This window comes from Miscanthus floridulus, chromosome 8 (genome assembly GCF_019320115.1).
Source record: "Miscanthus floridulus cultivar M001 chromosome 8, ASM1932011v1, whole genome shotgun sequence".
Classification (NCBI taxonomy): Eukaryota; Viridiplantae; Streptophyta; class Magnoliopsida; order Poales; family Poaceae; genus Miscanthus; species Miscanthus floridulus.
In genome coordinates this window covers 45299110-45371147 of record NC_089587.1, presented here as the reverse complement: position 1 = coordinate 45371147, position 72038 = coordinate 45299110, and the positions used below count along the sequence as shown (strand labels likewise).

Below are 72038 nucleotides of genomic sequence, written 5' to 3'. Positions count from 1 at the left end.
CCAACCTTAATTTCCCAAGGCAACACTGCATCGTGTCCATATACTAACTGATAAGGCGTTACTTTGGTTGCACCATGGCATGACATCCGATATGACCACAAGGCTTCATTTAATACTGTATGCCACCTCCTAGGATTTTCTTCAATTTTGCGCTTAATGAGTTTGATGATCCCTTTGTTAGAAGCCTCAGCTTGACCATTAGCTTGAGCATAATATGGAGAAGAATTTAAAATTTTAATTCCTATACCCACAGCAAACTCATCAAATTCTCCTGATGTAAACATAGTGCCCTGATCGGTAGTGATAGTCTGAGGAATACCAAATCGGTAAACAATATGCTCTTTCACAAAATCAATCATATTGACCGATGTCACCTTTTTTAAAGGAATTGCCTCAACCCACTTTGTAAAATAATCGGTAGCAACCAGGATAAATTTATGTCCCTTACTCGATGGCGGATAAATCTGACCAATGAGATCAATAGCCCATCCCCGGAACGGCCATGGTTTGATTATAGGATTCATAGCCGATGCAGGCGCTCTTTGAATATTACCAAACTTTTGACACCCCTGGCATCCTTTAAAATACTTAAAACAATCTTCAAGAATAGTCGGCCAATAGTACCCATTCCTTCTGATCATCCATTTCATCTTGAAAGCCGATTGATGTGCCCCACATACTCCTTCATGAATTTCGCCCATCAAGCTTTTCGATTCATCATTGTTAACACATCTGAGTAAAACTCCATCTATAGTTCGATAATATAATTCATCATCGAGGAGCACATATTTGGTAGCTTGGAACCTTATACGTCTCTCAACTTTTCTACCTGGATCCTTTAAATAATCGACAATCTCTTTCCTCCAGTCATCGGTATCAAACTGCCGATGTTAGCACTTCCTGAATAGGCTGATACCCTGAAGCATGCTGAGCTAGTCGATTAGCTTCCTCATTATGCAATCGAGAGATATGTTCCAGACGAAAATCTCTAAATCCTTTCAATAATTGCAAACACCTTTCATAATACGAAATCAAAGCTTCACTTCGGCATTCATAACTTCCAGCCAATTGATTTATAACTAGCATAGAATCACCAAAGATTTCAATAACATCGGCACGTATCTCCTTCAGCAATTCTAACCCTTTTATCAAGGCTTGATATTCAGCTTGATTGTTTGTTGCTGTAGCAACAATCGGCAATGAAAACTCATACTTCTTCCCTTGAGGTGAAATTAACACAATGCCGATACCTGCTCCTTCACCACATGTGGACCCATCGAAGAAAAGTGTCCAGGGAGCAATCCCCAGAGAATCCACCGTGTTACAATGCTGAGTGACAAAATCAGCCATCACTTGCCCTTTAACTGCCTTAGTTGATTTGTAGCGTAGTTCAAATTCCGATAATGCTAAAATCCACTTGCCGATTCTACCACTTAATATCGGCATCGACAACATATACTTGACCACATCGTCTTTGCATATGACCGTACATTCGGCAGATAACAAATAATGCCTTAATTTGATACAAGAAAAGTATAGGCACAGACACAATTTCTCGATAGCCGAATACCTTGTCTCAGCATCCACTAATCTTCTGCTCAAATAATAAATAACACGTTCTTTCCCTTCAAATTCTTGAATAAGAGCTGAACCGATAACTGCATCATCAGCTGACAAATATAACCTGAAAGGCTTCCCATGTTGAGGTGGAACTAGCACTGGAGGATTTGATAAATATTTCTTAATTTCATCAAGGGCTAATTGCTGTTCAACTCCCCATACAAATTCCTGATCAGCTTTCAATCTAAGTAATGGGCTGAAAGCTTTGATCTTACCCGACAGATTAGATATGAATCTTCTAATGAAATTAATCTTACCGATCAAAGATTGTAATTCAGTCTTATTGGCAGGAGCAATCACCTTGTTAATTGCATCAATAGACTTCCTACTGATTTCAATGCCCCGCTGATGCACCATAAAACCCAAGAATTGTCCTGCCGATACACCGAATGCACATTTATTAGGATTCATCTTCAATCCATGCTTCCTTGTGCACTCTAGTATCTTTCGCAGATCGGCTAAATGCGCTGTGATATCTCCAGACTTAATCACTACATCATCAATGTAGATCTCCACTAATGTGCCGATGTATTCATGAAAAATAAAGTTCATAGCTCTTTGATAAGTAGCACCGGCATTTTTCAAACCAAACGTCATGACTATCCACTCAAACAACCCCACATGACCTGGACATCTGAAAGCAGTCTTGGGAATATCTTCCTCAGCCATGAATATTTGATTGTAACCTGCATTACCATCCATGAAGCTAATAATTTGATGTCCAGCCGCAGCATCAATCAATAAATCAGCAATCGGCATTGGATAACCATCCATTGGTGTGGCTTTGTTGAGATTCCTGAAATCAATACAAACACGAAGTTTTCCATTTTTCTTATAAACAGGAACCACATTAGAGATCCACTCTGCGTATCGACATTGCCGAATAAACTTTGCTTCAATTAATTTAGTTATTTCGGCCTTAATGTCAGGAAGTACATTAGGGTTGCATCGGCGCGCTGGCTGCTGATGTGGCCGAAATCCAGATTTGATAGGTAACCGATGTTCAACTATCGACCGGTCTAATCCAGGCATCTCAGTATAATCCCAAGCAAAACAATCTTTATATTCTTTTAATAAATCTGTTACTCGCTGCTTACACTTGGAATCTAACTTAGCACTAATAAAAGTAGGTCTTGACCTATTACCATCACCAATATCTACTTCTACTAAATCATCTGCCGATGTGAACCCTTGACCTAATTTCCCATCATCGGCAAACCTATCCATTAAAACTCCTCTTCAGAACCGACTGCTTGGATCGGTGGAATTTCATAATCAGCAACTCTAAGGAACTCTTTTTCCCAAGCTTCTCCTGATATGCATTTAGTTCGCTCATAAGTATCTGATTCTGCCGATGCGATGATATAAGAAGAATCACCAGGGACGATCTCAATCTTATCCCCAATCCACTGTACGAGGCATTGATGCATTGTAGAAGGAACACAGCAATTAGCATGAATCCAATCCCTCCCTAGAAGCAGATTATATGCACCCTTGCCGTTGATAACAAAGAACGTCGTTGGCAAGGTTTTGCTGCCGATGGTCAATTCCACGCACACTGCTCCTTTAGCCGGTGACACATTGCCTTCAAAATCTTTCAACATCATATCGGTTTTGGTCAAGTCTTGATCCCCCTTACCAAGTTTCCGATACATCACATAAGGCATAATATTAATCGCAGCCCCTCCATCAATAAGTACCTTAGACACAGGCTGCCCATCAACTCTGCCCTTCACAAATAAAGCCTTAAGATGCTGTCTCTCGTCATCGGTAGGTTTCTCAAAAACGGCCATCATTGGATCTAGTGTTAACTGAGCTACTTGATCAGAGAGAACAACTTCTTCCTCATTATCAGATAGTGCCAAAAACTCCATCGGCAACATGAATACCATATTAACATCTGCCGATGGACCCTTATTTTTGTGTTTTACCTGCCACTGCTGATGACCAGGCTTTTCATTGGAGGAATTTTCCTCCTGGTATAAATCCTCCTGACGCTCACGTTGCATCCTCCTCCTCTGCGTCTTTGTCAGACCCTCTGGGCACCATCGAGGAAACTTGGTTTTCCAAACCGGCTGATAACAAGTCCTAGTTAGTTCTACGCGACGTATATTAGGGTCCCTGTAGAATATCTCCTCATCAGGAACTCTTGCGTTTGCCATCTCCTCAAGCTCCTCTTGATTCCTTGGAAAATATCCAGCGCGTTTACCAAGCCTCTCATGTACACTAAGTTTGCCCCCCAGCCGATCATGCACTGATGCTCTGCCTCTGATCGGTTCGTTGATAGACAAACCCTGATTACCACGTTGAAACATCCTTTCTGAACGATTGACTCCGTAATAACCATTACACTCAGGGCAATTTTCAACAGTTGGCAATTTAATACCTTCTTCCCAGCAATGGATGAAGAACGGACATCTCCAATGATCTTTATGTCGATTCCACTCTTCCTGACGTCTCATTTCTTGCTGTTGCCGATATCGGTCATTACGTTGACGCCAACCCTCCTGCTGCCTTCGATGAGTAATCACAATGCCAGGTCGAGGAGGTTTTTTGGAACTACTGCTTTCCCCTAGCAAACCCTTACTCTTTGCATCATCGGTAGTTATCCGATGTTGGGGGTCTACTGACGCGTTTTTCTCAGCAGCTTCTGATGTCAATACCTTGGTCTTTCCTTTGGCATCCAACATATTTGCTGGAAAAGGGTGTTGATCAATTTTCATCGGCTTCTGGGTCTTGGAAGTACCAAACTTAATTCTCCCAGATTCAATAGCCGATTGTAACTGTTGCCTGAATACCTTGCACTCATTTGTACTGTGTGAAGTTGCATTGTGCCATTTGCAGTACAAAATCTTCTTCAACTCTTCTGCCGATGGAATCACGTGATTAGGTGACAGCTTAATTTGGCCCTCTTGAAGCAGAAGATCAAATATTTTATCGGCCTTGGTGATATCAAAGGTAAACTTTTCTGGCTCTTTTTGACCAAAGGGACATGATATCGGCTTTTTATTCTTAACCCACTCAGCTAAGCCGATAACTGGTTCTTCATCAGAGTCAGAATCTCCTACCTCTTCAACAAATGATACCTTTTTACTCCAGTTCTTTTTAGGTTCAAAAACCCTAGTGTCCTGATCAGAGATCCTTTGCACAAGATGACTGAGACTTTCAAACTCCTGAGAAGCATATCTGTCCTTAATATGTGGCAATAACCCCTGGAAAGCCAAATCGGCAAGCTGCCGATCATCCAGCACCAGGCTGTAGCACTTATTTTTTACATCTCGTAGCCTTTGTACAAAGCTTTCTACCGATTCATCATTACGCTGTCTCAATTTTACTAAATCGGTAAGCTTCTTTTCATGGATTCCAGCAAAGAAGTACTTATGGAATTGTTTTTCTAGATCAACCCAAGTAATAATAGAATTTGGTGGTAATGAAATGAACCATGTAAATGCTGATCCAGACAAAGATGATGAAAATAATCGAACTCTTAATTCATCTCTGTTAGCTGCCTCTCCACATTGAATAATGAAGCGATTGACATGTTCCATTGTTGATGTATCATCTTGCCCAGAGAATTTAGTGAAATCCGGTACCTTGTACCGATTTGGGAGAGGAATTAAATCGTATGCAGGAGGATACGGAGTCCGATAAGAATACGTATTGACCTTGGGCTTTATCCCAAACTGATCCTTCATAATTTCTGCTATCTTATCGGCCCAAAAAGCATCAGCTTCCTGCTGACGAACTGGTTGAACTTCTACCGGAGGTACCTGCTGACATCCCTCCACATATCTTTGTGGCCCACGATCTCCAGCAATCGGCATATTTGCCGTTACTTGTGGTCTATTAGCCTGTTGGAAAGGATTCATCGGCTGAGCTGCCGATGCTTGATTCTGGAAACCAGCTTGCATATGACCTTGTTGAATCCCTGCCACCTGCTGATTTCGCTGAACTGTATGTTGAACAGGTAACTGTCCTGACCAATCATTATTAGAACTCATCGGTACAAAACTTACCGATGGCTGGTAATTTGCCGATATCGTTGGATAATTATAACTGGTTTGAGGCATGAACTGAACCCCAGTTTGACTCATAGCAGGGGCTTTCTGCTGCATCGGCAGTAAGCTCGCCGATGGACTTGAATTGAATGTTTGAACCATAGGCATCTGGAAACCTCCTGGAGTTGGTTGCACAGAAGTAGTTGCGGCATATTGAGGCACTTGAGCCATCGGCGAAACGGCCGATGATAAAGGCGCTCTTCCTGCTGCATCAAATACTTGAGGTAATCTAGGATTGAAAGCAGATGACTCTGGAGGCATGCCATATCCCCACCAATTAGTAGGAATCTGGTTATTCTGAGACACAGGGCCTGACATAGCTGATGCCGATAGATCTGTATTAAGCTGAACTCGCCCTCCTGGTAACACCTGATCTGATTGTATCGGTGTAGATTGTATATTAGGTGAGCCTGCCAATACTGGAGGGGAAGTAACTTCTGTACCCGCAACGGCCGAAGGAACCGATGGAGTTTTTACAGATGCTGGCTCTGGTTGATGATAGGCAGGCCCAACGTAATGTGGTGCCGCTTGTCCTTCTTTGAGAGTTCGAACCACAGCATTATGAACAGTATTGGACAACACACTGGAATGATTAATCAAAGCATGATTTACTGCAGAATTAACCATCTCTTGAAGTTTACCAGGATTGGAATCAAAGGTAACCTGCCGAGGTAACGGCAAATCTTGCTTCTGGATGACTTGTCCACTCTTGTTCAAGCTAAACGATCTCAGACAAAGCTGCTTGTATTCTTCTACAGCCTTTTCCATAGCTTGCCTCTGTTCTTCCTTGAGATCTTCTTCTGATACTGCGATGATGTTCCCTGGATCGATCTCGGAATTGAACATATTGATTGATTGGTCCCACCGAGCGTGCCAAAAGATGTGTTGATGCAAAAGTGGATCTGCAAACACAAAGGGCTAATACCCGAATCGATATCCAAAGCGTGCCAGTCGATTTGACCTGCTAATCGACAAGGATGAAGAAACGAACACTTTGGTCCTGACAACAGCGATACGCCCGGAAGTCACGGCCAAGAGGTGCTCACGCGGAACTCGAGAATCGCCGAAGATCGCACTGAAGCGATGCAGCTCGCCGAATCAATGAGAACTCGTAAAAAGAAAAAGTATGCAAATTGACGAAGTCGCCGAAAAGTAGATGCAAATAGGAGTAAAAGTTGGTTTTGATATTGATTGATATATCTTTTTACATTGCTCCTCACTCCATATTTATACCCTGATCTAAAGAGACACAACCGAACACAACTAGGACACCAATCCCATATCTAAGGAAACACGTGACTCTTACACGAATCATACTCTAACTAATATAGAAAAGGAAATCAACTCCTATCTATTTCCCTGTCCGCCTTAATTACGATGGAAAACTCACCGTCCTCCTTCCCATCGGCATACTCCTTGTTTCATCGGCAGTAGTCTTCAAGCCTCCCTTCATCGGCATATTCCATGTTCCATCGGCAGTAGTCTTCAAGCCTCCCTTTATCGGCATCGACAAAAACACCTCCAACCTCATCGGCAACGCCCGAGTCCAAGTCAACCTTTCCATCGACCACCACCAGCCATCGGCAACCATCTATACAAGCTAGCTTTCATCGGCTATCAAAGTATTCAATAACTTTCCCCTTACCGATTAGTCCACTCCGATTATTTTGACATGTGCAAAAAACGGTGTCAACAAGGGTTGGGGATGGGGTTAGAATCAAGATTAGGGTTAGGGTTTTCTTACTGTTCATCTTCCTCGAGCGGTTTGTGTGGGTTAGGGTTAGGGTTTGAGTTGCTTTTCAAAACCGAGACCCTTCTCTTACTTCTTTTCTTCACCCGAATTGGGTTCTAAACGAATTTATCACCTCTTTCTAAATGCTGCTACTCGGTTTTCTTTTCCGATTGGCTAGATCTACACCTAGTTAGGCGTCTGATACCATTGATAGACATAAAACAGGATCACTAGCCATAGATCTAGCGTGTCTACTTACTTTTGAAATAAACAGTGAGTCCTAAAACATCTACTAGTACAGGATTAATAGATAGAGTGAGAGAGAGAGAGGGGTGAAGGGGTGCAAACCATCGGCCGCCTTGGAGGAAGACGGGCTCACTATCGCGGTGCTTGGTGAAGACCCGGTGGCGGTGTTGTGTCGAACGGCGGCGGTGCAGTGGTGGCGTTGGCCGGTGGCGGTGCTTCCCGTCACTAGGTGCACACCCTTTCTTAGATCGAATTAGGGTTGTGTCGGTGGGACGACTGTAGCTCATGTGAATGTCGTGATTTGAGCCGCCGCCCCCACCTTTCTTTTATAGTGCAGTGTGATGGGGGCCACCAACCATGTAGAATTGACGCGCCCCCGATCAGGACGCGGATCCAAGGGCCCAATCGATAGAGATCAACTCACACGTCTTTCATCTTGCAATCTTTTTCTTCTGAGCTTTTCACGGTGTTTCTCTATCTAGTCGGCTGTACTTTTCCTTGGCTAGAAAGGTTTTTAATCAATGAGGCAGCCAAAACATTAATAAAGCTTATTTAGTCAAACACTACTCTGTGCCATTGTCTCTCCTCTTTATCTTAGGCTAGCTGTACTTAGGTCCTGTTTAGTAGAGCTTATCACTGACTACCGGAGTTGTTTGAAGTCGTTTTGTGTGAAACGAGATAAAAACAAATAGCTCCATCTAAGTGACTAAGTGGCCGCTTAAAACCTACGGAGATAAAGAATTGGTGGAGGATGGAGTTGGAAATAGTAGTTCCACTCAGCTCCACCTCGCTCTGGTAGACCCCAACGAAGGTAGAGGCTCGATTTGCCCCCAACCCACTGTTGTTGGGAGTTGCCGGGGAGGGCGGGCTTAGCCGCCACCAGGTTGTAGGCATGGCAGCCGAAGAAAGCAAGGTCAGGTGCGAGGGTGTTGGAACTCAGAAGCAAGAGAGAAGAAAAAAAGAGAAGTGAGCGGAACAAAGATATTATAAAGTTTTGACATTTCTATTTATGATGAGGAGGGGTTGTTTCTGCCAAACAAATTATGAAAACAACTCTAGTTCCTGAAGAAAAAAAAAGACTTCCGAAGAAAAAAAAGAAGACTTTAGTGATGAAGTGGAGTCATGCTGAAGAGATCCTTAATTAAATTTAGAAACATGATTTGATGACTTATGCTACAGTAAATATGGGTTAATGATAGATTAATTACACTCTATATCCGTATATAATTAGACCACGTCCAGTCAATCCGAACGATCTGACACAGGACTTCGGCAGTGGCAGTAGCATACGAGTACTGCTAGCTTTTGACCTGCTGTGAACTGTGCAGTGGCAGTAGACGAGACTCTCAATTACTGTTGACTAGATAGCGCTGCGGATTTGTAGAGATTTGCAGCATGCAGTGCAGGGACTCGACAGACTGACGGACGGTGGCAGCAAGCGGACAATCGCTCAGCAGTCAGCACGTCAACCTGCTTCGCGTGCCGTGCGCCGGAGTGGGCGTCGTCTCGTCACCCAAGCAGCAGCGGGAGAAGAAATCGTCAGCTCATATGATGTGCCACTGCCAACCTATGCGAGCCTACGGTGCTGTTCGAATCCGATGAGATTATTAAAATCTGGTTTGAAATGAAGTACTTGCAAAACATTATTCGTGTGTTTTTTCCAATTCTCTGATTTACTATATATTTACATCCTATTTCTATGCTTCTTTATTCATCTGTTTTCTATTCCTTTGTTCTAAACCGACCCTTAAGATATACTTTCATCCTATTTCTATGAATTTTTTCATTCCTCTTATATTCCTTTATTCCAAACTGGCTCTTAAGATTTTAAGAATCAACTGTATGAGTTAAAATTCTTTTAGGACCTCTTTGGAACCCAAGATTTTAGAAATACAGGACCAGGAAAAACGTAGTAGGAATAAAATACCTTAGACATCTTGAACGCTATGGATTGAGACAACATAGGAAACTGCAGATTGAGAATGCTCCGATGGAGCGCAGGAAAAACACATGAATTCGATGAGAGTAACACAAAGGACATTTTTGATGAGGTTCAACCTCTTTTGTAAAATTCCTATGAAACAAGGCATTCCATAAGAATTTTATATGATTTGTAGGAACTAAATCCTTTATTCCAAAGAGGTTTATATGAAATTTTCCTATAAGATTCTAATCCTCTAGAATTCCTCCACTTTTCCTTTGTTCCGACTTCCGAAGGAGACCTTTAGAATCTAGACCGTTTAGATGACATATTAGAATTCTAAAATACTTTTTATCCAAATTCTCATAATCTCATGGCATTCAAACGGGGCCTACATACTAGAAGCCGCGACTCGCGAGTTCATCATCCTTCACGTAGGTTCATGTCCTACATCAATCACGCGAACAGCTTCTCAAAAAAAAGAAAAAAAAAAGCGAACACTTCAAATTCGGCACAAAGTTGATTTCTTATTTTGGGAACTTTTTTCCAGACAAAACAAAAAGATGTTCAAATCCACATGCGATTCCAATTGAACGGATAACCAAAATCCAATAATAAAACTCATAAAGCCCAAAAAGCAATATGGACCCCTTGTTGCAAGCTTTCAAAATTTTAGATATTTGAATTTTGTATAAGTTTGGATTACTTTGCGCATATTATTTGCATATTCTTATCTCAAATCAAGCTGATTATGAACTTTTCAACGTTCAACTTTTCGTTGAATATGTTTATATTCTCCAGACACAGGTGTTAGGCTTACGCCATTCATATGACACTTTGGTTTGGTCTTTCTCACATGAAAAAGAATTTTTTTCAAAGAAAATACACTCAAACAATGGGTCTCTGGCTGGACACAAAGCCATTGTGGGCCATCCGCTGCATGGTTATTCTCAGCAGCCCGATGACCACTCGATGAAACTTTCAGCCCCTCTATGGCTCTACCATTCAGTATTCCTCGCTCCCAGTATATAAATTGCACCCCACTGAAAAAGGTGTTTCACCTTGTGAAGGCCTTGCCAGAACTGCGAGGAACTCCATGATACTTTGCTTATTTCCATGTATAGCTGCTGCATAAATGAAATATTACCGTTACATAGATGGATAGTCTGACAGATCCTCCTTTGCCAAATTGTCCAGCCAGTTTTTGGCCCTGCCTTTGCAATTTGGCACTGGCACCCTTTGTTTGAGCCCAGATTTAGCCGTGCCAAATGCATTGGGTCTCCCCTAGTTGTCCAGCAACCCAAATCCTCAGCCGACCACTGATATTTTGACTGACACTGAATAAATTTAACAACATGTGAGCCCTCTATGTCATGCTCACTGTTTTCAGAATCAATATGCCATAGATGCAGTCCAAAGACCATCTTTTAGCTCTAGTTTGGGCGTTTGGCTAGTAACACAACAACTTTGACTTGGTCACAAACCAAACACTAGTTTGTAGCCCCCCAATTTGGCCATGGCCAATATCAGGCACGTTGACCTCTGAAACCTAATAAGACCTTTTTTTTTAAGAAGACCCTTTGAGCAGAGCACTATTGTGATGTGTATTGTATGCAAGAATATGTAGCAATTTCTAGATCAAATTTGGACTGATCACACGGAGAGAACCACTAGATATGCTATGAGAAGTACTTCCAGTACGTTCCTTTCAAATTCGTGGTCAAAACTAAAACTTTTGCTGAGTCAAATTTTATTTGTAGAGGGTATTTTTATTTAGAGTGAGGTCTACAAGAAAAAAAATCACCTCAATTATGTCTTCTACAAAAGATTTCTACCGTTTCACCTCAAATTTTTCATTGAGATTCCTAACTCTATAAATCTATGTCAAAAGCAGTAGTACAAAAGTTGCATCGCTAGCTCTGTCACAAAAAAAAAAACAGTTATTCTGCTCTAAGTTAAGTCTACACAAACTAAAATGGAATATTCGATCTCAATAAGAGACGATAACAATTAAAATTATTTGATTGGACACAACCACAAATATGCTTTTGTGGCTAGGACTTCGGAAAATAATTTGGTGCCATGGTATTTTGTGTTTTCTCTTCTCCCCTTTTGACAAATGATATGAGATTGCTTATTCATAGACATGGATGGCATATATATTGTATGTAAAATATTTGCTAAGCTCACTCAAGGAAATCACACTAGCTGTAAAAGAAAACTCCACATACCAAGATCAAAGTGGTCTATTAACATTAAGGTGGAGAAAGGGCAAGCACTTCTGAACAGGTCAGAGCCATTCCCTTGGATTTATGCACGTGTCAAGAAGTTTCCACTCTTCACTCCCTACTTCTGGTTTCTGTAAACAAATAGTATATTAGAAACTTGCCCAAATTTAAGGCACCAGAATGCAAATGGTAAAAAAATATAACAACTTCCTCCATTCAAATGATTCGCCATAACACAGTACAATTAAATACTAAATTGCAAATGTGTATTTCAAAAATATCCATTCTTTCATCAATATTCTAGAGCCTTAGAACAGCAAGAACCAAATTCAAACAATTCACCATAACACAGTACAACCAAATACTAAATTGCAAACATGTGTTTCAGAACGATAAAAAAATTACTTTGTTTCATTGTTCTAGTGCCTTAGAACAGCAAGAACCAGACATCTTAGCAATTGTGGGTGAGTAAGATAGCTTCTCAGCTTACATGATCATACTCCCACCGTGCTGTAAGAGGAAGAGAAACAAGGATACTCTCAATCCGCCCCCCAGTCTTGAGCCCAAATGTGGTTCCTCGATCATAAACCTTCATGAAAAGCAAGTGTAAGAGCCCCAGAAGAATTGAAAACACCAAGAATAAAATCCTCCGAATGTAAAGGCACTCACAAGGTTAAATTCCACATAGCGACCTCTACGTAGCTGTTGCCATGCTTTGTGCTCCTCAGTAAACAGAGTGTCTTTGCGACGTTCTACGATGGGTATATATGCAGGAAGAACTGAGTCTGCGCAATCTGCGGAGATGAAAGAAAGGCAACTCAACAGGCGCAACTTCAATCAGCAGTTAGAAGTGATGATTGCCATGCACTCAAGTGATGAATTTATATCAAGATCCCCTTTAATCAACAATACTACAAGAGATGGTATGAGTTATGACACCTGTGGCAAAGTGAAGAAGTGTTTCTTGATCATAGTCATTAAGATCGTCAAAAAATATTCCTCCCACCCCACGTCGTTCACCACGATGCTGCAATCAAAGACAAATAATCATCTCCATGACTTGTTCTGGCGAACATACATGATAACTATTGGCCAATATTCAATAAGAAGACCAAGCATAATTGCATTTGTTTTCAGATGACTGAATTAAGTCAACCATGAGGTCTGCCATGTGTTAGAGAGAACTACAAAAAAAAAATGAAAAAAAAATCACAAGAATCAGTAGCATCAAACAAACAGCTGGACAAACTAACCTTGATGTAAAAATAGTCATCACACCACTTTTTGAATCTAGGGTAAAAGCTAGGGTCATAGTTATCACACACTTGTTTCTGAACCTGAAAGGGTCCAATAAAGCACAAATGAGTTATGCACCAAACATACAGCAACTGAACAAACATTAACACAACAGCCTTGCACAAGCAGATTTTGGCCAGATTAAAGCATAAACATAACTGGATCGATATTTATGTTCTGAACAAGTGGAGAAGAAGGTATTGACATACAGAATGGAAGTGCTTGACATCCTCTTCAATGATATACGAAGGCGTCAGGTCAGTACCACCTCCAAACCACCACTGCCTAGGTGCACCAGGAGCATCTGCAAAGAATGGTGCATCATCCAGAATGGAATTGTAGCAGTTTAATTCATTTCAATTGTCATCACATGTAGTACCTTTAGGTGCCTCTGTTTCGAAATACCGGTAGTTGAAATGCACTGTTGGAGCAAATGGGTTTACTGGATGGATGACCTGACAAGCAAAACAAGAACCAGTACTGAATTTGAGAATTTTAAAAGAGAAATCACACATTTGTTTTCTCCAAATTTTTCCAAAGCAAGAAATTTTCTTAACTTGGATGGTGCTTGTACTGAATTTCTGAACATTTTAAAGATAACATGGGTGAACACAGCAAATTGCTGGAAAATGCAAGCTTTGAGCAGGCTATCCATTTGAAATAATGCTGCGAGGAGGAATCTTACTTACCGAGCTGATACCAGCCGCAAAGAAGGGCACTGGCCCGGCCTTCTCCCCTCCAGCCGCCGCGACTTCGGGTCTCGCCGCGCGGTATGCCTCTGGAGGCATCACTCCATAGACCACAGAGACGTTCACCGCGGCTTTCTCGAACACACGGCCGCCCTGGAGGACACGGCTAATACCACCGCCGCCGCCAGGACGTGTCCAAGCGTCCTCCCGAAACAGCGCGCCGCCTCCGCCGCCGTTGTTGCTTGTGCCGCCCTCGACCGCCTCGAGCTCCGCGCAGACATTCGCCTGCACGCGCCGGATCATGCGCTCGAAACTAGCGCGCGCCGACTCAGGTGACGCCCCCTCCTCACCCCGGAGGAAGGTTGCCGGCGCCGCAGGCTCCGGCGTTTCCCCCTCCATGAAAGCGGCACCGAGGAGAGTTATCTATCTATTCCAGGATTTATTCTTATCCATTAAAACAGGGCTTTAAATACCAGAACGAATAATTTAACTGATCTGAATTTTTATTTTATTTTAGAAACAAATGAACTTGCCGTTTAGTTCTATTGGAAGGCCGTGGCAGTCCCAACCAGGAACAAAGGACACTTTATGATTCTGATGAAGCAGCTGCAATGCTGCATGCAGAAGAAAGCATAAGCAAAGCTATGATTCTGAAACACTAACCTACAGAAACAGTCATATACTCATATGAACAGCAGTTAATACCTTGTGATTTACAAAATCTTTGAGGATTTTATTGAGCGCATGGCTCATGTGAAGATCACCATTAGCATACGGAGGGCCATCGTGGAGAACAAATGCAGTCTAATCAATCATCCAAACAGAACAAGCAATAAATCAGATTAACAGATCTATTAAATATTTCAGGTATATATATACTTGATGAAGATATCGACTCATCCCAGTGTTCCTTTCAGATACCCTTTTCAGAACCTGATTCTCATCCCATAATTTTTTGGAGCTCGGGCTCCCGTTGTACGAAATTGGCTCTCAACCCAAATGTTGTTTTCGGGAGATCCACAGTGTGCTTGCTTTGCACCTAGCAAGAGCAAACAAGCCTAACTCAGTTCTACTACTTCGTTTCTATTGTGAAGTTTCAGTTGATTTCAAAGATGCTCTGTGTAAGCTTATATGCTTGTGACTGTTCACATAAGCCATATGCCCATATTTAGCCCTGTGATATGTATGTAGCATAAACCTTGAAGTACAAGGAAACTGGAGGCGAAGTGCTTATGGCTTGGGATCTTCTTCTAGGCAGATAAAGGGTCCCATTTTGCTTGTCTCCTATAATTTTTCCCTGCTCTACTTTTAAGTCATTAGGTTGGATTGTTGCATAAGCTCGACAACAACAAAACCCTCTAATGATAGTATGCTTAAATTAGCATGCGCGCGTCACATGAGATTCTGTGTATTCTCCAGAACATTGCAGTTAAATAGCATGTTCGTTTCGTCTGAAACGATCGTGGATTATAAGCCAGAAGTATTGCTGGCTGGTTTGGTGTGAGAGAAAAATACTGTTGCAGCTTATAATCCACGATCGTATAAGCCGAAACGAACAGGCTGAAAATCTCCTTTTGCCATAATCCAGGATTGTCATTGTAGTTGAAGTCACGTGTGCTGGATGTTTTATGGGCTTGAGTATTTATCTTTATATTCAAGAATACATGGGCGCTTAATTTTTTCTGTTGTTCGCACTGTTATACATCGGAATCCCAGAAAATTTTGTAAGATCTGTGGCATGTGTCTGCTTTGTTCCCTTTTGCAGAGCACACACCCACGAATACAACTCTTTGGATGGGCAGCCTGATATTTTGCGGTCATTATATTCTGCACTCCAGCCATCTAGTACTACTTTGGAAGATCGAAGGTATAATTGCACTAGGCACAGCAAATATACTCACGGGCTGTTTGGATCATTTTATTTGGAGGAATTGAAATCTACTTAATAAATTAAGCTATTTAACTTGGAATTTGATATTCCACCACTTTTCAAAGTTCACATTTATAGCCTATCTCAAAATCATAGGGTAGGAGATGAAAATTGATTTTATAGATCGTCATTCTATCAGCCTGTTCGGCTGGCTGGTTCGTATCGTTACTGGTTCGTTTATGTGAGAGAGAAGTACTGCTGGCTGGTTCATGTTAATAGTATCCATGTGAGGGGGCTGGCCAGCCAGCCCCAGCCGATCGGGTTGTATGTTTCTACTTTGCAACTTATAAGACACTCTCTTCAACTCACTCCCCTACGTTAGAAATGCAACACATAAGTATTTCTCTCGTATAGCCAACAAATATAATCTATGTACAACCATATTGGCTTAATTAATATGTGTCTAAATTATGATTATTAAAGTGAATTCAATTTCAAGGATCTAAACGAGGCCTAAGTATTTTTCACGTTATCCGACAAGTTTCTAAGTATATTTGAACATTTGATAAATGCCAAACGTACTCTTGCCTCTGCACACCCAAGGAATGCTTTATTTGTGCACTTTGCGGCTTATTTTCTGACAGTGGAAAAATGCTAGTATTGAACCAGCATAGCCATATCTCCATTAGAATTATTTGAAAATGGTCTTCAACTCATGTCTAACAGACATGGCTCCAAAGTATCAGTCATAAGCATGTATTGTTGAACAGTTCTCTTAACATACTGCCACAGAGATCGGCCAGCTGATGTATTTTTTTCTCTCCAGATATCATGATGCCCGTCTTTCTGATCAGCAGATGGCGTTACTTCAGTACCAAAGGGAGAATACCCATTATCTGAGTGATGAGGTACATGGAAAAGCATGATGATATCTGGATTTCTGTTTGACGAAGATGATACATGGAAAAGCATGATGATAAAGGGAGAATATTCATTATCTGAATCTTCAGAGGTTGATGAGAGAGCTAGTCACATCTAGGAAGATAACTACCAAGTATGAAAACCTAATAAGAGTCCATCCTTTTTAGGGAGTTTGTTGAAGATGAAGGCAAACTGAAACTTGCTGTTGTTGTCACTAAGAATAGCAAAACTATGCATTGCTCCTAAATATTAGGTATACATTTCTTTATGAGCATTATTTCCCACAAAGTGAAGCACAAACATTTGAAAACCTTTTTTTTAGGAAGGGTGGCAAAACCTCTTAACAACAAATACATGTCTGTGCGAAAGTACATCTCTAATTGTCCTTTTCACACTACTAGTGTTGCTTGTACAACTACAACTGCAAAGAAAGGCTACTCCAAACCACATGACACTTTATCTAGAGCACCCAACTCTAGTGCACAAACAAGAAAAACACAATAGTATGAATGTCAAGTCAAGGACTCGAGCTAAGGGACTGACGGACTGTGGCCCAAGTCGGCTTACCCGATCTGGGGACAACCGATAGAAGCCAAGTTTGCTTGACTGATAAGTCATGGCTGAAAATACTGTTGGCTGATTTGTTGTGAGAGAAAAATATTGTTCGTTGGCTGAAAAAATACGACTTATAAGCTAAACGAACAGGATAAGAAGGGCCAAGACGACCGCCGCCCTAGCCAAGTACAACAAGTGGGGCGCCCCAAGGGGCGACCGCTTTCCTTTTCCAACGGTCCTTCCAAACCGGTCAGTATCTATCTTAAAGGATTCCTAGAGTTATAAGAGGTCAGTTTAGATATGACAAACTTCCACTAGTTAATGAATATATATTAGTTTGGGTTATAAAGGAAAGAGTTCAAATCCTATAACGACTCTATTCCTAATTGCCTTAGGAGTCAAGAAATTAGGACTATATATGGAAATTATTTTCTACTTCCAGGGAGTAGTTACTCCCATGTGTATATCTTTAGATTTAGGGCGTATATGGTCCGACGAAGTGTATGTAGATGGAGTATATCATCATACTAGGCCATCTAGGGTACTATGTATGATAAATATGTATGTATACTTAGAGTATATGGTTATACTTATTTTATATGCGACTATCATAGTATTATATAATATATTAAAAAATATGTGCTTTTTTGAATTTTTTTACATAGTAAAGATCTGGAGTATCTTAATATTAGTATGTCAACATACTCAAACTGATAAATGAGTATGCACACATACGCAACGTGATTTATTGATTATGGAAGTAACTACTCCCAGGAGTATATTATATATAAAGAGAGAGTAATGTAATCAGGTTTAATCAAGAAAGAACCAAAGGAATTTCCTGTCTTTTGCCTCCTAGCCTCCCAGCACCTACCCTCCGTCTCCCTATAAATGTCCATGTAGCCCGAGGCACAACGGCACGGCACAAAGCCCACTTTTTTAGCCCGACACGAGCATGGCCAGGCCCGATGACGTGCGGGCCCAGGCTGGCCCGGCCCGAGGGAGCAGGTCGTGCCTGGGCCGCTGCTTAGGCCCGTGGGCTGGCACGGCATGGCCCGGCCTGAGTCGGTCGGCCCGGGCTCCCCCCTCCCCTTCCTCACTCATCCTCCCTCCCCCCCCCCACCGAGGCCCAGCGCGGCCGGCCCACCGTCCCCCCTCCCCTCTCCTCATATATAAGCGGACGCCGCGGACGCGGCGGCTCTCACACCCTAAACCCTAGCTCATTTCATCGCCTCGCTGACTCGCTCTCGTCTCGCCTTGCCCCGCTCTCGCTCTCGGCTCTCGCCCTCGCCGTCTCGGCTCCGTCCTCCCCGACTCCGGTGAGGTGACCTCGACGATTCGCCTGCCACCGGCGAGCAGCTCCCTACTCCTCCCCTCCCTGCTCCCTCTCCGCCTCTCCCTTCTCCCTATCCTTATCTCCCCTCTAGATCTAGGTGAATATGTGAGTTCGTGTCCCCGTCTGTCCCTCCTCCGCCGCTCGCTGTCCTTCTAACCGGTGTGTCGTCTTCTCTGGGTGGCCCTCGTCTTCTCCGACACCGGGCTCCGGTTGCGTAGGTACATCCCTAACCCTAACCCTAACTGGCTAACCCTAACCGGCTAACCCTAACCCTAACCCTCCTCTTCTTCCATTGATCCATTCTGATATATTGTTTTCCTCCTCCTCCATGTCTTTACGCAGGTTGGTAGCCGATGCGTCATCCTCTAGCTGTGGCATAGAGCGACCAAGACGGCCACGCGCACCGTTGAGGAACGATGCTGGAGAGCCCTCCACGATCGAGGGCGCCATGGCTAGTGCTGATGATGAGATCGTCTGGCCGCTCATCGGCAACGACGATCTCATCACGACAGGCCTGGCACCTAAGGATGACGACGACACCCAAGAGGACGTTGCTGCCTTGTTCGGTCCGGATGGCGGTGGTGGTGAAGGGGCGATGGCGACTGGGACCCCGGTCTGCTCCGACGGCTCAAATCCATCTGTTATTGGTATTGGTACCTCTTCTAGACCTAGTGTTGGTAAGCGTAAATCTGCTGTGTGGGCTGATTTTGATAAGATCTATGGGACTGTGAATGGTAGGAAAATCTGCACTAATGAAGGGTCGAGATGGCGGACTAGAGGGGGGTGAATAGTCTTTTCTAAAACTTAATCGCGTCGGCTAACCGATACAAATGCGGAATTAAAACTATCGGTCTAGCCAAGACTATACCCCACTATATATGTTCACTAGCACCTTGCAAAGATAACAATTATGCAACAAAGGTGCCGGGCTAGCTAGAGCTCTCCTAAACAATTCTAGGAGCAAGGTTACACAAACCTATGCCACTAGTACTTTAAGCGACAAGGGAGCTCCTACACATGCTAGTAAGCAAAAGCACAAAGCTAACTAAGCTCACTAGCAATGCTCAATAACAAGGCAACCAATGCCTAATTAGAGAGCGCAAATACTTAGTTACACAAACTAAGCAATGTGACTAACAAGGTTACTAAAACCAAATTAGCCACGCAAGGGAGCTACTTCTATGCTACACAAGCAAGAAGGTAATTAGCAAGCTACACAAGCTATCTAATTACTAGAGCAACTACACAAGCTTAATATGTATAAAAGTAATTGCAAGCTCGTGTAATGGGGATGCAAACCAACGGGAAGAATAAGGTTGACACGATGAATTTTCTCCCGAGGTTCACGTGTTTGCCAACACGCTAGTCCCCGTTGTGTCGACCGCTCACTTGGTGGTTCGGCGGCTAATTAGCATCACCCGCTAAGCCCGCACGTCGGGCGCCGCAAGAACCTACCCCTTGAGTGAGGGTAGCTCAATGACACGCTTTACTAGAGTTGCTCTTCGCGGCTCCCGCGGGGCGAGCACAATGCCCCTCACAAGCACTTCTCCGGAGCGCCGTACAAGCTTCTTGCGCGCTTCAACGGAGACCACCACCAAGCCGTCTAGGAGGTGGCAACCTCCAAGAGTAACAAGCACCACCGGCTTGCAACTCGATCACCTAGTGCCACTCGATGCAACCTCACGATGCAATCGCACTAGAATCGCTCACTCACACAATCGAATGATCACTATCAAGTATATGTGTGATGAAGGGCTCCCAAGCACTCTCAAGCATGGACACAAAGTCCCCCAAGGTGCTCACTACTAGCCATGGCTGAGGGCCACTTCTATTTATAGCCCCAAGGGCTAAACTAGCCGTTACCCCTTCACTGGGCAACGGTCGGGCCGACCGGACGCTCCGGTCGTGTTGACCGGACGCTGGACCTCAGCGTCCGGTCGCCCACAGACGACCACGTGTCCCGATTCCAACGGTCACTTGACCTGACCGGACGCAGCAGCTTCAACTGACCGGACGCTGGACCCTCAGCGTCCGGTCGTTTCCAGTAAGCTCCCGAGCATGACCGGACACGTCCGGTCGAACGCGATCGGACGCAGCACCAGCGTCCGGTCACTCTCCAGCTTCTACATCACCGTACGTCAGCCTGACCGGACGTAGCCTGCCAACGTTCGGTGCATTCAGATCCAGCGTCCGGTCAGTTGACCGATGCCAGCATTTTTGCAACCAACTCGTTCTCAGTTCAAACTTCTTCACCCTTGCTCCAATGAGCTAACCACCAAGAATTTGCATCCGGCACAATAGAAAATAGGCATTCCATTTTCCCGAAAGCGCTGAATCCCGCCTCGCAAGCTCGGCGAGAGGGAGAGAGGGACCCAAACCCATCTCAACCCTGCAAACACCACCTCCTTTATAAATGTGCCAACACCACCAAGTGTACATCACCATGTGTATGTGTGTTAGCATTTTCACAATCATTTCCCAAAGGATGTTAGCCACTCAACTTGCCACGCCACTCGATCCTAGCGACAATGCAAAGTTAGATCACTCGAGTGGCACTAGATGACCGATATGCAAACAAGTTTGCCCCTCTTGATAGTATGGCCATCTATCCTAAACCCGGTCATAAACTTCTCTACACACCTATGACCGGTGAAATGAAATGCCCTAGGTTATACCTTTGCCTTGCGCATTCCATTCCATCTCCTTCAATGTTGATGCAACACATGCACCAACACGATCAACAATGATATGATCCACTTCATATCATCACATGATCATATTGGTTCATCGATCTTGACTCTACTTGCTCTTCACCGTTGCCATCGTCCATCGGCGCCAAGTCTTGCTCAAGCTTCACCGCCACGCGGTCCATCACTCCAAAGCCTTCGACTTGCCCTTCACGCTTGCAACCGGTCCATCAAGCCAAGTCATGTCTTGATCTTCTCCACCTTGATCACATGACTCAATGTCATGTCACATATGCAATAAGCTCCTTCATCATCACATGTGTGAGCTTTGCAACATCTCCAAGCCATTTTCACCTTCATGGCATATGTTGCTCACACACATGTACCTGTGGACTAATCACCTGTGTATCTCACATAAACACAATTAGTCCACCTAGGTTGTCACTCAATTACCAAAACCAACAAGGACCTTTCAACTAAAGCTACCTGTAAAATGTGTAAGCATACTTTGTCAGTTAGATCTAATGCTAGTACCGAGCACTTGAAGAGGCGCCAGAAATCTTATAGGTAGAAAACTGATCATGCTGCTAGGGTTCAGTCTAGGCTTGCTTACAATACTGATGGTTCTATGCATAACTAGGACTATAACCCTAATGTTGCTAGATCTAAATTGTGTTGCTTGATTGCTAAGCTTGATTTGCCGTTAGGTATTGGTGAGATAGAGGCCTGAGAGGATTATGTTGTTCGTGCTCATAACCCTAGGTTTGTTAAAGTATCTAGACAGACCACCACTAGAGATATGAGTAAACTGTTTACTGAACGTCGTAATATGCTTAGGAATTCTCTGTTGTCTGCTGCTTCCTCTGTTGCTCTGACATCAGACATTTGGTCTGGTAATGCTAAGGAGGATTACATTAGTGTTGTTGCTCATTTTGTTAGTGCTGATTGGGAGTTACAGAAAAAGGTTATTAGGCTTAGGTTGATTGAGGTGAAACATATTGGTGAAGATATTGCTGAAAGAGTTGCTTGTGTGGTTGAGGAGTTTGGTCTTATTGATAAGGTTTTCTCTGTAACTCTAGACAATGCTTCTTCTAATGCTAAGGCTATGGAAACTTTGACACCTATGTTTGCTAGTTATTTGGGTCCTAATCCTACACCTGAGCCTGTTGATCCTTCTAAGCGTAAGTATAGTCTTGTGCATTAATGTTGTGCTTGTCATATCATTAATCTGAGCATGTTTAAAGAGGTTCAAACCTTACACAGAAGATTTTAGAACTGCTATTAACTTTTTAAATTCCTCTAATCAAAGAATTGCTATGTTTAAGAACTACTGTACTGCTCAGGGTGTTAGACCTAGAAAGTTTGGCTTAGATATGGATATTAGATGGAATGCTACATATCTTATGCTTAAACACTTGGTTCCATATAAGCATGTTTTTTCTGTGTTCATTAATTCCAATTATGGATCTGAATTGTTGTCTGCAAGGCATTGGTATATAGCTGAAAAGATATTAGAGTTTCTAAAACTATTTTATGACTCCACTGTTGTTCTTTCTGGTGTTTACTATCCAACTGGTCCACTTATCCTGCACCATCTGCTAGAAATTGCTTCTCATTTACATGCAAGTGAAAAAGATCAAAATCTAATTGTTGTTGTATATCCTATGAAGATTAAATTTCTTAAATACGGGCAGCATATACATCTGTTATATTCATTTGTATTCATTCTTGGTCCTAGAGCTAAGATGAGAGGTTTATTTAGAGTCCTGGAATTACTTAAAGAGAGCACTGGTTGTGATTATACTTCATATTATGCTGATGTGAAAACTGAAATTTACAAGTTATTTAACAAATATGAGAGAAAGTTTGGTGCAGCTAAGTGTCAAAGGGTTGCACAGCCTGCAAGCCATACATATAAGAGAAAACAGGCACGGGGAAGAATCTTTGGAGGCCTTGGATTTGTTGTTGGTCCTTCCCCTGCTTGTGCCCCCACTTTATCTTCATCTGCTTCTACTGCTAATGAGCTCTCAGTTTATCTGGACAGTGACAATGTCACTGCATATGATGATGATTTTGATTTACTTCTCTGGTGGCGTGACCACAAACTAACATATCCAATCCTATCTATAATGGCTAGAGATATTATGTCTGTTTCTGTTTCTACTATCTCTTCGGAATCATGTTTTAGCTTGACAGGAAGGATAATCGAAGAGCGGCGACGCCGCCTGTTGCCTGAAACTGTGGAGATGCTGGCCTGCATAAAGGATTGGGAGTTGAGAGAAAGCAGATTACAACATACTGTTGACAACCAAGAGCTGGAGGACTCCTTCAAGAATCTGTACCTCGATGATGATGCAGATGGGGCTGCTGGTACTGTTGGTTCATCTGGGGCTAGGGCTGGTTCATCTGGGGCTGATACATCTAAGACTAGGGCTGCTGGTAGTTAATCTGTTATCTCCATTTTGTATCTGTCATCTGTGACTTGGGACCTTTGAACAATGATGGAAGAGTTATTAAGAGCTGTGCTGCACTCTTTTTCTCTTTCTAGGGTTTCTCACAAGGGTGAGTTTTACCTAGAAAGGTTTTTAATGAGGCAGTATTGCACAAACAACTCATTTATCTTATCTCCTTTGGTGCCTTTTGTTTTGTTGGATTTGGTCATTTAGAGTTTGCTAAGTTCTTGACTTAGAAGTTAGAATGGTAGAATCTGTGTGTGTGATCAGTTTGTGGCTGAGTGTTGGATGAGAATGAGAAGAATTTTGGAGTTTGCTTAGTTCTTGACTAGAAGTTAGAATCTAAGAAGAATTTGGTCATTTGGAGTTTGCTGAGTATTGGATTAGAATCTGTGAATCTGTGACCAGTTTATGACTTAGAAGTTCTTGACTTGTGAATTGAGATTTTGAAATTTAAATGAATGATGAAAAGAATTTGAGGTGACTTAAGATCACCGGGCTTTGGGCCGGCCCGGTCCACAGTTCTAGCCGTGCTTCGCGGGCCAACACGGCACGAATTACGGCCCATAAGGCCATGCTTGGGCCGAAGGCCAGACACAACGCCCGGAGGGGCACGGCACGAGAGGCACGGCGTGCCGTGCCGGCACGACCACCTGCGGGCCGTGCTTGGCCCGGGCCCGGGCCGGGCCAGGCTGGCCCGTTGGCCAACTATACGTCTCCCTGTGCCACCGTCGCCTCCTATGCCTACAACACCACCAACCTGTGCCTCTCCAGCGACGATTATGGGTCAGCGGTGGCAGCAAGTCCCTTGCCCTCTCACCTCTTCCCCCTATGACCTCCACAATTCTCTGCCCACCAACCAATTTCCTAACAATGACAAATAGCTAGCCTGGTCCAATTGACAAGATCATATGTCTGTACATTAGCACCGCAAAGCCAATAATGGTGGTCACTTGCCAGATTGAACACTGAAATGGATCCAAGAGAAACAAGGACGAGCATCGATCATTTACAATATGAGGCCAATTGCCATCAACATCCTCTTACATAGTGCAGGTTTCTGAACCGTGCAAGTGGTAAGCACAAGAAGTGCACAAATTAGCAATTGGTAGACACTGGGTTATGTGAACATTTTATACATCAGCTAACTTTCTGCCACCCAAAAGGTTCAAGGCACCCAGCAATTTCCAGATGCGAGCTTGTCCAACACATCCACCTCCATAACTGAGTAAAGGAGAAAGGAAACCTATTAACACCTCCACCCAAAAGCAGTCATAAGTCAAACAAGGAGACTCACTTACAATGGAAGTACAGTTAGTTTTTTTTAAGCATCTCTTTTGGTTCAACTGTGGGCTTCTCAAATTATGAATAGGCAGACATCGTGCCAAGTTATTAGTGTTTCCAACAACAGCTAAGACAACAATATGTCTTCCGACAAAAAATAAACAAACCAGCTATCTTGCTAAAATCACAGAAAAAAGTAATGTTTTGCAAAAAAAAAGGGGGGGGGGGTGCAGAAATGAAATTGTAAAAGGTGGAGCAGAGTTCAGAAATGAAATTGTGTAAAAGGTGAAATTGTGTAAAAGGTGGAGCAGAGTTCAGAAATGAAAGTGTGTAAAAGGTGGATCACAGAGTTCAAATACCAATGAAATGTATCTGGAAAGGAAAGGGGCAAAGGGTACGAAGAATCTGATTATACAATAAAATAAATCTACAAGTTCAAACAATGAAGGTTAAATTTTACCTATGCTCCAATCAGCACATTACAAGCTACTAGTTTCATCAGTCCTCACTTTCATAGTAAGAACTTGCTCTAATTATGTAGACCTGCACCATTCCCACAACAGATATTGCTTGGTCAGCATTACAATACTATAGAATTAGACCTTATGCAAAATAGATTTCACTCACCTTGAACTTTGTCCTCTCAATCAGCTGGAAGACCAAGCAATCTCCATCAACCAGCTTGTGCTGGATGGCGAACCCTCTCCATCCAGCGCTGAGGCCCTTCTTCATCGCGAGGTAGAGCGTGTCGGACTCGTTGTCATCTTCATCCACCAGGGTGATAGTCTCGTCACGCTTGGGCAGGTGCTTCCGGCAGAAATCATTCGGGAGGCCCTGCAATTTCGCAAACCCACCAAACAAGAATTTACCTCGTAGGGGATGAAAAATAATAGAAAACAGCAGGACATGCCGAATTGAAGCTTCCGCTACTTTACCAGCCAGAAGCCCCCGGTGACATGGGACTGGGTCATGGGCTTGATGAAGATGGGGAACCTGGAGTCCAGCTCCTGCAACAGATCCTCCGCCTTAGAGATGGTGTAGCTCCTCGCCTCGTCGGTCGCGTACACTCGGTTGGCCAGATCCTTTCTCGCCGATCCGTACGTCCTGCCACTCAAGAATGAAGACAAACCAAACCAAAATTAATGATCTACATACAACTCCTGAGTCCTGACTGATTGGCGAGAAGGAATCCAAGCGCGTACCTCCTAATCTTCCTCGCGAAAGCTGGAACCTCCTGCACAGACACACATCAAAGACGAAATCCTGGATCAGTTCGTTTTCAAAGCCGCGATTTGTTCTAGGAAGTAAGGGGAAAAGATGAAATCTTTCGTGATTTCGATGACACTATGACCCTTTCACACCAACCTCGCGGTACACGGGCTTATCGGGGAGGTTGGCAACTCGGCCGGACCGCCGTAGTGGCTCCATCACGGCGTCGGCGGCGTCAAGCGGCACCCGCGCCTTCCGCTTCTTGACCTGTACAAAATCCGATTGGGATAAAGTACACCCACAGAAAAGAAGACATCTAGCGGCCATCATGGGAACCGGGACACACCGGCGAGGGCTTGGCGGCGGCGGCGGCCTCTCTGACGGCGGCGGAGAGGTGGTGGAGCTGCAGCTCCTACAGCTTCCGCTTGTTCGCCTCCACCTGCCTCCGCCGCTGCTCCTCGTACGCCGTCGCCTCGGCCATCTCCCTTCTCTCTCTCTCTCTCTCTCCTCTGTTCCCCACTTCGATTTCTTTGTGGTGTGGGTAGTTTTCGAAGGCGAACGGAATGGAGGAGCAGAGCAGACGAGGCGGCGGTGCAGAGAAAAAGGTGAGACGGGGGCTTGGAGAGAGAGTTCGTTCTTCTGTTTGCGGAGACCCGGTCCATGAACTGGTTGCGTTCCAGCCCACTAGTAGATGCGGTTGATGGGTACGGACGCCAGGGTCACTTGGTGTATGCACCAGGTGCACGCAGGAGGTAGAAGAAGAAGGGCTCCGAGATTCAAATTTTGAGCACTGTGGACGTTTTGGAAGAAGTGCCCAAGCCCAAGTGGGGAGCACGGTCTTTATCAAAAAAAAAAAAAAAGTGGGGAGCACGGGCGGAGTAGATCCGGAGGGGCCCACCTGTCAATTTCACATTATGATGAGAGCACGTGTTTGTTTGTTGATGGCCAAACATAACACAATTTATTTTAGATGGTTCTTTAATTCTCTCTACTATCACAATTGTAGCTTTCAGCTTGTGTCACAAATACTTCCATATCTTTAACTTTAATGAACCAAGTGAATGAGTTGTTATACTTTAATGATAAGTTTATCAACAAGTTATGGTAAATGCTAATATTTGGCCATAGACTAAACGCGATTATGTGTTGTCCTCTCGAATGAAAATAGTTGCTTAGTTGGCAAAATAAACGCTCTCCGTATATTGAGTGATAGCATATTTGAAGAAGCGATTTGAAGATTTTATTTATTTATTTACTCCTTGTATATAATAAAGTTCATTAGTCATAATTTACAAGAGGAAGCAATGGCCCAGATCCGAACATAAGGGAAAATTATTCTAAAAGTATATTAGAACTTGTTCGATAGTACTTTCTCTATTCTAAATTATACTTTAAGTCGTTTGGAATTTTTTACTCTAGACATAATATAGACGTGTCACAAAAATTATACAGGAAAGTCACAATGACTCATTTAGCCTGTTCGTTTGTTGGTTTCAGCCAGGATTTATCAGTCAGCCAACAGTGTTTTTCTCTCACAACAAATCAGCACCAGCCGGGCTTATCAGCCCAGAAACCATCCAGCGAACAGGCCGACTATTTGAAAAATCACACCTCTTTTTTGCAAGCGCTGTGCAACAATCATAGCCAGCACAACCTTGATTAGGTGAAGCCTAAAAAACCTGATTTAGATCAAAAGATCATTGCTATCATTAACGTAGAAAAAAGAGAGTAAAGTTTGAATATTACTTTCACACACTAGAAGAGATGTGAAAGTACATTAACACGGGGTATCTAGTTTTCAAATTATTGTAACTCTAAATATTATCTTAGCAACCTTCGTGAGGCGTTGTTTCTGTGCTATGCATATGCATACCCCCTTCATACAAAAAGAGTATGATGTACGCCCAATCAGCCAACTCATTTTCCACCAAGCAGGCCAGCAAAACACAAAGTTCATATGCGCGGGTATAGCCACGTATAAGGCTGTGTTTAGTTCGCGAAATGAAAATTTTTGGATGTCGCATCGGATGTTTTGGAAATGTCGGAAGGGGTTTTCGGATACTAATAAAAAAAACTAATTACATAGCTCGTCTGGAAACTACGAGACGAATTTATTAAGCCTAATTAATCCATCATTAACACATGTTAGTTACTGTAGCACTTATGGCTAATCATGGACTAATTAGTCTTAAAACATTCGTCTCGCGGATTTCCAACCAAACTGTGCAATTAGTTTTTTTTCGTCTATATTTAATACTCTATGCATGTGCCGAAAGATTCGATGTGATAGTTTAGGATGAAAATTTTTGGGAACTAAACCAAGCCTAAGACAACATGGTGAATAAAACAGTCTAGGTTTTAAACCAACTTATATTCAATCTGTTCGGCAGCCTGTATTCGGCTTATAAGCCTTGGCTTATCAGCCAACGAACAGTATCTTTCTCTCACACCAAACCAGCCAGCAGTACTTTCAGCCATGGCTTATAAGCCAATCCAGCCGAAACGAACAGGCTGAATGTTTAGTCTCCAGCTTGTTATGATAATTATATAAGCTTATTTTAACTTTTCCCTTTATCCTTACAATAATGGATATGATCGATAAACATTTATAATCCATCTTATAGGCATGAAAATGTGAAATTAATCATAAGGCAACTCATATAATCTAGCACTTATAAACTGGATCTATACAAAGTTTCTTTTTTAATTAAAAAATATACGGTATGTGACGCACAATTAGACGGGACTCACTGCTTCTCTTTCTTCAATTTTTGGGTCTATTTCTCTTCTCTTTTTGGGTCTATTTCTCTTCTCTTTTTGGTCTCTTTTTCAATTGTCTTCCTTTTCTTCAACCACATATATATAAATTGTTGGAGGTGCTTTGGGGGTGAGGTACCCCTGCCCCGCGCTGGATCTGCCCCTTTGTATGTGATTCACTGGTACACATTGCCACTCATGATTACGAGGCCATTCCTAAGGTGTTGACGACAATTTGTTCACCATCATATCTTTAGTAGAAATTCACATGCTAGGTAGGACAAGATGCGGTAGGCTCCACTACCGGATTCAGGTTCTTTGCCGAGTACTTGCACTCGGCAAATGCCAAATTGCACTCGACAAAGCCTTTGCCGAGTGCGGCACTCGACAAAGAACACATGTCAAAAAATTGATCGGCAAAGCCCTCTTTGCCGAGTGTCTTTTATCGGGCACTTGGCAAAGGCTTTGCCGAGAGCCCCGGGGGCACTCGGCAAAGAAAAACGACCGTCACGGCGCTGACCCCGTTGACGGTCTCTTTGCCGAGTGCCAACCTTGCAGACACTCGGCAAAGATTTTTTATTTTTTTAAAAAAAAATTCTTTGCCGAGTGCCCCTAGCCGGCGCTCAGCAAAGTTTGAATTTTTTTTTAAAAAAAATTCTTTGCCGAGTGCCCTCTGGCAGGCACTCGGCAAAGTTTGATTTTTTTAAAAAAAAAAATTCTTTGCCGAGTGCCCTCTGTCTAGCACTCGGCAAAGTTTGAATTTTTTTTTTAATCTGGAAAAACGGTTTTCTGAGCGCCCATTTTTCCAGCTTTACCGAGTGCTGTGATCATGGCACTCGGCAACGGGGTCCTTTGCCAAGTGCAACACTCGGCAAAGTGACTCAAAACAGCAATTTTTTTTTTTTTTTACATTCCATCATGACAAAAAAAATTCATACAAACATATATCACATATATATATCTCATCCATCACATATATATCTCATCCATCCACACATCCATCCGCACATATCACATCCATCACAATATATATCACATATATAATAATAAGTGCTCAAGTCCATCCAAATAAATCCACAAGTCCATCACAAGTCCATCAAAGTCCACAAGTACATCACAAGTATATCACAAGTCCATCACCAAGTGAACAACAAATGAAAAAAATACAGCGTGCACTCATCTCGGCCACTGCGACTGTGGTGAAGACCCAGCTCCATTATTCGGAGGTGCATGAGGTGGATTATTCGAACCTCTGCAATAAGCAGTCAGGCAGAACTAAAAAGCACGCCTGACTTAACCTCTGCAATAAGCAGTCAAGCAGAACTAAAAAGAAAAGTGCCCAGTAAACTAATATAATGCCAAGCTATAGTTACCTTTCAGTAGGACAGAACTCGATGGAGGTGACTGAGGAACCAAGATGAACTTTCTTGCTCCAGTGAGAAACTTCCATTTTCTTTACATCAACAGCACAGAAGTCACCATCATTGATTCCTCTGAAAGAAATACAGATCCATGTGAGCATGCTAAAAGGTTATACAGCGCATAGTTAGAGTGATAATCATAACTAGTACGACTTCCTCTCCATTGTTAATTGATGCCCTTACCAACAAGATTAAGGCCTGGTTTAGTTCCCAAAAATTTTCACCCCAAACTATCACATCGAATCTTGCGGCACATGTTTGGAGTATTAAATATAGATGAAAAAAAAACTAATTGCACAGTTTAGTTGGAAATCGCGAGACGAATGTTTTAAGACTAATTAGTCCATGATTAGCCATAAGTGCTACAGTAACTAACCTGCGCTAGTGATGGATTAATTCGGCTTAATAAATTCGTCTCGCAGTTTCCAGGCGAGCTATGTAATTAGTTTTTTTTATTAGTATCCGAAAACCCCTTCCGACATCTCCGAAACATCCGACGTGACATCCAAAAAATTTCATTTCGCGAACTAAACACCCCCTAAAGTGTTATCAGATTGTACAACTAATGTTTAATAGACAACGACTGTCAAGTCAATATATAATACTTGAGTTGAACACATAATCAGATATACAAGCAAGCAGAATCATACTGAAAAATAGGCTACACTCTTGAATTAAAAAACATTAACTAGGAGATGCTGAAGTATGCAGCATGTTAATCCCAAAATTGGCAGATGTAGATGTTCCTAGAAATGCTAAATGGGCTCATACAACAGCAGTACTACAACACTAGCAGAAGTATTTTATCCACTCACACATGCCAGATACTTCCCATCCAAGCTAACTGAAAATGTGGAGATAGGCTTTCCCAGAAGTCTTTTGTACCCAATTCTCTTCCAATCGCTTACGTTCCAGACAACAGTAACAACTTTGGAACCTGCTCCAGTGATGAACACAGATCTAGTCAAAATCAGCCTGCCTTCAATTCCGCATATGTATAATTCTCAAGATCAATTAAAAGCGCACCTTTTGCAACAGTGCAAAATAGGAACGGTTTCATGCCATCCCTAGAAAAGCGGCAACACTCAATCTTCTCATCCTGTAGGCACACAAAGAAAAAAGTAGGGAAAAGAAGTCAATTTCAACCATCTCAACAAGTAAACAAAAATAAAAAAAAATTATCATAGCATACCGAGGATCGAGTCAAATTGACCAGTGGTGCGCCCTCATCTATCTTCCATATTCTTGCAGATCCATCAGTGGATGTTGAAACTAAGAACTCTGAGTCTAAGCTACAAAATGAAAGGCACCAATGCTGTATCAGTTGGTGATGATTGAAGTGACCAGTAACCAGAAACCATGACACTAGAGAAGTTGAGATGTAGGTTTGGAATTAACTATATGTTATACTATCAATGTTTTTTTCCAGTTCAAAAGACAACTCTAGTGAGTGTGTCCATTTTACATAAGCATTTAGCTAATCTAATGATGATATTTCTGGCATTCCTCTGTGAACAATAAGAAAAGAAAAGTAATGCTTTAAGCTTGTCCTGACCTGATATCCATGTCTCGGAAGGATTTATGAGCTTTGGGTTCATCCAAAAGCACATTCATGCTTGGCCAATGGAATATTCTGAGATGCCCATCCTGCAGTGGTACAAAAGAACAAGTCAACTGGTATCAGATTCAGCTAAAAAGAGTATTGATATCAGACAAGTCACTGCATTGAACAATAGGACTAGACAACAAATGAAACATTTAGAATAAATAGTTTTCATAGCATGTACAAAGGAAGGGTTTTAAATGCAAGAGAGTGGTTCAAAATATAGGATGTACAAAGGAAGGGTTTAAATGTACAAACAGTTAAAATAAACTGCTGACAACTTTCTTCTTATAGCAGGTATAACAAAAGAAGAAGCAAACAATAGGAATGGAAAACAAAGAAAAATGAGAAGAAAAAACTTTGATCCCTCGAAATTCAGAAATCAATATAATACAAACCCATACCTCTCCACCAATGGCAAATTTGGCACCATCTGTGCTGAAAGCAAGACACTTTTGTGGTCCAACAGATTCTAGTGGAGGAGCATCTCTTGGAATAATGCGTACTGTGAACTCTTCAAATATCAGTTTGAATAACCTATAGTTTGGAAAGATGATATGGTAATTAAGTCATAGACTTGATAAAGTATAAGCAAAGGACAAACAAACAAAATGGATCAAGGAAGGGAGAAGCTTTCAGTAGTAAATATGATGAAAACTAAAAGGAATGAAATTAGTGTGGAAATTAAAAAATGTTCAATTGGTTAGATTAACAAGGAAACTGAGGAAGAATATTTCTATTGCACTTATGATATCCATGAGCAAAATTAAGCTGCTTTAAATTATCCAGATGATCATTTGTTGCGAAATTGATGACGATGCAATTATATGACACAAATTTACAAACTGTGTATCGCTGTAAGTATAAATTGCAATGGTAACTTTTCATTCTCCTATCATTTTGTATCTCATAATCTCATAAATCTATAGGTTCTACTAATAAGAGTACTTTTACTAAAACTTGAGAAATCCAGAGCGTAAGCATTACATATATGTTGCAACTTTCAAATTACATGTCATGCATTTCTTACATAACTAAACTACCAGGAGGAGAAATTCTTGTCGTTAGACACTAAAATCACTGCACATTTGGAAGGTCACGAAGATCTACATAAACTTATGTTCCCAAATGAACTAGGACAACTAATTCCACAAAATCCATTACTCAATTGCATAGCTCAATCTATTTAAGACCTGTGACCATTTGGTACTATGGTGCCAAAGAAGACTGAGGAAATGCTAATTTCCTGAAAGCGCTTTCAAGGAGTGCTCGAATCATTGTTTACACTAGTATCCATATCATCTCTCCGTTGTCCAACATGTGGATCAAAATTTCCCCACTTATACCAGAAAAACTGTCCAATAGCTAGCTATCAGCACAATCTGACCCTGTATACATAATAATGGTAAAGTACAAGTACATTTCAGCAATGTTAGTAGCTGGGCAGCACCATTGGTTCAACCCAAGAGGGAATAAAACGAAAGTGTGATCTGCGATGAGTAATAAGAGGATGCTCCGGTTTCCAAAACAGAGCCCTGATTGAGCCTCCTTAAAATAGCAAGTCAGCTGTCAATTGAGCAATTCAGCTGCAGATATAAACTAAAATCGCTCTGAATTCCACACTCAACAACTAATTAGTGCCACTGATGGGCGGACAGACCAACGGTCCAACAGTGCACTCCAAATCACCCAAACGGATAAAAACCGGAAACTGCTGCGCGGGCAGGGGGGGCAGACCCACCCAATCCATCGCCGAGAGAACGTCCTCGCCCCACGCACCACTCTAAAATTTCACCACTAACACCAACACGAACAAGCAGTTTCCAGGGAGGAGCAGAATGGCGCACCTGCAGCCTGTGGCAGTGGCGCAGACGAGCCGAGGGGACGGAGCACCGGGGTCGCCGCCCAGCCTGATATCTGCGACCTTCTCCTCGCTCACCCCTCCACCGTGATGCGTGGGGACGGAGCACCGGGGTCGCTGCTTGGCGGCGATACGCGCGGGAGCGGGGCAACAAGACTGCCTCCCAGCGGCGAGTGCAACCGCGTGCTCGAGCAGAGGTGAGGTGGCCAGGCAGGGCGGCGGGGCACCGAGTCTGCTCCCGGCGTCCAGCGCGAGCGCGGCGCGGGGAAGGGCGTCGGCGCGCGGCGTCGGCGGCGGCCCGGTGGCTGGCGGGCGCGGGCGCGGCGCACGGGGAGGGGAGGGCGGCGCGCGGCACGGGGGCGGGCCGGCGTTGGCGGGCGGCGGCGCGGGGACGGCCGGGAGCGGTGGCGCGTGGGCTGTCTGTCTGTGGCTTGACTGCCCGGCCGAATTCGGTTAAGTCCCCCACCCGCCCCTTTGCCGAGCGTCGGATCAGGAGATACTCGGCAAAGCAGGCAACTTTACCGAGTGTCCCGATCCGGCGGTCGGCAAATTTTTTTTTTTTTGAATTTCCTTTGTCGACTGCCATGTGAAGGCACTCGGCAAAGAGGAAATTTTTAAAAAAATTCAAAAACCTCTTTTGCCGAGCGTCTTATTCTTGGTACTCAGCAAAGACCCCCTTTGTCAAGCGCCATGCCCCGGCGTTCGGTAAAGTTTTTTTTAATTTTTTTTGTTTTTGACCTCCAAATTTTTTGTGCAGGCCTTTTTAAGTACCAGGAACTCCTCGTTAGAATTTGAGGATTTTTTGTGGCTTTTTATATATTTAGTTACTTTATTTCGTTTATTTGAATTTTTTTGAAAAATATAAATTTGAACTGCACGTTGGTACGAATAATGGAATTTAATTATTCAAAAAATGATAGTCATGTTAGTGAGTGTAGTGTGAGGCCGTATCCAGGAACGGACCCGAAATTTCGGACATCTTGTTCACGAAACATGACCGCGAACTTGCGTGCGAAGTGTTTTTAAATTCTATAAAAAGCAAACGAAGTCCGAAAATCATAAAACTTGTTGAGATATCGTGATATCGTATGTGGAGGCTATGATAAAAATTTTAGAAGATTTCGTGCACGTTGTCACGTACGATGCTTACAAACCAGGACATCTCTATATGTGATTCGGCAAAGACATTTCAAAAATGAATTAAATCTTTGCCGAGTGCCGTGTCAGGGGCACTCGGCAAAGTGCCAGATCTGGGACACTCGGCAAATACATTTCAAAAAAAATTAAATCTTTGCCGGGTGCCGTGTCAGGGGCACTCGGCAAAGTATTTTCCAAAAAAAAACTTTACCGAGTGCCTAACAGCAGGCACTCAGCAAAGAAGGACGTGGCCGAACACCGTTACGCGGAGCAGCCTATGCCGAGTGCCGCGCTTTTGCCGAAAGTCTGGCACTCGGCAAAGAAATCCTTTGTCGAGTACCCTTTTTGTCGAGTGCAATTCTTTGCCGAATGCGGCACTCGGCAAAGAAGGTCTTTGCCGAGTGCCCGATTTTTGACACTCAGCAAAGTAGTTTGCACTCAGCAAAGGCTCTGTTTCTAGTAGTGCTCTAATGATGGCGTAGAACCAACGTTCTTGTGAAAGACTATTTCATGGTATCGCATTAGACCTAAACATTTTACAGGCCGAATTGAGCTGAAAAAGGCTCGGGCTTAGATATAATATATAATGGCACAATAGCCATTTTGGTCCATTAACTATTACTCAAGGCTCAATTTCGTCCCTAAACTTTCAAAACGGCCGTTTAGGTCCTCAAATTTTAGTTTTAGGCTCAATTTCATCCCACAACTATTAAGATGATCGTTTTAGGTCTTAAATTTTGCATTTTGGGCTCAATTTCATACATAAACTATCAAAGTGCATTTAACTTTTATTTTCAACTCAATTTTGTCTATTCAAAAAGAAAACTTTATATTTTTGGCACAATTTCATCCATAAATTATCAAAATTATAGATCTGCTATTGTTTCAATATATTCATGTATTCTTAAATAATAAATAGTGTTAGATGCAACTGTAATTGCTCCCACAAATATCATTTAGTCGGATATATATAAATAGTACCATTATAAGGTAACACTAAAAATAACAGCTTGAAATTATTAATGGCTACGAAAGAATTTTTGGATGAATATTATTTTTCTTTCTCCGATCATTGGTGGTGTTGGAGCTAACCATTTTCAACAGTGTAATGTTCCACGTACAACGTAGACAAATTTGAGTTGAAAATAAAAGTTTAAAGAACAAAATACACTTTGATAGTTTATAAATAAAATTGAGCCCAAAATACAAAGTTTGAGGACTAAAACAATCATCTTCATAGTTTTAGGATGAAATTGAGCCTAAAAGTAGAGTTTGAGGACTAAAACGGCCATTTTAAAAGTTCAGAGACGAAACTGAGCCTTGAGTAATAGTTGAGGGACCAAAATAACTGTTTTTGCCGAATATAATGGTTTCAATAATTTTTTGTTAGTCTATATGCATTTTAGAATTGGTGGCCAAAGCTGAAGAAATCTAACAAGTCCTAGAAAATTATCCAATACATATATACTTCCTTTCCTCAACCGCGAATAAAATCCTCTCCCAGGCCACCCAGCACTGTTCAACACTGTTCAGTACTTGTTTTGCAGCATTGTTAATATACTCGTTCAACTACAAATAAATTGCTGGCTCCTAAGCCACCAAGCACTATTCGACACTGTTCATGTACTGTCAATGCACTTTTTGGCATTGTTTCTATGTTTGTTTGTAACATTGTTTATTTGTTTTTTTTTACTATTTGTGGCAGAACCGTCTCACTTAATTGTCTTCTATTAGACGCTAAGTACCCTAAGGAGCACACTAAATTAGTCAGTTCCATCGAGCACACCCAACGGAAGAACTCAAAAATCCACATTTTCATCAGGATCATAAATAAATAAATAAATAAAGCTTACAATATTCTTAACCATTTCATACATCACATAATTACATAAAATCGGAGTTATTACAAAACAAGTTTTATGTAGCAGCGGAAAGAACAATTATAATGTAGAATAAATAAAAGTTGATATATTACAGGTTTACAAAAATTTATCTTGCAACATAAATAAACATGTGATCGGAGTTATAACGGAATTAAATATTTATTCAGAGGCATGTCTAAGCATTTAACATGAAAAATAGCTTTAAAAGATGTGACAGCAGAATTAACTTTTCTTTATAAAACATTTGATGAAGGTTATAAATAAAAACTACGATCGCATCATAAAAGGAATTCTCGCTGAGCCCACAAAGAAGTATCCACACACAAGAGTTAGTTCTAGCATCCACTTGTTACCTGCAACAGGGGAAATAAAACCCTGAGTACTCGAGTGTACTCAGCAAGACTTACCCAATAGGAGAAAAATAAAATAACTTCAAGGATATGCAAGGATTATTTGGTTTGCTAGTTTGAACTTGCAGGAAGTATTACTAATAGTGCATCCTTATATTCAAAGTTTTAGTAGTCATGATTAGTTCATTAGCTAACCATTCTAGGTACGCACATGTACTACTTTCAAGCATGTGGTAAGCAATCAGAATCATTTTAAGTCCTCATTCATGTTCCATTTATTACTACAGTGCAAGACCAGTCAAGCAGGTACCATCTCAAAAGAAACGGCAATTCGCGAACCGATGACTCCCAGTTGGGTACCCCTCAACATACATCTCGTCTACACCCAAAAGCACAGACAAGACTAGCCCTTCCCAAACCTGTCACGGGCTCTAGGTCTCCGTCCAAACTCGGACTCCAAGTCCTAACACTGCGGCCTATGCGGTAGGTTGATGCCCTTGGAACTCCACCTACCCCCGCCTCCATACTAGCTGGCTCGAAAAGAGCCGGAACCCATGACAGGTAAGGTATGCAAGCCTTCCTACCCCCATCCGCAAGTATGTGAGAGGGACATTCAAAACTTGACTGCCATCCACAGCAACGGACGGTCCTTAATCGACTCAGGCGGGAAACCGCGCAACCAAGACAAAGCCCTGCGCCCGCAAGACCCGCCCAGCTGCACCCACCAATAACCACAATATCCCCAACATCCACTTACCGTGTTTCCAGCCCGGTCTCCAATTATTATCCACCTCAAAAATCCATGTGATGGTAATATGACAATAATATATATTCCTATCTCTCATGAGTGACAGGCAATCACTCGACTTCTACCGGTGTTCTATAGCGTAGCAATCTACACGATCCTGTCATATTAGTAAGACTCATAGGATAAGGAATATATATGCAAGTGAGTTCCATTCAACTCCTCAAAACTTAATGCACAAAACATAATATAAGTGCTGAATAATAGAGGTTATGCACGGGGGCTTACCTGGGTAAATAACATTATAAAAATTGGCATTTCCATCTTTAGGATCCCGTCCACCAATACACCGTCTCCGGCTCGGCTCCAATGTCACATCCACGTGCTCATCATCTAGCGCACCTAAATGAGATGCAACGATGCAAATACATGAATGCAAAGAAAGCACACATAATGCATCACATAAAAGGCACTCAAGATAAGCATCAGGTTTATAAATCAATTATTAAGTTTTTATTGCAATAACGTATGTGAGAGCAAGATAAATCTATATATCGATATTTTATGTAAACACATGGCCATATTAAGTGTTCATTTGACACAACGACATCATACAAATACAGTGGAACCATATTTTATATTTTTACAAACTTTTATTATTTATAAACCATTTAACAAAGCGTTAAACAAGTTAAATCAATTACTCAGTCATAGCACCTATTTAAAGGCTACAAAGATTACAGGAGATGCCTAACATATGTAAGAATCTACTTTAAAAATTTCAGATTAAACCCATTTACCAATTAGCCACTAAAAATAGTACATTAATTATAGGCCTCATATATGCCTCACTCCCTCCGTCCCACTCCTAATAGATCTCATATATGCCTAGATTTGTCTTCTTTCAACTCAATCATGCAACCTGCAAGATATTGTAAAGCAAAGGATGATAAGAAGGGCTTCATCATGTAAGTAGAGGTCAAACTTGAATATGCTGTATAGCTAAATCCATAATTGCAGATCATGTTCGAGTGTATGAAGATAGCGCCAAGGCACGACACTACGATCATTGTCACAGTGTAGCACACTGGCATGGTGCACAGATGTGCAACTGGTAGCTGCATTCCCTGTAATAGAAATGCATGTAGTACTCTATATATTTCATAAGGGTATAGTGGAATCTCATGCTATTTAGGACATTTAATTTATGAATTTAAGGATAATAGGAAGCATCGGTTTAATGAGAAAAATGGAAGCGAAACATGGTTGAGCACGGCTGTGAGTGGAGTGGCACAAATACAGCTCTATTTGAACCATATCCAGAGAAAAAATATGTAGTTTCCATCCGAAGTGAGCAGTGAGAAGCTTGCAAGTATGGATTTAAAGTGTGTGCTTGCAAGTATGGTTCAAGAGCAGTGGTAAATATGTGAATATCATTTTTTATCTAATCCTTTGTAGAGGCTGAACTTTTGATAAGGTGAATGATAAATTAACAGTACCTTTAAAGAAAAAAAGAGAGTAAGATTTAACTTTTAAGATATAGGATAAGTTAGTTTATACGTTTATGATCCATGATGACAAATTTAAAGAAAAAGGTACTCAATGATTATATATTAACTTGGAAGAGGGTACAGACCCTTTAGATTTTGCGAAGTGAATCATGCACAAATTTCAATGTGCGGAGCACAGATTAAAAAATACAATTAGAATGGGGCAAATAAGTGTTTGATACCTGAAATTGCTTGGCATAGCGGAGTAGGTTCTTGGTGATGGCACTTTGCCAAGAGATGCGCCCTTGTTGGCTGTGCTTGGAGATGATTGCAGAGTGCCAGCTCCTCTGTCTGCATCATGTGGAAAAGCTACACAGCCATCTCCTGCATTACCATACCACGCCGTGCGTGCACTTGGAAGAATATGTGCTGCGGCATTTCGCCGAACAGCTTCTGAGCATAAGCAGGCCCGTGGTCTTGGCGTGGAAGATTAACCGTTTGACGCTGTCGCTGAACCTCGATGTGGCTCCACCTCACTCTCAAGCTCGGCTCGTACCATCGTGATGGTGACGGAGACAGCCAGAGGCTCGTGCTTTGGTGGCAGCGATGGAGACAGCTAGGGCCTCGTGATGCGCCTTGATAAGCTTCTGCTGGAGCACGACATGCGTGGTAGCCTTCCGTGCCGGCAGCGGCCTCGGCCACATCGCGCGGCATGACGATCTCAGCAGGAGCAGCGTCTCGGCAGCAAGGCTGAATTGCTGGCCAATGGTTGCCACGTGGAAGACTATGTGCTCGCCGCCGCCGAATTTGATGCCCTGTGGTCGCACAAGTGGTGCCGTTGTGTGTGGCGACGAGGGGCCGTGACAAAAGAGGGGATGATGAAGCATAGTTCGTTGTCCTAGGCGCAGCCTCATGGACAATTTGTGCGACTGCGACACCGCCGCGGCTGCGAGCAGTGGGGAGCGGCGATCTAGATCTGGGGATGCAAGGAATGTGATGAGCTGTCGCTTGCCATGGCCTATACGCCGCGGCCGCGAAGGAGGCCGAGAGCTGCGACGCGCGGGCAGGCCAGCGCCCGGACGACGAGCGGGTTCGCGATGTTTCGCGACTGATTGGGTTCGCAGATTAACGGGGATGACCCGCTATGACCCAGATCGAACGGTCCAGCTCGCGTCATCGTTAGATCCAATGGCTCGTGGGTTAGCGGGTGACACGACACTCTTAGGTGCCTGTTTTTGGGTGCAAGATTCATATATAGAGATGTCTCTCATACATATTCACACATAACCCCTTGGATTCCTCTTCTTTTCTGCCCATACTCCTTCCCTCTAAATCTCACGTACGAACAGAGGAGGAGCTCGGGACACGATTCACGCGGTGGCCACGGCTCGACTAGCGACCGAGGATCCGGGCGACGGCAACCGAAAGTTGGGGAGCACCAGGGCCTTACCACGGACATGGCTATGGTGATGGTTGAGTCGGAGGCAGCCCGAGCAGAGCTGGCCACGTGCGAGCGTGTGAGACGGCGGCGCTCCGTAGCGGACATGGTGGTGTCAGCTCATCTCCAGCGAGACCTTCGGTAAAAATAGGGAGAGCATAGACACCAGGAGGTCAAGATAAGTCGAGATGCATTGGATCAAGCTAAAACCAAGCGTAGGGACCTACCCCAAAACGTGCTCTGTTACGGCGACGAGATTACCGGCGGCTCGGAAGTTCTGAAATTGGCCGGCGACAGCGAACTGCTGAGTTTCTATGTGGGTTTGCTGGTTAGGCAACTTCCATGGCTACTCTCTGGTGCGAGGAATTAGACCAGGAGGCTCGGGGCTGCGCGAATTTGAAAGGCGAAGAGGTGCGGTTACACCCGATGGAGACGGTGTCGACTATTCCGGCTGGGTCAAGGCCAATAATGGCCGGAGCAGCGCGTCCACCAGCGAGCAGGTGAGCTAGGCATTGATGGGTCGTCGCGACTCGGTTGGACGAAGGGCGCTGCCTTGGCCGGGTCGGTCAAAAGTCACGGCGGACGATAGGGCAGCAGCGAACCAGCGACACAGCGGCAGCGCACAGCGAGATAGGCACGACAGCAGCAGTGCAAGCACAGGCCATATTGGCGCTCGGACGCGCCCAACATGGCGAGGAAAAGGACGTGGCTCTCGTCAAGCACGGCAGCGGGTCACCCGGCCTTGGCACGACGGGCTGCGACCACGACGAACGAAGCGAGCAGGGCGCACAGATCAGCGGAGACCGGGCGTAGCACGGCGGCACAGCAGCTTTGATTGCTCGGCATGCAGGGCAGCAGCGTCTCTCTCTCTCGGTCAAACTTGGCTTGCACCAGCGGCCAGCAGCAGCGATTTTTTTTTTAATTTTAACACTTTTTGATAACTAATTTTAAATCTAACACCGCAAGTTTTTTAAAAAAAAAAACTAACACTTTTGGCCGCGCCTATTGCCTTGGCGCGGCCAAATGCCTGTGCCGCGTCATGCATGGTGGCGCGGCAGAGGTCTGACGTGGTGACGACCAGTTTCGGTGACCGTTGACGTGGCAGCTCTTGCCGCGCCACCATGCATGGTGCGGCAGTGCCGCGCCCTGATCCGTGGCGTGGCAGAGCCGAATAAATATTGCACCCAGTCCTGCCTGACCGAGCAGCAAGCCCGCCTGGCCGCCGCGCTCGCCGCTCGGCCGGCGGTACCTGAACGGTTTAATCCGAATGCGTCGCGCCGATAGTGGGAGTTATTCTAAGTATTGCTTGATGTAAAATCAATAGTAGATTTGTTTCTGTCTTTTGTTGAATTTTTTTCACGGTCGAATAGAAAATTTGATAAGCCAATGATTTGTTTTCCGTCTTTCATAATACGGTTAACCACCAATTTAACTAATCGATTATGAAAAATTACCACCGACGTCGAGATACGTCGGGACTGTCGGTTCCCGAACTAGTTGGTACTTAATCTCGCCGGCAGTGCTGCCGCGACGCAAAGAAATGAATATGAAACAGATAAATGAAGTCCATACGCAAGTTGACAAGCTGGCACATAATATTTTTATTGTTTTGACATAAGTTTGACATAACATAACCAAATAACCCCACAAGTTTCGGACGCCAATATTCATTTAACCTAACAAACTAAGATTCAGGAGTGTAAGGATCCCTCGGACGTCTCTGTCGCTTCGGATTTGTTGGCAACACATTGGGAGTGTAGCCAACGTCAGTATGGTCGCGTCAACGGTGCGTACGGCTCGTACCCTATAAGTATATGATACGCACGATTACTTATAATTCTTTATGATCGTTAGTTCATGGAGCTTACGTATTTAAATAAACTATCTTTGATAGTACCTGTGAGGCTGCTTGGGTACCAAGCGGGGCACCACCAAGCTGAGACATGCCGATCTCGTCCTACAGCCAATCGTCCCACTGGTCGTGCTGTCTGCAGAAGCCCGAGGGTCGTCGTCCTCGTCGTCCTCGGTTGTAGGGTCCTTCCCAGCGCTATGATGTGGTGGTGTACGCACTGCAGAAGTGGCACCTGTCATCTGCTGAGAAGAGTCGGCTGGTGTCCTCAAAGAGGCTGAAGACGTGGCACCCGACCGCGTCGAGAGTGGCGGTTCCTCATAAGGAGTGTCCATGCAGCTCAGCTTCTGAGCTAGCTTCCTGCAGCTCTTCTTCACCTTCTGCATAAATAGACGTTAAAGTTAGTGTATTTCCCAAACGCATATACACTGAACAAATATTTTCGGAATGAATAAGTTTATGTTTACCTCCACAAAAGCCGCGAGAACGCCTGGCCCCAGCCCTCTAGACTCGTGAAGCTGGTACGCTGCTTCGTTGGACAGCCTCAACAATTGTGTCGCCTAGGTACAGAAACATGGTTAAACAATTTTAGTATACATACTTAATACCAAATGGATAACAAATTTTACCATTCAAGTATCTTACCATGTATCTTTGTAGCGGGGCTCTCTGTAGCTGTGTGTCCTCCCTAGTGGTAACGTCATACACATCTTCGATAACATCTTCCTCCAAGTCCTCATCAATCGCCACGTCAGTGTGCGGGGGCTTAATATGTGTCCTCGTAGACCTGTGAAGCCAGCGTAGGTACTCGTCGAAGGTGTGCTGGTCATGTGGAGGACTCGCATGGACCGGATGTCGTACCCTGTTCTGCCACAAATGGATGCGCAAGCTGTGTGTCACGCGCCAATCATTGGTCTTGTACCTCTTCATGCGGTCATACATGTAACAAAACGATGTTAGTTATACCACACACCTCTGGATTGTAGTATTGTTATTAATCGATAACGCACCCGTGCAATTCTTGGTTGGTGGAGTAAAGCGGTGGTGGGCAGCCTGTCATTCTCCCAAACTGTCTGCAGACCCGGATGGGCAAGTGAATCTCGACCACATGGAAGAAAATAAGAGGGACGTCGCAGCGATACTCGTCTGACTCGTCCCTAGTGACAGGACTGAGATAGTCCTGGAGCTCCGGAGCATCCCAAGGACACCAATGCACTTGAAATTTCATAATTGAGTTGAGAGAATTCCTTATTTGACACTGGAAAAATAAGTCGTTCCTTTCTTGGCCCTGAAATTTTCTTCGTTCCCTATTTGACACTCACTTCAACTTTCGTTCCTAATTTGACACTGCCGTCAATTCCGTTAGCTAACGGTGTTAACTGGCCGTTAAAAAGACGTTTTTGCCCCTAGAAAAAAAAAGCGGCGAAGCAAATTTGAGAGGAAAAAAAAAACCTGCGCCTTTTTTTTGTAGCTGGGCGCATGCATCAGAGGCGGGCGCGGGTTTTTTTTCCTCTCAAATTTGCTTCGCTGTTTTTTTTCTAGGGGCAAAAACGTCTTTTTAATGGTCAGTTAACACCGTTAGCTAACGGAATTGACGGCAGTGTCAAATTAGGAACGAAAGTTGAAGTCAGTGTCAAATAGGGAACGAAGAAAATTTTAGGGCCAAGAAAGGAACGACTCATTTTCCCAGTGTCAAATAAGGAATTCTCCCAATTGAGTTAGGTTGTGATATAGTGTAGATTGAACAAGACACATGTATGATAGTAAAGAGAGCGTAACCTGGTGCTGTGTCAGGACGTCGAGACCGTTTGTGTACTCCATGTACTTGCGCCACGCATTCCCTCTAGCTAACGCTGATTCCGTCCAGATATACAGAGTTGTAGGGAGTGTATCATGCCCGTTTCATCGCTGCATTGAACACAATAATGAATTAGCCATTAATAATGAATTCATATGTAACTGTCTCCAAGAATATAGTGAACCGAAGTACTTACCAGTAAATCATTATTAAGGGGTCTTCCAACAGGCCATCGTTCCCAACACCACACCTGAAGTAGGTACGAGCAACCCCCAAGGTTCGCATATCCTGAGGTGCGACGGCAGGCAACGCATAGCTATCGATACGTCCATGCCAGGACTACGTTGTCCTAGCTGTACGCCGCTATGTTCTCCCACGGTTGTCGTAGTATGTCAAGGAACATCCAGCTGATCATGTTGCCCGAGGCGTCTGGGAAGAGGAAAGCACCAAGAAAGTGCCAGAGCCACACTCGAGTGAACCTGTCGATCAGAGCCTCCTCAGCCTGTGGGTCCGAGTAATCAAAGCGCTCCGTAATCCAGGACGACGAAACCCCAGAACTTTTCCTAAAATTGACCAAAGAAAATGAGACCCCATAGCTACAGGAAAGCAATACAAGTATTAAATAGGCTTGAATTACTCACTTATTTTTTTTGGAAGCATCGTCGTCCGATGGAAGAAAGTCAGTAAACTGAGCCACCAGCTCCCTCCAGTGATCGTTGTTAACTATCCCTGTCACTGGAAGTCCCCCCAACCAAAGGCCTAAAATAGCCTTCACGTCCGGCAACGTCAAGGTCATCTCGCCACAAGATAGGTGAAACGTGTAGGTCTCAGGCCTCCACCTGTTATAAGAATAGAACGACTGTTAGTTGCCTCAAATTTGTTAGAAGAAAGTTTACGTACAAAGAATGCACTCGTACCTGTCTACAGCTGCAGTAAGTAGTGCTGGGTCAAGGAGCGGAAGACCGTGGTTGACAACACGGATAAGCTCGAGGAAGCCGGCACGTCGTATGTACAGCGCATAACGCTCGTCCCACTGGTACGCCCTGGTGTGCGTGCGGGGCCTCAAAGGAGGCAAGGCCACCTCTACGTCATTGTCACTCAAGATGTGTGCTCGGTGCTGGTCGTCGTACTCCACCTCAAGAATGGGGTACAATGGGTGCTGTGTGGGAGGAGCCATCCTGTTACTAACTGATAAACAAAGCGTTAGAGTATTCAAATTAACAAAATTTAAATTAACATGAGTAAGTTCACAAACAAATCACTAACCTAACTATCCTAAATCCCTTAACCCAAAATCCTAACTATACTAGATAATAAATACATAATCAATCCCTAAAATACCTAAATCCTTTTGGGTTTAGAGTAAACTAGTATCTATACCCAAAATTCCTAACTAAATAACTAACTATAAACTAAATAATAAATACATAAACAATCCATAAACCCTAAATCACTAACTATCATTAATCAATACCAATCATAAAACCCTAACTATCCTAAATTACTAACTATCCTAAATCACTAATTATCCTAAATCAATAATAATCAAAAAAATATGAAATCAACCCTAACTATCCTAAATCACTAATTATCCTAAATCAATAATAAGCAAAAAAAAAATAAAATCGAGAGGATGTACCTTAGGAGCGGGCGGCCTTGACGCGCCGGTGTTCGTGGCGCGGCCGGCGCGGGCGCTGCGCGGCGGGAGTGGCCGGGCGCGACGTGGTCGGGCGGGCGCTGGCGCCGGGCGCTGCGCGGTGGCTGGCGGCGCTGGTGGTGGATGGGCGAGTGCGGGCGCTGGCGGCAGGCGGGCGGACAGGGTGTGTGCGGGTGGCCGGCTGGCCACGCGGTATTTATTCGGCTCTGCCGCGCCATGGATCAGGGCGCGACACTGCCGCGCCAAGGTAGGTGGCGCGGCAAGAGCCACGTCAACGGCCACCGAAACCGGTCGTCGCCACGTCAGACCTCTGCCGCGCCACCATACAGGGCGCGACACAGGCATTTGGCCACGCCAGGACAATAGACGCGGTCAAAAGTGTTAGTTTAAAAAAAACTTACAGTGTTAGATTTAAAATTAGTTATCAAAAAGTGTTAAAATTAAAAAAATCGCAGCAGCGTGCATGCGTGAGTGTTGTGTGCGTGTGTGTGGCTTGTGTGTGTTTTGTTTTCCGATTTCTTTTTTTTTACAAACACATACTTCATCATGCACATTTTTATTACTAACAAAGATTTGTTGTCCTGTTCGCTTCGCTGAAAAAACAGATCGAAATATTGTTTCGGCTGATTTGTTGTGAGAGAAAAAAATTGTTCCGACTAAAAAAACAAGCAAAAAAAAGTACGAATTATAACACAAGCGAACAAGACCTGTATTTCCTGACAATGTTTAAGTTGGCTATAATGTTAAAAGAACCTTTACTCAGCATTTTTAGTATTACAAGTAAGAGATCATTACAGAACACATGAAACTTATGAGTCAAGTTTTATCAATCTTAACCTATTTGCTAATTAGGCACGTAACACCCGGGTGTTATACTATCCACCTTCCTTTTTACTGTTCTCCCGGTGCTGTTTGTGCTCCTTCCTGTCGCCCGTGGAGCGGAGAGCGTGCTATCGAGCAAGTACTATATAACCAAACCTCGCACTCTGGGACTCTGGGTTCCAAACTGTGAGTCAAGTGGCCATGATCAAGCTCAGATATAAAAATAGTATGATTCTTTCTAAAAAGTCCTTATTTCTCCCTCTAACAAAAGACAGTGTGTTTAAGTTGCATGTATTAGGTGAATACAAAAAAATGGTTACAATCAACTTTTATGGAGCGGTTTTGCATATTTGAAGTCAAATGAGTAGATTTGTTTCAAAAGTTTTATCATAATTTATGCTTCCTCTACTTTGAAACATTTTACTAAAATATTATTAAGCAATTCATGATTTCCCATGAAAAAAGAGGAGGGGCAAATGAGATAGGCGTGCGTGGTGAACATACATATATATGTGTTTGCCCCTGTTTATAGGGCCTACTAGGGTTAATATCTAGATAGCTAAAAATTACCTTAGTGCATTTAAATAAGAGGGATAAAAATAGCCAAGTCTTCAATTTAGCCAACGACAGCTAATTTAAGTTAACTTTTAGCCTCAACTAGGAACCGTCTAAGGGCCTGTTTGGGACTGCTCTGCTCCACCTTTTATAGCTCTGCTCCTAAATTTTTCTACCAAACATGTCCAACTCCACAAACTCTGTTCCCAAAAAAAGATAGAGTTTTGGTCCAACTCCATGTTTTTCGCGGAGCTCCTCAGAGGGTACTCCACAAACCAGCGTTTCGTATGTCCTCGTGGAGTTGGAGGTAATTACCCGCAATTGCCACTCGTTACGCAAATACCGTTTCGTTCTATTTCCTCCCGTCGCCCCCACCCGACGCCCTCATCCTCCTCTACTCCCGTCTCCTCTCTCCTCTGCTCCAGCCCGTCCTCCCCCAAACCCTAGCGACGCCGCCGCTCATTCCGGCCACCATGGCAAGACATCCGACCAGGTGATGGACGGAGAAGATAGATCCGTTGATCCTGAACTGGATCCTCTCTTTTCTTACCCCCAAATCCCCTCCGTCTTCCCTCCCCCAACTTCGCATGAAGCTGCTGCCGGCGTGTTCGTGGGTCGAGGAAGCTCGCCGGCGCCTAGGGTGGGGCTAGCGTGGCCTCCTCCGGCGGCGCCGCCGGTGGCCTCCGTCTAGGTCGGGATGGGTGGTGGCCATCTAGGACCAGCTGCTGGCCGATCAGGACAGGCCGCCCCACAAGCCACGGCCGACCAACGCCCTCTGGCATGTGCTTCACGCAAACGACCACTACCAGTGAAGAAGAAAGATGAACAGGTATTGCTCCTTGCTGTAAAACTTCAAAATGAGCTTCATGATGCCTTGAATACATAGTATTTGTGCGACAGTTTGGGCAAAATTCAATAGATTGTCCTGAGTGCTTGAACATACTATTGCAATATCATGGTCAGGGTGATCAAATGGACTGGAATGACGCACATTTGCAATTAGCCTGCGAGTTGATGGCTGAACAAGTTAGTAGAGGCAATCGCCCAAATACTCATTTGAACTCTGTAGGTTATACTGAGGTCTCAGCTAGGTTTTTGCAAATGACTGGTATCTCATTATCAAAGACTCAAATTAAGAACAAGTGAGATAAATTAAAGGCTGATTGGACCATTTGGCTAAAGTTGAAGAGGAGGCAAACAGGTACTGGTTGGAACAATGCGACCCAAACAATTGACATGGAGGCTGAGTGGTGGAAGAAAGTAAAAAATGTGAGTGCTATCAGCTGATAATTTTATTCTGATCTTTTCTTGAAGAATTTAACTTGGCATTTAATTTTCCATGTTTATCTGTATCTGTAGTTGATGTGCTGTTAATTTTATTCTGATTTTTTCTTGAAGAATTTAATTTTCCTTCTATAATCCTACAATAAAAAATATTCAAGGCCCATCAGTTATCAGCAATCTAACTTGGCATTTAGTACATACCAATTTGGTTTTATAGGAAATCCTAAAGTAATGATGATACATTAGAAAAGAAAAGACCACTAGTGGACAACAATATTACAGTTAATTAGCTGACCATCAATGCAATAGACCTGAGGACAAGGATTTGAAATCCTGAAGTAACCAGATTCCAGATTGAGACAGGAAATGAAATACCAATACAGAAAAACATTAAGAATATTTTCTGCAGCGGTAAATAACACCTGGATCAGAAGTTCGCTTCTCTGGGTTAACATTAGATTCTGCAGTTGTTTCCTGGCATGTTTCCGTTGGTTCTTCATTAACCTCTAAGCCTGCCTCTGGAACAGCTTGCTTTTCTGGGATAATATCAGTTTCCACCACTGCGCCCTGACATGTTTCCACAGGCTCTTGGTTAACCTCAGCTACTGGAATTTCATCAGTTTCCTTTTCTGGGTTAACATGATTTTCCATGGGATTTTGACTGATCTCCGGTCCCAGCTTCTGATGAATCCCTGACTTGGGCATCTGACTGGTTTCCCTGACTTGGGTATAACACATATAAAGCAAAAAAGTTTCATACAGACTGTAACCTAAACACAAATGTAGAAATGTAACTGCTAACATATAATTGAGAATGACAAAATTACAAAACCTATTGTTCAGCTATCTAAGCATCGTTTGCAGTTAATGGCATGGTTTATACAAAAAGAATTCCATAACTTGCAGAAGCACAAAGTTATTTTTCCTGAACTTGCAGTTATTAGCTACGATTCTGATAATTCAAGTCATCATGCAGTAATGCCAAGCACAAAGTTATTTAGCAATATTGAAAACAGTTTAGATCATCAGCTATGTTTTTGTTTTTGTTTTTGCAGGATATTCCAGGGTGTGGCAAGTTCAGGAAAAAACCTATCCAAAATGAGGATTTGCTTAGGAAAATGTTTAGAAATATTACAAATGAGGAAGCAGATCATTGGAACCCTTTTAGTGACAATCCTATTATCCCTACTAGCCAAGAGCAACCTTTTGATGTAGACGACAGTGAATATGTTGATGGAGAGAATAATGCCCAAGGTGACCCATTTGATGCCAACAAGGAGGGGGATGAGGAGGTTCAAGAAGTCACTCCAAGTGCGGTTCCAAATAAAAACCTCGTGTTGCTGCTGTGGATAGGAAAAAGGCAAAGTCAAGCACAACTCTTCTAATGGTTAAAGCAATTTCGAAGATATCTGACTGTTCAAGTTCATTTACAGCAAAGAAGCAAGAAGGGATCACCATCAGGGAAATAATGGAGCATGTGAAGGACTGTGGTGTGGCGTATGGTTCAGATGAGCATGACATTGCCACACAGCTGTTTGTGAAGAAGGAACACGGAGAAATGTTTATGACCTTGCCTACTAGAGAAATTAGGCTCAATTGGCTTAGGAAGAGGCACAATGACAAATATGGAAGTTAGTTTTTTTTTTGCAACCTGTATGCTATTATTTTACTTCTGGCAACCTGTATGACATTGCCACAATGAGATTTTTTTTGCGCACCTGTATGCTACTGTATGCTACTATTTTGACTATTATTGGTCCTTTTTCTCTGTGTATGTCCTTTTTTCTCTCTGTGTTGCTGTTTTGTTTCTAATTGGCATCCTACATGGCCTTTTTTTTACCTCTATGCAGAGTGATGATGAAACTGGTGATGAAACTGATACCTCTGACAATGAGAGCATGGCATTTTGGAATCTTGTATTGGCTGGTGCTAAACTGCAGGTTATGTTGAATTATATGTTGACAAAAATCCACCTAGGACATCACTCCTTAGTGGTATGGGCTGGTTGCTAGAGACGCTAAACACACCAGGAGAATGTCATTCGCAGCTTCGGATGAGCACATAGATGTTCTATGACCTTCATGATTTATTGGTTGGAAGGTATGGTCTGAAACCATCCCTACATATAAACACTCAGGAGATGTTGGCAGTGTTCTTATTTGTGTTATCTGGAAATGAATCTAATAGAAAAGCACAAAACCGGTTCAAGCACTCGGGTGAAACTATTCACAGAAAATTTGATGAGGTACTGAATGCTTTCATGGATATGTCTAGAGATTTTATTAGACCAAAGGACCCCAACTTCCGAACTATTCATAGGAGGATAAGAGATGATCGTAGAGCATATCCACATTTCAAAGATTGCATTGGTGCTCTAGATGGTACTCATATCCGAGTTTTGTTGCCACCTGACGATCAAGTAAGATATATTGGAAAGTCTGGTATACCTACTCAAAACGTTCTAGCAAGTTGTGACTTTGATATGAGGTTCACATGTGTCGACGGGACAGCCGGGCTCTATGCATGATACTAGTGTCCTGTACAATGCAATTAGAGTGGACGAGAGCTTTTTTCCACACCCTCCAAAAGGTATTAAAAATATGGCCATGCACTTCATTGTTTGATCAAATGCTTACAAATGTGTTCTGATATTTTGTTTCTAATAATTATAGGCAAATATTATGTTGTCGATGCGGGATATCTTAATCGTCCGGGATACCTTTGTCCTTATAAAGGTGAGAGGCATTGGCGGATCCAGGGGGGCTGGGGGCTGCAGCCCCCCCCCCCCCCCCCCGTGAGCCTTAATTCCTTGTTAAATTACTGTAGCATCAAGCATAAATCATCATTAAATCTTCATTATCAATCAACATGTCCATTACTTAGCCCCCTCCTTGATCTCGTCCTGAATCCGCCACTGGTGAGAGGTATCATATGCCGGAGTGGCATAGAGGAATGGAACCAAAGACTCCTAAAGAAAGGTTCAATCATGTTCACTCATCCATCCGCAATGTTATTGAGCGATCATTTGGAGTGCTAAAAATGAAATGGCAGATTCTATATAAAATGGCATCCTACCCGATGTTCAAGCAAAAAATGATTGTTGTGGCTACTATGGTCCTTCACAACTTCATTCGTGAGCATGGCGGTGAAGACTTGGACTTCGCTCGGTGCGACCGTGATCCAAATTATGTTCCAGAGATTCCAGAAAGGTACTTCAAATATGTGGCTAGATCAAATTGCTCTACTGATGCACCGAATGCTCCTACTATGGACAAATTCCGTGATGACTTGGCCACCGCTCTTTCTCTAGCTTGGAACTAGAATTATGTATTAGTCACTATTCTCTAGTTATCTATGGACAACTATTTCTATTAGAATGATGGACTTTGTTATCTTATTTATCATTAGTCATGTATGGACAATTATTTGTATCCGAAATATGAACTTTGTCAATTATCCATCAAGCGCTTTAAAATTTACGTGACAAAAGTATGGAATTATTTGGCCGAAATATTTGTTTTTTACTTTTCTCCAATAAATTAAATGAGATTATAATATTTACACCATATTTGAATTGGTAAAAAAATATTCAATTACACATGCTCTGCATACAACACAACATACACCAAACATCGATCAGGGGCATAGTAGACCTTTCCTATAGAAACCTCATGTTTCCAGAGCTGGAGCTAAACTGCGTGCCAAACAGGTCCACTTGCTCCAAAAACTCCACAGTGGAGCTGCTCTGTGATGGAGTTGGTGGAGCAGAGCTGGAAAAGGTGGAGCAGAGTAGTCCCAAACAGGCCCTAAAATTTGCTCTGTTTTATTTTCTTTTAACAGGGCAATCATGAAACTTTCTATCCCTGAAATTTGAGGGGGAAAACCTTTTGAGGATTGCTGGCACCCGGACTTCCAATGGATAGAATTTCATCGGACGGTACTGAATGGCCCTATAAAAATGCGTCGCACTCCCACCGTATCGCTGCCGTCCTTCCCCGTTTGTCTCGCCCCGCCCCGCGCCCACCGCTCCTTTCCCCTGACCCCTTTCTCTCTCTCCGCGCAGGCGGGACCCGGGAGCTAAGATGAGGACGAGCACGCACCGTCCGCATGACCCCAGGCGCACCGCGCAACCCATCCGTCGGCCCTTGGCTCGCCGCGCCCCTTCCCTCGGTGCCTAGGCTGTGCCCCCATGACTCTCTGAATATACCTTTAAAACATGAAACACTTGCAACATGAAATACTTGAATGCAACATAAGTCTAAAGCAGATGAAATATTTAGAACATACACTTGCAACATGTGTGTGAAACATATGCGACATCCAGATAAAACATTTGCAACTTGCAACATGAAAATACGTATTGCAACATAAGACTAAAACAGATAAAATATTTCGCACATACTCTTGCAACATATGTGTGAAATATATGCAGCATCCAAATAAGTACACTTGCAACATACGTTTGAAAAAGCAGATGAAACATTTGGAATGGACGCTTGCAACATACGTGTATTGTGTACAACCATTGCAATATGCGCAACATCACGATGTATTTTTGCAACATCCATATAAAACACTTGCAACATATCTCTGAAACATCTGAAACATACTCTTGAAACATGCGCTTTCAACACAACATCTCCATGCTGCTCAGCAGAATGGAGGCTCATGGTGTGTGTTGTTCACCATAGGCAGCGGCCCAGCGGCGTTTATAGGCGGCAGGCCGACAGCAGTGGCTGCACGTTGCAGAAGGGAGGCATTGGCTACACCAGCGGCAGGGAGGTTGCGGCTGCGCGACTTGGAGAGGGCAGCAGTACGTTGCGCCTAGCAGAGACGGTAGCTGCACGTCGCGACTCAGAGGCGGCCGCACGCCGTGCTTGGCAAGGCTAGCGGCCGCGCGCTGCACCTCGTCGGGCTTGCGGCCGTGCTCTCGGAGGCGACAAGTGAGCGGATAAGAACGATAGAAAGAAGATCAAGTGAATAAAAATAAATGGATAAACAGTTTTTTCTTTTGAAATAAAAAACGTGGGTGGTTGGGCTGGCGTCGTGGTCCAGCCATAGCCGGACGTATGCACGGTTCGCCCAGCTCAGAGCATTACCGAAAACGTTTCTCTCCCTGCCTCGTTGGGCGTGAAACTTCCTGTCCCAGTCTAAGGCTATCTGCACTGAGCACCGCTAAACAGCCCTGCAGGACGCGGTGGCGTACCGCACGCTCGCACCGCGCGCCTGCAAACGGCTCTGCAGCACGCGCGCGTGCCTGCCCATCGCTACTTCCAGCGTACCGGCCACGTAGCATGCTAAACACCGTAACGGAGAGAGAGAGAGAGAGTTGGTGAGAGAAAAAGAAGGAGGGAGGGGAGTAAAATATGGAATAGTGGGTATAGAGTATGGAATAGAGATAACATGAGTGCAGAAGAAATAGATATAGAGTAGAGAATCTTGATGACTAAGATAGAATATTTTTTTTAAGTATAGAAATAGAAGTTGACAAGTGCGGATAGCCTAAGTGGTGCAGTGAATACTGAATACCATCCCTCCAACTCCAACTGCTCTCGCCTTATCCTCAGTTCCTCACCCACTTCCCGCCATCCGCGGGTCCTGCGCCGCCGCCTGATACCCAGCAGCAGCGATGGCGGCGAGGGTCCCGGCGGCCGACCTCAACCAGCACCTCTCGTCGCCGTTCACCGCATTGCGCTGCCGCAGTCCAGGTACATATGCTTCTCCTTTCTCATTAATTCGGCCGCCCTAGTTAACCCCCAATCCCCTTTTCCTTGTCTCCACCGCTGCTTCTCGCAGGTGACGAGGCGCCTCTCCGCGTAGCATCAAAGATTCCGTGGAGAAGTGCGGAACCCACGACGGCGAGGATCCTCTGCAGGTGCTCATGATCATTCCTATGCCCCTGCGATATATATACCGTCCCAATTCGTTCCCAAAATCAAATCCGCACCTCGAAATTCCTGCCAATCGCAGACACCTGCACTCTGAGTCTCTGACACGATCGAACTGAAGGGCCGCAGAGGTGCAGGGCTCTGGAGGAGGATCCAAGAGGAGGAGGAGGGAGCCGCTGCGGCGCGGGGCCGTCAGCGCGCGCCTCCCGGTGCCGGACCACATACCCCGGCCACCCTACGTCGGCACGGACGCCGTCCCGGACGTGAGCCCGGACCGGCAGGTGCACGACGGCGAGAGCATCATGCGCATGCTGGACGCCTGCGAGCTCGCCGCTCGAGTCCTGCACCATGCCGGAGCCATGGTCAAAGTGAGTTGAGTAGAGTAGTGAGCGCGCGTCCTGCCTCCTGCGGATCTGGTTCGCTTTCTGTCGACAAATTTGTGACCCGTGCGTGCACGCACATGCATGTGCAGCCCTCCGTGACGACGGACGAGATCGACAGAGCTGTGCACCAGATGATCGTCGACGCCGGCGCTTACCCCTCCCCACTTGGATACGGCGGGTTCCCCAAGAGCGTGTGCACGTCGGTGAACGAGTGCACCTGCCACGGTATCCCCGACTCACGCGAGCTACAGGTTTGGGCACTTATTTTTCTTCTAGTTTCTGCCTTGAATGTAGTAGCAAACTAGTACCAGCACTTGAACAAAGACACATTTCTTAGTCATCGTGTGCTACCTGAAATGAAACAGGTATATATAATTGCTGAACTTGCTTAATTTTGGAGCTGAACAGTCATGCTTCCTCCCAATGACCTTGCAGGATGGAGACATTATCAACATTGATGTAACTGTCTATTTAAACGTATGTGTGCTACCTGCTGTTCTTTTCATCTGCAACCGACACATTTTTTCTTATCGTTGCTCTGTTCTAATGCCATCAATCAATTTAGTAATTGATAAATGTTGATGTCATAAAGTGACATGGACTGTTGCTCCAGGGCTACCACGGGGACACCTCAAGAACATACCTTTGTGGAGAAGTCGATGACGCTACTAAGCAACTTGTGAAGGTGTGATGACTCTGATGTTTCTCCCTTCTGACTACTTCCTCATCGTATTGTGTGAACCAATCTTTTGTGGTCTGTAATAGGTCACTGAAGAGTGCATGATGCGAGGCATATCAGCCTGCAAGCACGGTGCTAGTTTCAAGGAAATTGGACAGAGAATAAGGTCTTGATCTCTCTTATTTATCGAACATATGTGAGCATGAATCTTCTGATGCTTCGTTAACATCCAGATAAGCGTTTTTTATGAAGCTTATTTCTTAAGCATGACACTTTCTGATGCCGCTGTTGCGTATTATCTGAATAGAACTTTGATTCTTAACAACCCCGACAGCTTGCATATTATCTGGCCACAGTGTACCGCATTTTACTGTTGAATTTTCCATTGCCATGAACTTGGTCCTGTCAGCGATTGAGACTCTGCTTTGGTTGTTTCAGTGAGCACGCAGAGAAATATGGCTATGGCATCGACCCCTTTGTTGGGCACGGCATTGGGAGGATATTCCATTGCGAACCCATCATATGGCATACCTGTAAGTAATTAAACACATACTGTTTCGTTTTCTGATCACTGTGGTTAATTCAGTCAAGCACGGCCTGAAGACACATCCGTGACCGTGACAGACGATTACGAGCCAGGGTTCATGGTCGCAGGCCAGACATTCACCATCGGTAAGCACCCGTCCCAAGACCTCTCTCTCCTCTCCTCCCATGATCTTTTATCATCGTTGAGGGAATTGTTTACTGATCACCGTCCGAATGGCCACCGACTCCACGCAATGCAATGCAGAGCCAACGCTGTCGATGGGGAGCACGCAGTGCGTGGTGTGGGACGACGGCTGGACGGCTGTGGCGGTGGACGGCAGCCTCAGCGCGCAGTTCGAGCACACCGTGCTGGTCACCAGCGACGGCGCCGAGATCCTAACTGGGTTTCCGTAGCATCACATGAGCGTGGGCGCAACGGACCTGCAGGCTGCAGCCATGCGGACGCTGGTATCTTTTGTAAATTTTAAAAACTCGACCTGCGGGGTAAGCCTTCTCAGGCATTGCTGTAAGAGAGAAGACATTCTCACACAGGCCAAGAAAATCCCCTAATCCCTGCCCCACCCTGACACAGGGCACCGTTGTCCTGTGAGAACCGGGCCGGGCCTTTGATCTGTGCTTTGGCCATGGGACGAGGGGATTTTTTTAACTTCAGCCTGAAATTCACTCCCACAGGAAGTCGAACTCAGGACCTGAGGAGTGACACCGAGGCCATCTAACTAGTTCAGCCAGGCACCTTTGGCACTTTTGACAATTTTACTAGAAATAGATAGAATCTGCGTTGTCACGAGCAAACAGATACTGAAAAATCCATTATCTTTAGGGATATAGATGGGCATGTAGCCGTCCAAGTGTAAGAAAATAACAGAGGTGACTTTCACAATACAGACAATATACACCACCTCAATTAGTGTATAATTTGTGTAATACAATCAAAGATATTTGAGATAAGTCCTACTAGTTATAAGATAATCATTAGCCACTAGTTTTAATGGCAAATCAAACATTATTAATCTACTAAATCATTGCACATCAACAATCTACATTCAGAATAATAATGTAACTTGAAAAGAGAAGATTCAGAAGTACATGAATCTCTACTACTATGAACTACGAAATGTCTCTATCATCAGCCTCAATTGTTTTCTCGGCCTCTTCCCCGCGGGCCGCAGCCCACGACCTGAGATCAAAACCTAGTAACGGGCTCCTCCTCGAGCGTCCAAAGATTTGCCCAGCAGGAGCAGCACTGAGGAAACAACAGTGCAAATCATCAAGCACCGATGGGCAACCAGGCCACTGTAGCATACAATTTTAAGAACAAAATCAGATACACATCATATGTGAGTCTAGAAAGTCAAATCTCATATATAGCTACAAATAAGGGTAATATCATAAGACAATGCTTATTATATAGCATATTAGTATAAAGAATACAACCTCAGAGTATAGACAGTGGAAAGACGACTCTGACCTTCAGGTGAAGACTCCACTTCTGGACAACTGACTGGTTGATCACAAGCCTAATTCCTCCAAACTCTAGCAATCTGGTACCCATCCGGGATTTTTTCAAAGATTTAAAAAGTAAAGCAAGCATAAGTACATGCCGTACTCAACAAATATAATATGGGGTTCATGAGGCTCAAAAGGCTGACACTGGTTTAACTATGATTAGCTTTTAATAAGTCATGATTTTAGCAAAGGAGTAGCACAAGTTTATCAAAAGCCCATATAAACACATGATCCAGTAAACATGAATAATGAATAGCATAAACAATAATCATTAGTGAGCATCTTCATCATCAGTATCATAAGTGTTCATCATCTATTCTGTAAGGGTTCTAAGGCCGCTCGTAACCGTGAGCACGGTTGGTATACCAGTTTTACACTCTGCAGAGGTTGTACACTTTCACTGTAAGTCGTGATTTACCCTTTCGTCTGAGGTGATCAGCCTCTTGACCCACGACCAAGAAAGGTCGGTAGGGTTAACTATGAAGCCTTTCAAAGATTCGTCTAACAAGTTAGGGCCGCTAAGGTTTCCCTATCAATAAGCATGAACTTCCCTCCAAGGAGTGACTAACAAAATACAAAGAAACCAAAGTGCACCCTCTTGGCAGGCCGAGATCATACAAATCGGAGCCCCTCTTGCGCCATAAAGGTAACCACTAACAAGCTAGAAAAGGTCCTCATACTGAGTTAAAGCCAGAGCCATATAGTCCTCACGGTTATACTGTAAGTCTCGGATGATCACTTAGGGAGAGGAATCTAGAGCACCATAAAAATAGCCCAATGCTCTAGCCCCCTTGTTTCATGTTGCTAAAAAGCATATTTTAATGTTTATTGCGTATACCGTTACAAGATCATAGTTTTAATCAAGCACTAGCAAAGCTATCCAATGCAATAACCCAAAGGTATCAAGGTACAAGTACAAAAGTCTAGGATATCATTAGTGGCAGTCAAGGTAGACACATGCAGTATGAATTAAATGATTTAAGGTGTATAGGACAATAAAGAAGATCCCATGCTATATTTGCCTTAAACTCATATCCTTCTTCTATTGAATTGTAACCTCCAAAAGACTTCTTCTGGATCACTAACTTCTTCTATTTTACCAATGTACTTCTCACCGACTAGACATGATCATAAAGCATCATACAAGCATCCATGCAATCATATATGAAGTAAACAATAGAACTAAATTAGAACAGTACACCAAACATATGAAACAGCAAGTAAAATTGTTTTAAAGATATTCTACATGTTATTACGAACACACAGACGCGAAAAGCACGCTAATCGAAACTACGGTTGTAAAGAAACGACTACAGGGTTTTATATTATAAAAAAAAGAGAAGACTATAAGCTTGATTTATGTTAATTAGGAAAAACTATGTGAGTAACATTAATTTAGATTAAACAAATCATATTTATACTTAAAAACTGAGTTGAAGCTAATCATATTTCATTTATAAATATTTTGATATCAATTATGCCAATTCAACTTTTACTTGCAAATATAAACTGACATGTGAGAACATCTAATCAAATTTGATATCTATGTTTAGAATAAACATATTATAATTTAGAAACATATTTATGTTAGCAACTAGCTATGTTAAAACTTATTTGCAAAAAAAACATTATATATAATTATGTTGCTTTTATTTATAAAAACTAGTTGCATGCATATTAATCAAATTAATATTTAAGCACATATATAAAAGTCACTTGACATAAAAAACGACGACACTGGCATATAGATCACATCGATATGAATCTAACGCAATTGGAACGACTCGAAGCAGACTTAAAACAAATATACGACGACAATATTACGAATTGATGGTAATTTCGTAATTACCTCGTCTTCATCCTTTGGCCTTTCGTACAGCCACCACATGGCCATGGCAATAGTAACTGTGCAGGGGTGGACTCGACTTGTTGCATGAAGGAGAGGATGGCCGGACTGGACTGCGCGGCGGTGACTGCGACGACGAGAGAAGGAGGAGAAAAATCTAATTTACTACACGAGGGATTTTCCAAACTAGGGCTCCCATTACGGTAGTTTTGGTGTGCTTTGTCCAAGGGGTTGGTACATATTTATAGGGAGAAAAACTCCACACATCTACATCAACTAGCAATATGGTACTAATTGATGTTGCACCCTTCAAATTTACTAATGGGCCTAAATAATCATTAAAGCCCATTAGTAAATAAATGCATGGGCCTTTACGATTTATTAGGATTATTGCACATAGGCTTTGAGCGTTGGAAAAAATGAGAGATTTATTATTTTTGGAATTAATTAATTTCGTGGATAAAATAATTCCAGAAAAAGTCTAGAATGATTATTTAAGTCGCGAAAAATACTCCGAAAGCTCTGAAAATTTGAAAAAAATTTCTAGAGACATTATGGAATATGAGGAACCCAAATAAAGTATTTAGAGCCCATAATAAGATAATTTGGAGCATCTAAAAATTAAATTATGCTCATAGACAAGTAGGAACAAGTTCCAGAAGAAGCTAAAAAAATTCTTGAGAAGTTTGTAGAGATTGATTTACGGATGACGAACTGAAAGGAGTGATCTGCGTCACAAATAAAAGATTTGAGGAAGCTACCAACGAAAACTTGAGCCAAGAAACAAAGAATTTAATTGTAGGAAAAGATAAAGGCGTGCCAGAGAAGGAAAATCGACCTACTAACGCATTTTAAAGACTTTGCTCACTCTCAACATACAAAGAAGCAATAAGCAAACATCACATCATCCAAACGCCCGTCAAAATTAGAAAACTTTGAAAATTCATATTTTTCCTATAACTAAATTTACGCTAGCTCAAACTAAACTTGGTAAATTTTATCCAAATATTAAAATAATTTATTTTATTTAGTGTTTCCTTTGCACAACCCAAAATCAGAAATTTTGGGGTGTGACAGCCACCATCTTACAGGAACTCCAAGAGACTCTCTAAATCCTTCATAAATGTTAGATATTTTGATGAAAAATTATCCTCCAACAGCTTCTTTGAATGATCATTCGATTATAACCATCTTCTATTTCAGTTTTTCAGGTTGGGTTGAACCCACCTCACGTTTGGCTAGGGCGATAGAGCCATTCCAATTTGTTGTTTGGTGTGAGGGATTGGCTGGGTTGGAATGGATGGCATCCTAGACATCGTGAGCTGGTCTTAGATATGGGATCCAACTATTAGCCAACCTTCCATTTTCTTCCACCTCACTTCCAATTGAGCACCGCACAATAGAGCACCGCTAACCATCCTACGTAGCCACCAGCTCTCGCGGCCCTGGCTGGACTCGCTCCGTCGCCAGCTCACCCCGCACCACGACTCATTCGGATCTCGTCACGTGCCACCATGTCCAAGGGCCAAAGCACGCCCTGCGCATCTGGCCACAGCACCCTGCACCGCGCTACCTTGCTCCAGCGGACGGCGCCCAGCCTGTGCCCCCCAAGCTTGCCCACCCCGCCACCACCTCCCCGAGCACCCACGCTGACCAGTCGCCCAGCGAGACGGAGCAGAACAGCGCGGAGGTGGGTTGAGCTCGTCCCCTCGAATCGAAGGGACCATTCCAACTCCCATCTAAGGGTATATTCCCTTCAGGGTTCGACCTATACCCACACAGCTTCTCAACCAAACACATCTCCATCTTGGTCGAACTCGGGATATCACAGTACCCTCAGACCTGACACACGGTTAACGTCCTGACCAGTATATGTGTACTTCAACTTGAGCCAAACTGGCTCCTTATCTAGAGCTAGGCATGACTGTCATAGTGCGCAAGGTACCTGCAAGCCCAGAAGGGAAAAGGAGCAAGCGCGCTAGGAAGCCCAATCCAAAGTTCCATGGCCCAAGCTGGAGGAAGTTTAAGAAGCCCAAGCCCAGCTACGTCTGGTGATGTGCTGTTGGAAACAGATGTAAGTGAACTCATTTAAGAGGTGAACCCGTAGCGAACTCAAACTTGTCTTGGAACGCGCCGGTAGTAGATGGTGGCAAGCTGCGGCTTGAGTTCACCGGCGGCGACCAATTCCATTTATCGTCGTATGCACTCTATTACTATCTGAATTCGTAATCCAGACACTATCCGTAGCAGCATAATCCGTGTTGTTACAATTTGGTATCGGTTATTCGGTTCGATCCGTTCTCACGAGTGCTACGATCTGACGTTGTTGTTGCCTTGATCGCGACTATAATCCCCGTCGGTGGAACTTCGGGATCCACTTCGGTGTTGATTTCGCGAGATTCATAGGTCCAAGCCGAGGTCTATCGGGTCGATAATTGCACATTGGATTGTAGCTCTGGCGCACGACCACCATACACGCCTTCAAGTCACCATGAAGGTTGAAGATCAATTGGGCCTCATTATCGGCAAGCTTGATGAACAAACCAAGGGAATCAATGAAGGAAACCATCACATCAACGAAGTGCAAGCCTCCATCGAAGATCTTCGAGCAGCGAAGGCTGATTTCGATCGCTGGCGGCCTCAAGTCGATGGCAAGGTGGCGGATCTGAGCTCTGGCTTCGATTCTCTCCATGCTCAGGTTGATGCCCTATGGCATAACTGCCTAATCTAATGCCTCTCAGGAGTACTTGTCTTCCATCAAACACTAAGTACTCAAGAGAGAACACTAAACTATGCAGTTCTATCAAGCGCACCCCAAGGAAGAACTCGAAAATCCACATTTTTTCATCAGGATCATAAATGAGAGAATACAGCTTATAATATTCTTAAGTCATTTCTTACATCACTTTATTACAGTAATAGAATATTACCTCAATTGATTATAACAGTGGAATATAACAATGTTATCAGAGTTACAGAGAAAGCAAAGATTAATTTAATGACATGGTGGAGCATTAACGTAGTAGACATTTATATACAAGAGATGCTAGCAGATTTTACATCTTTTCTTATAAAACCCTTTAGTGAGAGTTATGAATAAACACTACGGTCGTAGCATGAAGGAATCCTCTCTGAGCCCAACAGAAGGTTTTCACACATAAGAGTCAGCTCTAAGTATCCTCTGATCACCTACAACAGGGGGAATAAAACCCTGAGTACTCGATTATACACAGCAAGACTTACTCAACAGGAGGAAAATAAATGACTCCAAGGATATGCAAGGCTTATTTGGCTTATGGGTTATTGCATCTATGAAAGCATTACTAAACATGCGTCCTTATATTCAATTTTATTAGCAGTCATCATTAGTTCATTAACTAACCATTCTGCGTAAGCACCTATGCTACTTTCAAGCAGGTGGTAAGCAATCAGAACCATTTTATCACCTTTCAAGTTCCAGTTCTTACTACGACGCTAGACCATAGCCAAGTCGTATCGTCTCACAGAAACGGTGATTCACGAATCAATGTATACCAGCTGGGTACCCTGAAATACATGCCCCGTTTGTACCCCAGGCACAAACAAGACCAACCCATTCTACTCCTGTCGAGGGGTCCAGGTCTCCGTCCAAACTTGGACTCCAAGCCCCCACACTTGAGACCCGGTCTTAGCATGGGGCTTAGACCTCCACCTTTCCCCGCCTCCAATCAGTCGGTCTGGAAAGAGCCAGAACCCACGACAAGAGGGTAACGAGCCTTCCCGCTCCCATAAGCAAGTATGTGCTCAGGATAATAAGTCTGTGACCTGACTACCATCCACAGCAACGGACGGTCCTCAATCGACACAGGCGAAACAAGTACAATCCGAGCCTCGCTCGAATGCCTAACCAAGTCCAGATTCAAAGTACTATTCCGCCCGGTCTCCAATTATCATTCATATGTATTCCATGTGATAGTAATATAATAACAACAGTAATATCTTTCTTATCTCTCGCGAGTGACAAGTAATCACTCGACTTCTACCGGGTCCTATAGCAGAGCAATCTACACGATCCTGATATACTAGTATGACTCATATGATAAGGATATATATATATATATATATATATATATATATATATATATATATATATATATATATATATATATATATATATGCAAGTGGTTTCATTCAACTCCTTAAAACTTAATGCACAAGCATAAAATAAAGTGCAGAATGATAGGGGTTATGCACCGAGGCTTGTCTGGGTAAGATATAACTAAAAGTTAGCATTCCATCATGGTGACACGATCATCAAGCACCATCATTTCTACGACTCCGATCATCTCCACGATCCATCGGTGTTCCTATTATGATATACGTGGATGCAACGCAGAGACGTAAATAATCAACGCCAACCGAAACTCTTAGAAATACAATTATGCCTCGCAAGCTAACAAGATAGCTCTAATAACTAATGTGCTAGGCTATGTATCCATGTTGTTGAATAAGGCATTGTTTCGTGGAAAATGTTCTAGTTTTAAAATCCCAATGTGTTTCGACATTTTATTGATTAAATATATATTTTTGAACTAGAGCTCATTTAGCTACCTTAGCAATCTAATTATTATGGAGCTACAAAAATTACAGTGAGCACCTAATAATGTTAGGAATTTACTGTGAAAGTTTCAGAGCCAACACTATCACCAATTTATCACAAAAAATCCTACAAATTTATATCTTACAATATTAAGCATCTCAAATTAATTAGATAACTCCTCAAAATATTATAAAACTATATGAACAAAATATACTAGCAGATAGATCATGATTTTAGGATCCTAAAAAAATTGGTTTCACAATTTTCGGTTAACTACACAATTTTATATTGAACTTACAAGTTTACCTTAGAAACTAAATTAGAAAATGCTTTAGAAAACAAAAAGGACCGGTGGCAAGCATTCGGCCCAACAGCGGCCCAACGCGGGATCCCTCGCGCGCGCTGGCTATTTTGTAGAAAAGACCTTGATCTATCAATTTATTCATGGCACTATGCGTACTATTCCTACCGTCAGTTATCTGGCAACCAAACCCTCGGATGTTATCACCTTTACCACGGGGAGGTCCTTGGAAACCCTGCACGCGCCGGCACAGTGGCCGATGGCATAAGGCAGTTATGCCAGACAAACTAGGCTCGCTACGACAGAAGTAAGGAGCCGACCACCATCTACAGCTGAACGCGCAAGGATGGGTGGCGGTTAGTGACTCGGAGGTGTACTATCGTGAGCTGCGGCGACGAGTGGCTATCCGCGGCGGTGGCGCGCCTATTCCGACGAACCTATGTACGCTCAGCAGAGTAGAGGTGGTGGATAAGCATTAGTGGCTCACCGTTGTGCATGGCCTATAGACTATTGAAGTAGGGGAGCGCTGCGACGGTCTGGCCACGTGCGAGCCACCGAGGCGGCGGTGCTCTGGGATGGACACCCATGCATCACCACGTCTTTGGTAAGCGCCCTAGCCAAATGGCGAGAGCACCGGATAGAGGAGGTCAAGGCGAGCTCATGGATACAAACAATTGAACCAATTCGGACCTTACCCCAATTTCACTAGCACGACGGCGCACCTGGCCAGCGGCGAGAAAAATGCCAAATTGGTGGCCAGTAGTGCTCGGTTGCGCCAAGGTGAGGGTCAGGCTGCTAGCTGGCTTCTTGTCTAACTTCTGGAACACCAAATTGAGGTGTGGTGCCTCGAATCGCACGTATTTGTCGTGCGAAGCGGGGGGATTCTATCGGCGACAAGGGCTGTGCCTGCCACGATCGACGCTACGGTAATAAAATGAGGTGTCCGCATGGGGAAGACTCAGAGAGAGAGCGTCGTGGAGCGTCGTGATAAGACTGCTCGGCCATGGCAGGATGCGGGCGGCGGCAGTGAAACAGCGATCGCGTGCGGGGCCATCTCGTAGGGCCGGTGCAACAAAACAACGCTAGGGAGGGTAGTGACACCGTGACATGGCATTAGTGCGACGTGACCACGGAGGTAGGCAGCGGCTCGGCGAGTAGGTGATTTGAGCGGTGGAACGAGTGCCACGTCGGCTAGACGAAGGCTGCCACGACATCGGCTTGGTCGGTAGCGAGGTGGGGCTGCAGTGCACCGGCCAGCAACTACAGGGTGATGACAGCGGCCTGCCGGGGTTGGCCACGGCCAACCCATAGATAGACAGGCCGACCGGGCTCGGTTCCACGGTGCGCGGAACGTGACCAGCCGCGCGACGCTGAGCGGCCGCGTGAGGTGACCGTGCGCACAGGCCAAATTTTAAAGCGAAGCGAAAACTACTAACGATCACAAGTGAGGCCTAGCTAGTTCCCCTATCCTACTGTCAACATTACCAGCGACCTAGCAAAGCCATCGCCATGGCCAGAGAGCAACCAGAGAGGGGGATAGGAGGATGCCAACCTGAGCTCGTCGCGCTGAACGCCAGTTCACGAACAGAGCGCCAACAAAGTGGTTTACAGCGCGTTCCAACGAAGTTTGGGGATTTTTTATGAGAGCCATGTGACACCCAACATAACAACCACCTTTGCCATACTCAAGTACTCACTTTGATGCAATCAACAATACCAAAGCATGCAGCTAGTGTTTAAACATTTTAGTTAGAATTTAAATGTCATGATAGCATTGTCTTACTACTTTTCCCATACTTAGAAAAGTTAAGGTTCAATTTGAACTAACAACCATTAACACTTTTGTTATAATTTTTAAAAGGCCTAAACTATATTAACTGCTACCAACAAGTATTTCATGTAATAGTCCATACCTTATACTAACCCATAGGAGCAAAATATTTAAGCACCATTTAACTATTTTGCTCAATATAATTCGTCAAAAATGGTACTTTACACAATAGTTCAAGTGTTTGCCGACTTAACGAAAAAAGCTTATCTTAACGTCAAATTTGATTTTTGAGCTCCCAAGAGCACTAGTTAACACTATTTATTTTGATTTTTTTTTTCTCAACCACAAAAGTGAATCACATAGAATTGTTTATCATTTCACGTGCATTATAAATTTTTAAAATCTAAAAACTTTTTTGGCTAATTCATATAGGTGCTAAGCAAACTCGTCTAAGCAAACTCCTAACACCCGAAGTGTTACATGCCCTCAAGTTCGCTTCACCTACGCCGAATCCTGTACATGGAGAGGAGTCTGTTTTCCTCAAGTCGCCCGGATCCGCTCCTCTGGACCCGTCCTGTTCGCAGGGGGTGCACCGGCCGTTAGGCCACGGCGTACATATCAGTCACCGAAGGGTTGGTTTGGGGGGCGATGCTACCCTCGAACCACCTCCGGTCAAAGGTGAGACACCCAATTCCCCAATCTCTCATCCTGAGTTTGTTCCCTATTCTCATGGTTGTTGTTCTAGCCATCATAACCATCAACACAACATGCCCCAACAAGACTTTTCTAAGTTTGATGGTTCAAACCCAAAACTCTGGATCAAACGTTGTGATGCCTATTTTGATGTGTATGATATTCCTCCTGACAATTGGGTGAAGTTAGCAACTATAAATTTCACTGGTACTGCAGCCTTTTGGATGCAGACTATTGAACTAAACCTTCATCAGTGTCCTTGGGATAGTTTCTATAAGCATGTTGTTGACCGTTTTGATAGGGACCAGTTCAATCACTTCATTCGTCAATTCTTCCATGTTAAGCAAACTGCTTCTGTAGCTGAATACATTACTCTGTTTGATGAATTGATGCATCAGTTGCTAGCTCATGATCCCCTTGTCAATCCTGCCTTTCTGACCAACAAATTCATAGATGGTCTTGCTGATAATATTAAGGCTGCTATTCTATTACATCGCCCCAAGGATCTAGATACTGCAAGTTCTCTTGCCATTTTGCAGGAAGAGATAGTGTTGGGAAAACCACACATTGGGTACAAGAAGCCAAACTCTTCTGGGGGACAGAACAAGCCCTTCAGTAAACATTCTTATTTCTCAACGGGGAATTTTGTCAAAGCAAATGCTCAAGAGAATCCTGTGACTTCAGCTTCCAAGCCTCCTATTGATGAGAAGTAGAACTCTCTTCTAAATTACCGCAAGGCAAGAGGGTTGTGTTTCAAGTGTGGTGCAAAGTGAGGACCACAACACAAGTGTCAGGCTTCTGTTCCTTTGCATCTGGTGGAGGAAGTGTGGCAACTTTTAGCAGAATCCCCATCTTCACCTGCTGCTCAGTCAGAGTCTGATGATGATGATGATGAACTCTTGGCCTTGTCTGAACATGCAGTCAGAGGTACTACAACTGCTCATACTCTGAAGTTTCCTGCATTTGTCCAAAATTTGCCTTCAATTATTTTGGTTGATTCTGGAAGTTCCCATAACTTCATAAGCCAGCATCTGGCTTCTCTGCTCTCTCCATGGACTCTCTTAGCTAAACCAATGATAGTTAAGGTAGCTGATGGTGCTACTTTGTTGTGTACTCATGAAGTAGTAAATTGCTCTTGGTCAGTTCAGGGTCATCTCTTTACTACTACTTTCAAGATTTTGCCACTTACTTGTTATGATGCTATACTAGGTATGGAATGGCTTGAGACACATAGACCTATGCAGATTGAATGGAAACATATGTGGCTCAGTTTTATTCATGAAGGCAGTACATTCAAATTATCTGGTATTAATGATGATCCTGTCTGGTCCTGAGGTTACTGTGAATCAGTTATCAGCCATGACTAAATCAGATGCCATTTGGGGTGTTGTTGAGGTGTATGCAGTTAAACCTGATGCTGAGGTTACATCTGAAGTCCCTACTGCAATTACACAGTTGGTGTCTCAGTTTCCAGATTTATTTTCTGAACCAACAGGAACTCCACCATCCAGGGCTTTGACTCATACCATTCCTTTGATTCCTGGTGCTCAGCCATTCAGGTTAAAACCATATAGATATACCCCCTTTCAGAAGGATGAGATTGAAAGGCAAGTCACTCAATTACTCAAGTCCAATATGATTAAAGAGAATACAAGCCCTTTTGCCTCACCTGCATTACTAGTCAAGAAGAAATCTGGTGAATGAAGGATGTGTCTAGATTATAGAAGATTAAATGCTTATACAGTGAAAAACAAATTTCCTTTACCTATTATTGAGGAATTGTTTGAGGAACTTCAAGGAGCTCAATGGTTCACAACCTTGGACCTCAGATCTGGGTTTCATCAGATTATGGTTGAAGAAGCTGATCAGCATAAAACTGCTTTTCAAACTCATCATGGCCACTTTGAGTATAGGGTAATGCCTTATGGTCTTACAGGAGCTCCAGCAACATTTCAGTCTGTCATGAATCATGTTCTGTCATCATTACTCAAGAAATGTGTGGTTGTTTTCATAGATGATAGTCTCATCTATAGTAAGACCTTTGAAGAACATGTCAATCATGTGAAGATGGTGTTTCAACTGTTACACGAGCATCAGTTGAAAGTGAGGCTTTCCAAGTGTACCTTTGCTCAACAGAAACATCACTATCTGGGCCATGTTTTAAGCACTGCAGGTGTTTCCACTGATCCTTCTAAAGTATCTGATGTAAAGAATTGGCCTACACCATCTAATCTCAAGGAATTGAAAAGTTTTTTGGGTCTAGCTGGATACTACAGATGCTTTGTCAAGAATTTTGGTATGTTGGCTAAGCCCCTTACTGAGTTGCTTAAAAAGGGGGCTGTTTTGTGTGGACTGATGTTACTGAGGAGGCATTTCAACTACTCAAGACTGCTCTTATTACTGCTCCTGTCTTAGCCATTCCTGATTTTCATAAACCATTTGTCATTGAAACTGATGCATCTGATCATGGAATTGGAGCAGTCCTGCAACAAGATGGGCACCCTATTGCTTTTGTCAGCAAAGCATTAGGCCCCAGAACTCAGGTCTTGTCAACTTATGAAAAAGAGAGTTTAGCCATTCTTCTTGCAGTTGATCAATGGAAAGCTTATCTTATGCCTGCTGAGTTCACTATACTAACAGATCAATGCAGTCTGATTCATTTGCAAGATTAGAAACTCAATTCTTAATGGCAGCAAAAAGCTATGACTAAGCTCATGGGGTTTCAGTATAAAATCTTGTACAAAAAGGGCTCTACCAATTGTGTTGTAGATGATGTCTTAAGGATGAATCATAGTACTGGAATCTTGTCTGCCTTGTCTGTTGTCTTACCAACTTGGTTACAATCTGTTCAGGATAGCTATAAGGATCAACCAGCTGCTCAAAAGCTCTTCCAATCTTTAGCTTTACAGTCACCACAAGGCCATTTCTCACTGGATCAGGGTATTATCAAGTACAAAGGTTCTATATGGTTGGGTCATTCTGATGACATTCAACAGGCTGTTATTGAGCAGTTACATGCCAGTCCCATAGGAGGACATTCTGGATTTCTTGTTACATATCACAGAGTTAGGAAGCTCTTTTATTGGTCTCACATGAAGGATACAATTCAGAAATTTGTGGCTGCTTGCTTAGTTTGTCAACAAGCAAAGTCTGAGCATGTGCCTTATCCTGGTCTCCTCCAACCGTTGTCTATTCATAATCAGGCCTGGAAGGTGGTAACTATGGATTTCATTGAAGGCTTGCCCTCTTCAGATCAGTACAACTGTATCTTGATGATTGTTGATAAATTCTCCAAGTATTCTCATTTCATTAAGGTGAAACATCCTTTCTCTGCTCTCCAGATAGCGAAGCTCTATATGGAACATGTATATAAGTTGCATGGAATGCCTCAAGCTATTGTTTCAGACAGAGATAAAATATTCACCAGCCTTTTGTGGAAAGAGTTGTTTAAACTGTCAGGCACCAGTTTGTGTATGAGTTCAGCATATCATCCACAGAGTGATGGCCAAACGGAACGAGTTAATCAATGCATTGAGGCTTATCTCAGATGCTTTATTCATTCTACTCCTGCAAAATGGTCTCAATGGCTTCACCTCGCTGAGTTCTGATATAATACCTGCTATCATTCTGCTCTTACTCATACACCCTTTGAAATATTGTATGGCCATCCACCACGGCACTTTGGCATTGATCCTGAGCAAGATTGTGTCATTCCGGAACTAGATGATTGGCTTGAACAGAGACATTCTATTACTACCCTTCTACATCAACAGTTACTTCAAGCACAGTAAAAAATGAAGACTCAAGCTGATAAACATAGAGTGGATCGCCAGTTTTCAGTTGGAGATCTAGTCTGGCTCAAGATACAGCCTTATGCTCAATCTTCTGTGGCTTCCAGAGTTTGCACTAAACTGGGTTATCGTTATTTTGGGCCCTATGAAGTGGAGTCCAGATTTGGCCAAGTTGCTTATAAACTCAAGTTACCCGATCATTCTAAGGTTCATCCGGTATTCCATGTCTCGCTTCTCAAGAAGGTAACTAGCTCTGCACCAATTCAGTTTTCTCCATTACCTGAATAACCTTCTGCCATGCAAACTCCAGAAATGGCACTAGACCGTCGAGTCCACAACAAGGCTCATCGTACAAGTTATCAATTGCTGATCAAGTGAAAGAATTCTCTTGCTGAGTTGGCTACTTGGGAGGAAGAAGATGAAATCATTCGGCTGTTCCCAGAGAGTTCACGGCTTGGGGACAAGCCGTTGCTAATGGAGGGGGAAATGTCATAGTGCGCAAGGTACCTGCAAGCCCAGAAGGGAAAAGGAGCAAGCGCGCTAGGAAGCCCAATCCAAAGTTCCACGGACCAAGCTGGAAGAAGTAGAAGAAGCCCAAGCCCAGCTGCGTCTGGTGATGTGCTGTTGGAAACCGCTGTAAGCGAACTCGTTTAAGAGGTGAACCCGTAGCGAACTCGAACTTGTCTTGAAACGCGCCGGTAGTAGATGGTGGCGAGCTGCGGCTCGAGTTCACCGGCGACGACGAATTCCATTTATCGTCGTATGCACTCTACTACTATCTGAATTCCTAATCCAGACACTATCCGTAGCAGCATAATCCGACGTTGGACGGTTGGCGTGTCACCCGCAGGAACGTGACACGCGGCCGCGGGTCCAACAGCCGCGCGCCCGTGGAGGTGGAGCTGTGCCGCTGCCACCAACCCTGCTCTGGCCTAATGGGGGTACTTGTTCGCTGGAGTTGCCCGAAAGCGACGCGCGCGTGCATGCCCAGCTGGGAGAGACGGGAGCGGGCAACCGCCGTATCGCCGCGCGTTGTCAGCTCCGGGCGGTGCCGTCTGCCGTGCGCGCACGCCTCGCGCCAGTCGCCACCACCCACTACAGAATCATATTTTATTTAAACTTAATTCCTCCCTATAGCTGCCCTGCCGACGTGGGCACCTGCAGCGAACCCCGGAGCCGGAGCCGGCGCCGGCGCTCGCAGCAGTCCGGTGTCCCCGTGCCTGCAACTCCCATTCTCTTCCCGAGTCCCGGAGCCGATGCCGTACTGTTCAGACTTGAGAGGTTTCAGTAACTGCTGGAG

General features: G+C 43.6%; 4 protein-coding genes and 1 pseudogene across 4 annotated transcripts; 2 read left to right on the top strand and 3 right to left on the bottom strand.

Moving 5' to 3' along the window:
- Positions 1 to 11546: 11546 nt before the first annotated feature.
- LOC136471849 (oxygen-dependent coproporphyrinogen-III oxidase, chloroplastic-like) lies at positions 11547 to 14613 on the bottom strand. The gene is made up of 9 exons (XM_066469596.1): positions 14496 to 14613; positions 13791 to 14404; positions 13481 to 13556; positions 13311 to 13405; positions 13059 to 13142; positions 12745 to 12832; positions 12475 to 12599; positions 12296 to 12394; positions 11547 to 11936 (listed from the first exon to the last, which is right to left on the bottom strand). Exons 2-9 carry the CDS (start codon positions 14187 to 14189, stop codon positions 11868 to 11870), a joined length of 1035 nt encoding a protein of 344 aa, XP_066325693.1. The 5' UTR covers positions 14190 to 14404; positions 14496 to 14613; the 3' UTR covers positions 11547 to 11867.
- A 9990-nt stretch (positions 14614 to 24603) lies between these two features.
- On the bottom strand, positions 24604 to 26592 carry LOC136471848 (B3 domain-containing protein Os06g0194400-like; annotated as a pseudogene).
- A 3300-nt stretch (positions 26593 to 29892) lies between these two features.
- LOC136468981 (SEC12-like protein 1) lies at positions 29893 to 38186 on the bottom strand. Its single transcript, XM_066467355.1, has 9 exons — positions 38151 to 38186; positions 33734 to 34182; positions 32291 to 32423; positions 31839 to 31930; positions 31476 to 31575; positions 31310 to 31382; positions 31091 to 31220; positions 30236 to 30355; positions 29893 to 30114 (listed from the first exon to the last, which is right to left on the bottom strand). Exons 1-9 carry the CDS (start codon positions 38184 to 38186, stop codon positions 30039 to 30041), a joined length of 1209 nt encoding a protein of 402 aa, XP_066323452.1. The 3' UTR covers positions 29893 to 30038.
- A 16099-nt stretch (positions 38187 to 54285) lies between these two features.
- Positions 54286 to 57123, top strand: LOC136471847 (methionine aminopeptidase 1B, chloroplastic-like). The gene is made up of 10 exons (XM_066469595.1): positions 54286 to 54463; positions 54552 to 54630; positions 54765 to 55011; positions 55116 to 55277; positions 55462 to 55503; positions 55640 to 55711; positions 55792 to 55871; positions 56144 to 56238; positions 56330 to 56377; positions 56496 to 57123. The coding sequence occupies exons 1-10, from the start codon at positions 54385 to 54387 to the stop codon at positions 56642 to 56644; spliced, it is 1053 nt and encodes a 350-aa protein (XP_066325692.1). The 5' UTR covers positions 54286 to 54384; the 3' UTR covers positions 56645 to 57123.
- A 9898-nt stretch (positions 57124 to 67021) lies between these two features.
- On the top strand, positions 67022 to 67660 carry LOC136468980 (uncharacterized). Its single transcript, XM_066467354.1, has one exon. It carries the CDS (start codon positions 67022 to 67024, stop codon positions 67658 to 67660), a length of 639 nt encoding a protein of 212 aa, XP_066323451.1.
- The last annotated feature ends 4378 nt before the right edge of the window (positions 67661 to 72038 follow it).

Coding starts and splice junctions, on each gene's coding strand:
- LOC136468980 (XM_066467354.1), top strand. CDS start 67,022: ATGCCCCAACAAGACTTTTCTAAGTTTGATGGTTCAAACCCAAAACTC.
- LOC136471849 (XM_066469596.1), bottom strand. CDS start 14,189: ATGGAGGGGGAAACGCCGGAGCCTGCGGCGCCGGCAACCTTCCTCCGG. Junction 12,600..12,744: donor ACTTCTTCACTTTGCCACAG/GTGTCATAACTC, acceptor TCATCTCCGCAG/ATTGCGCAGACTCAGTTCTT. Junction 12,395..12,474: donor GCTATGTGGAATTTAACCTT/GTGAGTGCCTTT, acceptor CTTTTCATGAAG/GTTTATGATCGAGGAACCAC.
- LOC136468981 (XM_066467355.1), bottom strand. CDS start 38,186: ATGGAAATGCCAATTTTTATAATGTTATTTACCCAG. Junction 31,931..32,290: donor AATTTGCCATTGGTGGAGAG/GTATGGGTTTGT, acceptor GTACCACTGCAG/GATGGGCATCTCAGAATATT. Junction 30,115..30,235: donor GAGTTCTGTCCTACTGAAAG/GTAACTATAGCT, acceptor TGCTTATTGCAG/AGGTTCGAATAATCCACCTC.
- LOC136471847 (XM_066469595.1), top strand. CDS start 54,385: ATGGCGGCGAGGGTCCCGGCGGCCGACCTCAACCAGCACCTCTCGTCG. Junction 54,464..54,551: donor ATTGCGCTGCCGCAGTCCAG/GTACATATGCTT, acceptor TGCTTCTCGCAG/GTGACGAGGCGCCTCTCCGC. Junction 56,239..56,329: donor ACCCATCATATGGCATACCT/GTAAGTAATTAA, acceptor TGACCGTGACAG/ACGATTACGAGCCAGGGTTC.